Source organism: Lacerta agilis, chromosome 14 (assembly GCF_009819535.1).
Source record: "Lacerta agilis isolate rLacAgi1 chromosome 14, rLacAgi1.pri, whole genome shotgun sequence".
Taxonomy (NCBI): Eukaryota; Metazoa; Chordata; class Lepidosauria; order Squamata; family Lacertidae; genus Lacerta; species Lacerta agilis.
In genome coordinates this window covers 39,624,956-39,697,044 of record NC_046325.1, presented here as the reverse complement: position 1 = coordinate 39,697,044, position 72,089 = coordinate 39,624,956, and the positions used below count along the sequence as shown (strand labels likewise).

Below are 72,089 nucleotides of genomic sequence, written 5' to 3'. Positions count from 1 at the left end.
GTCTCTAAGGTGCTACTGGAAGGATTTTTTTTTATTTTTTATTTTGTTTTGAAAGATTATTGTAAGCAATTAAAGTCACTAGCAGGGTCGTCTGAAGACTTGTAACGAGAAATTTTCTACCTTTCCATATTTATTTAAATTTTGAGTTATTTTGTAATGAGCGTAATCAGAATTGGAAAATGTACAAAATGTAATGATATGAAGGTTAATTTTGAAAACCATGAGGCGGGAGGGAAGGAAGTCGATAGATTCTAAAGAGCCAGGGACGTAAAGTGGATTGTAATGATGTAAACATATATTATTAATTGGAAAATAAATAAAAATTATATGTATAAAAAAATAAAAAATAAAATGAATAAGAATTTCTCAGCCTGCCTTAGCTGGGTCATTGGACATGCACACACAAAAAGGGAAATTGGAGAAGAGGAAATTGTGGCTGCAGTGAAGAAGAAGCTGTCTTGATCCCATCTTGGGCAGTTTGTTTGAAGTATGCACACTGAGCTCATTTTATCCCTTACCTGACCGTTAGGTCCAGTCGCGGATGACTCTGGGGTTGCGGCGCTCATCTCGCTTTATTGGCCAAGGGAGCTGGTGTTTGTCCGCAGACAGCTTCTGGGTCATGTGGCCAGCATGACTAAGCCACTTCTGGCGAACCAGAGCAGCGCACGGAACGTCGTTTACCTTCCCGCCGGAGCGGTACCCATTTATCTACTTGCACTTGACGTGCTTTCGAACTGCTAGGTTGGCAGGAGCAGGGACCGAGCAACAGGAGCTCAACCCGTCGTGGGGATTTGAACCGCCGACCATCTGATCAGCAAACCCTAGGCTCTGTGGTTTAACCACCCGCATCCCATCCCTTATATACTATACTGTAATTTTGTGTTACGTACTGAGTTGCGTATGTTTAGCCTGGGAAAGAGGAGACAGAGACTGACTATGTTAGCCATATTCAGACATCTGAAGACATGGAAGATGGAGCAAGCTTCTTTTCTCCTGCTTCTTGTTTGGGCAGGACCCAAACCAATGGGTTCAATTTGCAATGAAGGAGATTCGGACTAAACACCCTGAAGAACTTTCTGACAGTAAGAGCTGCTAGTGGAACGTACGCCGCTTGCTTTGAGGTCTTTGAGCAGAAGCTGGCCAGTCATTTCTCAGGGATGGTTTAGTTGTGATTACTGCATGGCAGGCGGTTGGACTAGAGGACTCTTGAGGGTCCCTCCCAACTCTAAAATTCTGTAGTTCTATGACATTGCTTGTGATTCAAATGCTGAATAAGCGCACAATATATAGACCCTTTGACTGGTGTACAGGTCAAACGGAAGGTTTACAAATGGTAATAAACGTAACTGGCTGAATTACTTCGTCTTCCAAACCACCCTTCTAACCAAAGTATACAAAGTGATGAATGGGATAAATCTGATAAGTAATAATAATAATAATATGAAAAGATTTTTTTAACCATTATAATGGGTAATTATAAAACTGCTATGAGCATGCGACATAACAACATGACAATATTTAGCATTGTCATCGAGTAAAAAAATATATTGGGTAATAAGGAAATGCCTCTCTTTCCTGGTTCTAAAGTGACTGAACATTACTAAGTGGTCAGGGAGGGTATTGTGCAAACATTCCACTTCTCGGGAAATGGGGAAGTTGAGAAAGTAAATGTATTTTGGTGCGTAGATATAAAATTTATTACCCATCATTTGCTTTCAGATCAAGGGTGTGGATTTGACCCCTTCTATTTTAGGGTGTTCTTATCTCCCTCCTTTCCTGAATATTTGTGGAAAATTGCTACCAGGAGACCATTTGCCATGGTGAGAGGTCCAACTGGAAGTCAATCAAAGCAACGGGTTGGTTGTTGGGTACCAGGGGAAGCTAGTTCAGCATCATAGGACTAAAGGTTCCTCACACCTACCTTAAGGGCATGGGCTTCGCCTGGTTCTTTGGCCCATGCACTCCCTTCTCCTTGCACGTAGTGATTCTTTGGCTCCTTTTCTCGTTTCAGGCGAGGAACTGTATGCCATTTCCCCTGAACCTGCAGATGAGGCCCTGCATGCCAGAATTGGAAAATTGCAGCCTAAGGCTTGCTTCAAAATCAGAAAGGAAATAGGCAATAACTATGCTGGGTGTAGTTAAGGACGCGGGTGGCGCTGTGGGTTAAACCACTGAGCCTAGGGCTTGCTGATCAGAAGGTCAGTGGTGTTCGAATCCTCACAATGGGTTTGGGAAATGGTGTATAAAGAACTCAAGAAAATGATCAAATATTCATTTAAGAAGAAAGTGGAGATGTTTCTCTTAGGTATGATGGACAGGGATATCAAAGCAAAAGATAGGCTTATAATTATGTACGCGAACATTTCAGCAAGGTTATTAATAGCTAAAAATTGGAAATCGCAAAGGGTACCAGACAAAGAGGATTGGCATTTAAAAATGTTAACATATTACAATTTGGCATCTAAATATGAGGAGTTAAAAGGGATAAGTGAGGTAGAGAGAGAGGAGAATTGGAAATCATTTAAAGAGTATATGAAACTGTATGTTGAGAAGGCCGACCTCTTGGCAGAATGTTAAAGACCCAAATAATTGACGTAAAGGAATACGATGGATACAAGGGACAAAAGAGCATGTAGATAGAGGAAAGATTGATATTAATGCAGTAATGGGGAGGTTGAGAAGTAACAGGGGGGAGGGGGGAGGGAAATCAGGGAGGGTGGGGTAAGGGCAGGCAATGTAATTGGGATATAGGATTTATGTTTTGTTTATCTAAGTTATGTTGGTTTATGTAATTTTTATGTATTCATTTGAAAATGTAAATCTGGAATTTAAATAAAGTTTTAAAAAAAATTAAAAGCAAAAAAAACCAAAAACGAATCCTCACAACGGGGTGAGCTCCCGTTGTTCAGTCCCAGCTCCTGCCCTCCTAGCAGTTCGATAGCACGTCAAAGTGCACAGTTCAAGAAGGATACTGACAAGCTGGAACGTGTCCAGAAGAGGGCAACCAAAATGGTCAAAGGCCTGGAAACAATGCCTTATGAGGAACGGCTTAGGGAGCTGGGTATGTTTAGCCTGGAGAAGAGAAGGTTAAGGGGTGATATGATAGCCATGTTCAAATATATAAAAGGATGTCATATGGAGGAGGGTGAAAGGTTGTTCTCTGCTGCTCCAGAGAAGTGGACACGGGGCAATGGATTCAAACTACAAGAAAGAAGATTCCACCTAAACATTAGGAAGAACTTCCTGACAGTGAGAGCTGTTCGGCAGTGGAATTTGCTACCAAGGAGTGTGGTGGAGTCTCCTTCTTTGGAGGTCTTTAAGCAGAGGCTTGACAGCCATCTGTCAGGAATGCTTTGATGGTGTTTCCTGCTTGGCAGGGGGTTGGACTGGATGGCCCTTGTGGTCTCTTCCAACTCTATGATTCTATGATTCTATAAATAGGTACCGCTCCGGCAGGAAGGTAAATGGCATTTCCGGGTGCTGCTCTGGTTCACCAGAAGCGGCTTTGTCATGCTGGCCACATGACCCGGAAGCTGTACGCCAGCTCCCTCAGCCAATAAAGCGAGATGAGCACCGCAACCCCAGAGTCGGACACGACTGGACCTAATGATCAGGGGTCCCTTTACCTTTACCTTTTACTAACAAGGCTATTGGCTACGCTACACCATTGGAATTTGTTAAAAACAGAATCTCGGCAATTACTGGCTCTGCTTGGTTCTGAGTTGCAAGCTGCTAGAAGTCAATGTATTTGTCCGTGTGGTTTTGTGTGTGTGTGTGTGTGTGTGTGTGTGCGCGCGCGCCTATTTGCAACCTTCCAAAACAAAGAGAAACTCAACAATTAATTTCGCTTGGTTTGCTTCAAAGATATTTGATCTGCATCAGAGGAACCCAGTGGATGATCAGACTTCTCTTCATTAATTCAGGAGGTCTTCTTCACTGCTTTGTCTGGGATATGATGCAAGATGATCTCGGGTATGCAGAGATGCATCTGGGTTGAAGCCTCTAGAAGTATGGAGATGGTTAAGTTTGGTTCGTCCAACATTCTGGCATTTGACCAGAGAGTTCACAGCTACCTTTCCCCACAAAAATGGACTCTGAACACAACACCTTGAGTCATTCCATTCTTCTTCTTCTTCTTCTTCTTCTTCTTCTTCTTCTTCTTCTTCTTCTTCTTCTTCTTCTTTAATACTTTATTACATTTTAGAAATGTACAAAGAAAAGAATAGCAAGAATAAATTGAACCTAAACTACATATTCTACAATAAGAAAAAGAAATGCTACAAATTATATAGTGAGAATATGTAAATATCTAGAACAACAAAAAAGAAAATACCGGTAATACAAAAAATGAATAAAAAAAATCATAAAAAATAAAAAGGAGAAAGAAAAAAGAAGGAAAACAAAACGAAAGAAAGAAAGAAAAATTATTTATCATTTGCAACATTATTTAAGGAGTATAAACCATAACTTGAGTATTCTGTACGCAAAATCCTATAAAGAAGTTACCTTCGTACTGCTATCTCTTTGCGGTTACAACTCCACCATTGCATTGGGACGCGGGTGGAGCTGTGGTCTAAACCACAGAGCCTAGGGCTTGCAGATCAGAAGGTCGGCGGTTCGGATCCCCGCGATGGGGTGAGCTCCCGTTGCTCGGTCCCAGCTCCTGCCAACCTAGCAGTTTGAAAGCACATCGAAGTGCAAGTAGATAAATAGGTACTGCTCTGGCGGGAAGGTAAACGGTGTTTCCGTGTGCTGCTCTGGTTCGCCAGTTAGCAGCTTAGTCATGCTGGCCAAATGACCCAGAAGCTGTACGCCAGCTCCCTCGGCCAATAAAGTGAGCTGAGTGCTGCAACCCAAGTCGTCCACAACTAGACCTAATGGTCAGGGGTCCCTTTACCTTTAATACTTGTGTTTACCAACCTACAGATCCCCCTGACTAAGCATACAGAAACCAGCCATGACCTTATTATTTGGGAAGTCTCATTTTATTTTCAACTGAGAGAGAGACAGAAGGTTGGATCTACAACAAAATGTTGCAGTGCAGCCTCCTGACCTCCAAGCAGGAATGGGCCTGTTCAGAGTTCCATCCATGCTGTCCTCCAGTATAAATTCTGCTCCAGGCTCTAAAGAACAGGGATGGACACATATGTTAATTTCTATCAGTTTCTCATTTTCCAGTCTTAAATTCAGTTTCCCACGTTTCCACATCACTTTCCAATAAAACTCCTCGTTAAAATCTCCCGCTGGAGAGTCTGTTCAGGCCTGTGCTTTGAATACAAGCGGGAAGCTGTATTCCTTTGTTTCTTTACCTACATACATAGGGATCTAGGATTAAATATTATCTACCAATTTATTCCCCATCATTTTAAAATTATATACACACACATACAATAGATAGATAGATGATACATAGATAGATAGATAGATAGATAGATAGATAGATAGATAGATAGATAGAGTAATTTGTTTTTTATGTTTTTGTTGGAATTTTTAATGAGTAATTTAGGCTGTCTGATGTAAACCCCTTAGAGGTCTTAGCTCAAAGGTGGAAATTACAAGAATTACCAACAATTGAGGAGTGGCAGATGAAGATGATGGACTATGCGGAGCTAGCCAAACTGACTGTGAGGATCCGGAACTAAAGCGACCAGAAATTCCAGAGAGATTGGAGTAGATTTATTGAATATTTAAGGGATCATTGCAAAAACGTGAAGACACTAGCAGGACTGATATGAACCCTGTAACACATTATAAAAATAGTATCTGACCATGGATAAATAGAAGGATTTGGTATGCATTGAAGGACAGAAACTGACAGTAGAAATGCGTATGCAATTTATTAAAAAATTGGAAACCAGCTGAAGGGAGGGAGGGAAGTTACGAGCTCGGCAGAGCAAATGTTTCAGAATGGTTATTATAATGTTGTAATATTTTTTGTTTTAAAATGAAAATAATAAAAATTGTATTATAAAAAATAGAGGTCTTTTGTTCTAGTAAGTAACAAGCATTCTGCTAAATAATGAAACAACAACAAATTCCTTTCTAAGTCCTTGATAACCAAGGAGGTAATAGCTACAAATTTACCCTAAGAATGAAGTTTTGCTTCTGCTAACTCTATAAATCCGCTTGAAGCTGCAGTGGTTAACATATTAACTGATGTTTCAGTTCAGTTGCTTCAACAAATTCATGATTAATGCTCAGAAGAATTCAGCAAATACGTATGCTTCTCACACAGTCATAAACTTCCTAAACAGATATCTAGTTTTCCAGAAGCGTTTGGGTAATTTCCCCACAAAATTCCCAAGTGGTACCTCGGGTTAAGAACTTAATTCGTTCTGGAGGTCCGTTCTTAACATGAAACTGTTCTTAACCTGAGGTACCACTTTAGCTAATGGGGTTTCCCGCTGCTGCCGCACGATTTCTGTTCTCATCCTGAAGCAAAGTTCTTAACCTGAGGTAATACTTTCAGGTTAGCGGAGTCTGTAACCTGAAGCATCTGAAACCCGAGGTACCACTGTATCTCAGTTTTACATTCCTTGGCCAACTCTTGAGAAAACGAGTTTTGTCAGCCACATTAAATCATACATAGAACACAAGGAAACCCCACGCAGGATCCACTTAAACTTCCTTTTACACAAGCTCTGTTGAAACAACTAGTGGTTGAGTCTGAAGAGCACTGAAGTGCTTTTACCAATCCATTTTGATGCAACTTCCGTAGGCGAACACCTTTGTAGTCTGTGAGTCCTTTTAAAAATTGTAATCGTTTTATTAGCTATGCAGCAAAGGCAGTCAGCCACCGGGTGGGTGGTGATACATGTTTTTTCAGGTTAGAGAGTGATTTCTTTTGTGAAGCCAATGATACATGCGCCTAATCAGATTTTTCTAGGAATTTCAGAGGGTGGGCTCATCCACACTTCTGTTTTCAATTTTTTTATTAACCTACAATTATAAAACGTAGTGTAAATATTTGTATGCAAGAAAGTGAAAATGTTTGCAAGTGACTTAAACACACTATTCTATATTGCTGCAGAATGCACAAATACTGCATTTTACTTTAGCATTCCATTTCAGTACCAATGTCCAGGGCTGGAAAAAGCCTCAAGAATCTGGTCACTTTGAAGTTTGATGTTGGAGATTAAGATTTTTCCCCTTCCACACAGTAGAACAGTTTTATTCAAGTTCTATTTAGTTTTATGGATACATTTTCAAAAACAATGCAGGATACAAACAAAATCTATTACATAAAATGAAAATAGCACAGTAGTTTGAATACAAAAAATAAAAAATGGTGGAACGAGCACTTTGAACTTATCTGTTGTGTATGACCCACACCTAATACTGCTTATTTGTTTCATTGTGGTTGAAAATGGATTGGATAGCAGAGCTAGCATTTGGTGCATAAGCGCTAGCACAGTGAATTCTGGTGGGATAAAGTATGCAAAATAATAATAAGCAGACAGAAATACAAGCATTTTACAAGCATCTGATTGAGGCTCTTAATACAGTTTTAAATGTACGTTAAACCCCTTCATGTTCCCGTAATAGGTTATTCTGCTATTTCTAGGCACAGGTCTGAGCGGTTTCCATTTTGTCCCACCGCTTTCCTTGGGGAAACCCGCAGTTTACTGCTGAATCAGAACAACTGTCAATTGGGTTTTCTGCTTTCCTTCTCGGTCACAACACTCCCCAAAACTCTATTCCTGAAGGAGCGTCTCCACCCCCATCGTTCAGCCTGGACCCTGAAGTCCAGCTCTGAGGGCCTTCTGGCAGTTCCCTCACTGCGAGAAGCGAAGTTACAGGGAACGAGGCAGAGGGCCTTCTCGGTAGTGGCGCCTGCACTGTGGAACGCCCTCCCACCAGATGTCAAGGAGATAAGTTACTACAGTTGCGCACAGGATCCGTTCCAGAGCGCCGGTCGGATCCCGAGGTGTGCGTATCCGGAGGTGAATCTAAGTAGAGGTATCACTGTATATAACTTTTAGAAGACGTCTGAAGGCAGCCTTGCATGTGTAATGTTTTATTATGTTTTTATATATGTTGGAAGCCCCACAGAGTGACTGGGGCAACCCAGTCATGTTTGTAGGATATCATCATCATCATCATCATCATCACTCCAAACTCTGGCTTTGTTTGTGGAAGGAGGGGCCCCCCACCTATTTGCCGTCTTGCACCGAGTCCCTTAATCCCCTTTAATGGCTCATCACCCAGGCTGTAACCCAGGCTTCCTCAAACTCGGCCCTCCAGATGTTTCTGGACTACAACTCCCATGATCCCTAGCTAGCAGGACTAGTGGTCAGGGATGATGGGAATTGTAGTCTCAAAACATCTGTAGGCCCGAGTTTGAGGACGCCTGCTGTAACCTCACCAGGAGGCTAGCCTGACTATTCCAAGAATTAGAAGCCTGGATTAAATTCTAACACTAGCTGGATCCAGGGAACTAGAGGGGTCTGGCACACAGTTTAACACCCCAAACTCATAACAATATAAAATGCAATTATAGTAAGGAATACAGGACAATTTGCAAATTCACACAGCAGCAACAGCATTTGAAAAGGACAAAATCTGCAACAGGGTATTTAAATTTTTACCTTTACTGCCTGGGTTGCTTACCCACAGTCTCCCTGCCTGAGCTGACAGAAGTGGTCTTGGATGTGGAGTTGAGACCCCTGCGGTTGTTGGCCTTGGGAGACTTCAACATTCATATTGAGGACACTAAGACTGGGGTGGCACTGGACTTCATCACCGCTATGACAACCATGGGGCTGTCCCAATATGGCATCTGCATAATGCATGTGGCAGGCCACACTGGTCTTCTCAACAGGGCAGGAAGAGAGTGATCTCAGAGTGGGGAATTTGTAAAATCAATGTCTTGTCTTGGTTGAATCCTCTTCTTTTTAAATAGCTATATGATAGATGATAGATGATGATAGATAGATAGATAGATAGATAGATAGATAGATAGATAGATAGATGATAGGTAGATACTTATTTTAAAATATACAAAGGTTCATACCCATGGCAAGGTATCTTTCCATAATACACTGAAACAAAACAACTACTTAATCTAAAAAAGAACAAAAGCAGTAAAACGAAAAGAAAAGAAAAGAGAGAGAGAGAGATTAAAGAAAGATAAAATGACTTCCGGTTCTCTGTCCTGTAGCTAAATATAGTACAGTGGTACCTCAGGTTACGAACTTAATTCGTTCCAGAAGTCCGTTCTTAACCCAAAGCGTTCTTAACCCAAGGCGCGCATTCCCTACATAGGCCTCCCACAGCCCTGGAAGCGGATTACGTTCATATCCCCGGGCAAAGTTCGCAACCCGGAACACCTACTTCCGGGTTTTTGGAGTTTGTAACCCAAAGTGTTCGTAAGGAGGATGGCACGTAACCACTGTATTCATTCATTAAAATCCAACCATTCTATCTTATGCAAACCAGTATTTTTTTCAATCTCCATGTCCCAACATTATAAGTTTGTTTTCTCTTTCATGCAAGAAGTCCATAAGAAGTTTCCAGTTCTGAATAAATGTCGATAATTTTGATTTTTCTCTAATTAAGCACGTTAACTTTGCCATCTTCGTTTCCCCCCCCCCCCCAGCCCTTCCTGTACCTTTCATGGTTGGATCCTCTTCTGATGAGTTTTAGATTTTCAGTGGCCTCCCCCCGCCCCCCTGCAGAGGTGGGGGAGCTATTAGAATGGAGGCTGGTTTTCCAACTGGTTTTCAGTTGGCCCTTGGGGGGTTCCCATCTGACATGGCAGGAACCAATGTCAAAGCCAATCTGGCATCCAGAGATCTCCGCATGGTTTCAATTAGACCCATGTTCAAGTTAAATTACAAGAATTAGCTGAGATGGCGCTACTTACAAATAATATCAGAGGAAATTCTAAGCAAAGATTTATTGGAAAATGGGAAAGTTACAAAAATTATGTGTTGAAATATAACAAAAGTTTTGTTAGTATGCCAGCATTTGAGGAATAAGGGAAGGGAAGTAAGACAAAGGAAAGATGGTGGAGTAAATAAACTTTGGAGAATGCACTGGATAGTAATCATACGAGAAAGTGCTATGTCGTAAGCAGTCAAATTGAAACCTAGTCGAAGCAAAAGTCGGACAAAAAGGTTTTTATTTTTATTTTTAGTATCATTACTTATTTATTCACTTGTTTAGTTATTTTCTACTTCCCCCTTTTTTCTCTTTTTCTCTCTTTCTTCTCTCTTTATTTTTATTTTATTTTTATTTTTTATTCTCTTCTCTTTTTTCTCCCTTTTTAAAATCCCCCCCCCATTATAAAAGGATGTGGCAAAAGGTAATAGGTACAGAAGGATGAAAAGATGACACAAACAACCAATAAGTATTGTATCTAATTTTATTAAAATTTTGTATTGGTTTGAGCTGGTTTGGTAAATCACTGGATAAGTTATTCCTGTACAGTTGATACGTATTTGCTACTTTGTTAATTTGAAATTTATGCGGGAACAAAGTTACGCATTTGTTGTTCGTTAATTTGAATTTTCTTGTAAAATAAAACTATGCAATAAAAATGAAGGGAAAAAAGCAATTAGACCCATGTTAAGTAGCAAAATGCACCTAGCACCTGGCTAATTTCTAACACTGACTGGAAGGGACCCCAAGAGTCATCTAGCCCAACCTCCTGCAATGCAGGAATCTCAGCTAAAGCATCCATGGCAGATGACCATCTGACCTCTGCTCCAAGGAAGGAGAGCCCACAACCTCCTGGGGAGAGGGGGGGAGTCCATTCCACTGTCAAGCAGATCTTACTGCCACAAAGTTCTTCCTGATGTTTAGTCGGAATCTCCTTTCTTGTAACTTGAATCCATCTACAGTTGGTGCAGAACTCAGTGGGCAGATTATTGTCTGGGACCAGAAGGTCTGAACATTTATAGGCCAATTCTGGCATAACTGCGCTGGCTACCAATTAGTTTCTGGGCTCAGTTCAGAGTCCTGTCTTTGACCTTTGAAGCAGGAATTTCCCCCACTACCTCCACACCTATAATGAGAGTTCCGTAAAAGTCAATTCAGATCTTACAAATAGGCAGGTAATAAATATTTGCGAGTGACTCATGATTCTGATTTCCTGTTATAAGCAGCTTCCCCTCCCCCCCTGTCGCAACCTGCACAATTCATCAGAAAATCATGACAGGTCCTTAAAAGAAATTTGTTATTTCAAAAAGCGGCTCAGATTTCTTATTCTCTTTGAGATGGAGGCGGATAGAGTTCATGAAAGCCTGCAATTTATTCCATAGGAAACAGGTAAACATGCCGTTCTTGAAGATGGAGTAAAATCTTATAAATTATCTGTTCATGTGAAAGGTGGTCTCCTCGCCATTCCTAAGGTCAAAACTGATGCTTTTTGTAAAGATTTTAACAGAGAGGACAATTATAACAACAGGTGAAAATTAGAAGATGAGAAACAAAACTACAAAAGAGGCCCATAGAATGAGTACTGTAGCTGCACATAAGTTAAAATAATGTCCAAGTAAAAGGTAATCAGCTTTATCAGAACTTCAAGTACAGTTCCAGATTTGCTAGGCTTGTAACGGGGGTTGTCTTGAAAATGATGGCTCCACTGTATATGTCATAAAAGAATTCCAAATTGTATAAAGTATCTGAAGGTTCCAGTCCTTGTTGAAATCTCAAACTATGTGTACAGGTAATTTTCTCCATTGCAGCTATATTCCAGAGTGAGGGGTACCAAGTTACGATTATAATTCATGCTGCTAAAATAATATATAACAGGGTGGTCCAACACACAGCCCAAGGCCTTTTTCTGGTGGTCGTCAGGAACATTTGATGGCCTGCCCCCAGCCCTTACACCTTCTTCCCAAAGCCTAGTTAGAAGAAGAAGAAGAAGAAGAAGAAGAAGAAGAAGAAGAAGAAGAAGAAGAAGAAGAGGAGGAGGAGGAGGAGGAGGAGGAGTAGTTTGGATTTGATATCCCGCTTTATCACTACCCGAAGGAGTCTCAAAGCGGCTAACAGTCTCCTTTCCCTTCCTCCCCCACAACGAACACTCTTGTGAGGTGAGTGGGGCTGAGAGACTTCAAAGAAGTGTGACTAGCCCAAGGTCACCCAGCAGCTGCATGTGGAGGAGCGGAGACGCGAACCCGGTTCCCCAGATTACAAGTCTACCGCTCTTAACCACTACACTACACCAGCATTCCCAGCTTTGGGCAGGAGGTGGGAGGGCCCCAGGACCCTGCCAGAGCCTTGTGTCCTTCGCTTACCCAGCTTTGGGAAGGTAGCAGGAGGGCAGGGGTGTGTGTCAAATTTTGGTCTCCCTCCCTCCCAGCATGTGACAAGGCAATGTGCGGACCGCAGGTTCCATGTCAAAGTAGTCTTGCAACCCACTTGGTACGAAAAGTTGGGCTGCCCTTATATACCTGTATAAGACCAATTCTTTTGACAATACACCTGCATTGGCACCATCAACATATTCAGTAATATTAATTTTGGACCACAGACAATAGTTTCTTTAGTAATAAAGGGCAAAGCTCCTTAACAGGCTTAGAAAGCTCTTTTGTCAATAGCCAGAGCAGGAAGTGGCCCCCAAAAACATGTTTGAACATGATAGAGAGTGTTAGAACAATACTTGCTGCTGCTTCTATGGAAGTGGAGCTTTTTGTAGGTAGGTAAGTAAGTAAATACATTTTTATTTATACCCTACCTCCCCGGCCATTCCAAGACCGGGCTCAGGGCAGCTGAAATATACAGTACTCGGAGTCAATAGTGAATTTCATGCTCTTTATTCAGCTCATAGTAGTAATGAATGAATCTTTCCCCAAAACGTTTGCTATATATACATTATTTACACAATGTGTCCCACATGATTGGCTAATTCTGGGCTACTCCTGTAGGCCAATCAGGTTGCGGATTCACTTCCACCTGGAACTGGATTGGGTGGCTCCTGCGGACCAATCAGACTGCTGCATTCTGAATCCTATTGTTCTAGGACCAATCAGACTGCTGCATTCTGAATCCTACTGTTCTAGGATTCAGCTCAGTACATAACAGCAGCTAACATCAAATATCAAATACATTAAAACACAATCAAACAATTGATTAAAATACAGTTTAAAAATTAGAATCAGGATAAAATTAAATGACTGCCCACGAATTACAACCATAGGGGTCGGGAACCTCAAGTATTCATCAGGGCCAGCTATCCATGTTGGTCCCACATGAACCGATAAAAGGGCCAAAGGGGTAACTTACAGGGTCCCATAGAGGGGGGGTCAAACTGGGCCTGGACCAAAGGCCAGGTGGAACAATTCTGTCTTGCAGGCCCTGCGGAAGGATGTCAAGTCCCGCAGGGCCCTGGTCTCCTGTGATATTGTGTTCCACCAGGCTGGGGCCAAAGCTGAAAAGGCCTTGGCCCTGGTTGAGGCCAGTTTAATCTCTTTGAGGTCTGGGACCTCCAAGCTATTATTATCTGCGGACCGTAAGGTCCTCCATGGGGCATACCAGGAGAGCCAGTCCTGTAAGCACGAGGGTCCTAGGCCGTATAGGGTTTTAAAGGTTAAAACCAGCACCTTAAACCTGCCCCTGTACTCTGCCGGGAGCCAGTGCAGCTGTTGTAGCACCGGATGAATGTGGTCCCGCGGCAAGGACCCCATAAGGTGCATTGCCGCTGCATTCTGCACCTGTTGGAGTTTCTGGGTCATCTTCGAGGGCAGCCCCACATAGAGCGAGTTACAATAATCGAGCCTGGAGGTGACCGTCGCATGGATTACTGTGGCAAGATCAGGGCGAGAAAATGCATTTTTAGTGGTGGAAAAGGAAGGGAAGGGTACAACTGTGGCGATCACACAGGGTCCCCGACCGTTTTACGGACTATTGATCCCTGTGCCACCAAGGTGCTTCGCTGCCACCAACCAGGATTCCCTCCCTGTTAATAATCACTGTCACAGTCAGGGTGTGATTTTAAACAAAATAATAAGTGTTTATTTAAAACATCAACAAACTTAAGATATTGGTTACATTGGTATATACTTATTCTTATCTCAACCCTGTCCTAATCCTACGCTCACCACTCTACCTCACCACCAACCCTCACAATCACCCACCAACCAACTGCCTCAGACAACTGCCCTTAACCAACTCTCTCACACCAACTGACTAACTCCAACTGCCTTTGTTCAGCTGCCCCTAGCTCCTCCTCCCTCTGTTTATTGTCCGCCTAGGGTCAGCTACTTAACCCTTTACTTACTCATGCTCATTCATATATTCCCCCGGAAGGGCAAACGCCACAACAACCATCCCTCCTTTTATTACCATATCGATCTACCGGTCGATCGCAGACTGTCCCTGGTCGATCCTGTGATCTGGTCTCTCTCTCTAAAAAAAAAAAAAAACAACTTTGGCTAATCCTCTCCCCCGAAAAGCTGAACAACTTTGGTCAATCCAATGGTTAGATCACTGCCAGTTTATTTATTGTGGGAGTAGATCACAGTCTCTTGGAAGTTGGCCAACCCTGCTGTAGAGTATTTGCCTCAATTTTTTATTGTTATTATTTTCTGAAAAGACTAGCCTAAAGGCCGATATATATGTCACCACTAAAAAGACAGAAGTCAGGCGGGGCAATACATTCATGTATCCACGGCGTGTTGATCTGTTCCGTATCAAACAGGTCAAGCCCGTTCGCATATGCAAATCCGCAGTTTCATGTTTTGCTATTGTTTGTACCGAAACTATTGTGCGGATTCCCCTCTCAGGGGGAAACGCATTCCCCTAGCGGGGAGTATAATTGATATGGGAAAAGCACACTTAGACATTTATTTTGATGTACTTCCTTGCCGGTACGTGTATATCTTCTCAAATGTATTGTCGGAGCCAATTATTTCTAGAAGCCAAGTGACTGCATTGCCCGTACCTCATTTTGACCTTTAATCATACAATGGCCATATTAAATGTTTTCTTGTGACTGAGAAGACTGGTTGGCAGTAGGTTGTGCTTGTTTGAAATTCCTCTTGAAACCGCATTGTTTTTTTTCCAACTGCCTACCTGTCTCCATCGACTTAACTGTGACATTCACAAATGTGGTACTTTCCAGTGCTGCCATGGTGCAAAGATATGGATCCTTTAAAAAAATAAATATTAGAGATCCCCTAAAACCACCATCATATCATAAGCAACCTCGGTGTACCTAGAAGGGTTCTCTGAACTGTTGTTGTCCTTATATACAAATGATAGAGCTCCCTGTCAGGATCTGTGTCGTGGTTCAATGGGATATTGTGGGTTTGGGTGGGTGTGGTGTTGGCAAGCATAAGATCTGTTGTTTTTAATGTTCAGTCTAGCACTGTAAGCTTTAATCTGGAATAATGCGTATTTTTTTTCCTGTTTATTCATTTATTAAATTTGTATGCTTGCCTTCCTCAGAAGATCTTGGGGCAGTTCACAGCACAAAAATGCAATGTAAAAACGCAAAATAAGAGCAAGGCCAAAACAAACCTCCTCCCGCAAACACATTTAAAAGGACATAGAATGTTAACCAGGCCAAGGCCTGGTGGAAGAGGAACGTTTTAACCTAGCACCTGAAGGTGTATAATGAAGGCAAGTGGGACGCGAGTGGTGAGCCTCTTGGGCTTGCCGATCGTAAGGTCAGTGGTTCGAATCCCCGCGACGGGGTGAGCTCCCGTTGCTCTGTCCCAGCTCCTGCCAGCCTAGCAGTTCAAAAGCACGCCAGCGCAAATAGATCAATAGATACCACTGCAGTGGGAAGGTAAATGGCATTTCCGTGTGCTCTGGTTTCAGTCACGGTGTCCCATTGCACCAGAAGCGGTTTAGTCCTACTGGCTACATGATCCGGGAACGGGCTGTGGACAAACGCCGGCTCCCTCAGCCTGAAAGTGAGATGAGCGCTGTGACCCCATAGTCACCTTTGACTGGGCCAGGGCCGGATTTAGGTTTGATGAGGCCCTAAGCTACTGAAGGTAATGGGGCCTTTTACATGTCCAGCTGTCCTTTGTCAACAACAAATTGTCGCCGTTTTTTGTGTTGAATATATGCTATAGGGTAATTTATGGATGTAATAGGTATCTAAAGCCATTTGCACATAACAAAATATGCATTTAATCAAAGTAATTTTTATTTTATTTTATATTTTGGAAATGTAAAAGGTAAAGGTAAAGGGATCCCTGACCATTAGGTCCAGTCATTGCGGCACTCATCTCGCTTTACTGGTCGAGGGAGCCGGCGTACAGCTTCTGGGTCATGTGGCCAGCATGACTAAGCCGCTTCTGGCGAACCAGAGCAGCACACGGAAACGCCGTTTACCTTCCCACCAGAGCGGGACCTATTTATCAACTTGCACTTTGACGTGCTTTCGAACTGCTAGGTGGGCAAGGTGCTTTTTGGGGGCCCAAGAGAGTGGGGCCCTAAGTTATAGCTTGTCTAGCTTATACGTAAATCCAGCACTGGACTAGACCTAACTGTCCAGGGTTCCTTTACCTTTACCATTCCCTTTTGTAATGAAGGCACCAGGTGAGCATCTCTGGGGAGTGTTTTGATTCTCCTGGATCCAACTTCAACCCCTAAGCCTTGGGGAAGCAATGAGTATGTATGTGTGCAAGACTGTTGGTGTGGGGTGGAGAGGCAAGAAGCCACCACCTTCAGTCTGCCCTGAGCCAACCACTGCCTGCCTGCCTGCCTTCTTCCTTACCAACCACCTGCCTGTCAAGAGCCAATGTGGTGTAGTGGTTAAGAGCGGTATACTTGTAATCTGGTGAACCGGGTTCACGTCTCCGCTCCTCCACATGCAGCTGCTGCGTCACCTTAGGCTAGTCACACTTCTTTGAAGTTTCTCAGCCCCACTCACCTCACAGAGTGTTTGTTGTTGGGGAGGAAGGGAAAGGAGAATGTTAGCCGCTTTGAGACTCCTTCTTCTTCTGGCTCCATCTACTGCTGGCTTCCGTTTTACTGGTCTCAATGGACATACACCGCCCCACTGTTATGCCCACAGCACTCTTTCTGAATTCCGTATGTGCCCCCCGAAAGATTGGAGATCCCTGGTGTAGTCTTTGGAAAGTAACTTAACCTTTGCTTCGTACTGAGGTGTTCAGCCAGTGTTTCATTCATCCCAGTCAAGCTACAGGTAGGGCTTCTCATGGTTGAATGTCCCTCCACTCAAAAGCCAAACAAACCCCCAGCACGTGTACATATGGCATCCTGGGAACTATATTTTAACCCTCACCGAGCTTTAAACTACAGTTCCCAAGATTCTTTGAGGGGTGCTGTGTGTTTTGAATATATGGTGTATGTGCAGCCTTATTTAGCTCAACTTGTGGGAAATAGCATCGTATGGAGGAGCGTTCAGTCATCTGAACTCCAGCCCAAAGTCTGATCTGGTACAGGCCAGACATATGTTTAACACCTGAGTGAAAGCTAAGTCTCTGAAGTAAGGAGGGGGGAAATGCCGTCTGAGTAAGCATGTTTCATCACACGAGTAAGCTTTTGTTTTGTCACGGTCATTATTAAGACCAAATCTCCTGCTTTGTGTTGCTTTTGGATCACCCCGATGCGTAAGAACACTTCGGTTTACCGGCTGGGGCGCTCGTCCTTTCCACTCGGTTGGAAACGCAGCAACAACACAGATGTTATCCTTGGGGAAATTCCAGAAATGCTTTGCGTAAGATGAGGGCACGAAGCCAGCTTTTCAGAAACAGAAGGGATATCAACAAGCATATGGTCTCGTTCATGCCTCACTCAAGAGCGGAAATTGGTCGGTTGTGTGTGAAGCGATAAATTAGGTCAACGATAGGAGACGCGCTAAGGAATTTCCGTTGCTAATCCAAATTGAGTCTGTGGGGCTGGTTTGCACAGGTGAGTAAGGGTTTTGTGGTCAGAATGTGTCAATCTTCAACAACCACCCTGTTTATGACCCTCTAATCTACGCACAGATTAGCTGAATAATATTAATTCCTGAAAGATGAATGCTTCACGAGCTCTGATAGTTCAGCTCTGTGACTACCGTATTATATACGTATTTCTGTTCTGCTATGATCTACAGACTCGACAGGTTTGTTTATTTATTTTTACAACGAAACAAAAGGCACATTATTAAAATCTTATTTAAAGGGTAATGGCTGCATTCCACATAGGCAAAATGGCTAGTACTGTCAGTGGAAGGATTTATCCTTGCACAACTGAATGTTTTTCCCCCTCTCTTCCCTCCATGTCGCCCCTAAATCCATCCTCGGGTTTCTCCCAACCCTCAATTTCGAATGACACAGGAAGAAGTGGGGGAGTCCCATTGCATTGCACTAGCAGTATTACATGTGTGGAACTACTTAGTTGAATATCTCCCTAAAAGTCCATCCCGGACATTAAAGCCAGCAAATATAGGAAAAATTACAATATTTCTGAAAGGTGTTTGGTACAAGCCCCTGTGACGCACTCCTTTTGTGAATTTAAAGAAAGGAAAATTACAGCTATGGTTCCTTGTGATAGCTGGTACATTGCTATCATTGAAACTGCCCAGCCTCAAACAGAAAGTAGGTGGAGAGTTTCTCCTGAAACCCACCCCAAATCAGCCCCTCACTCCACTTGAGGGGCTACTAAAATGGTCTCTCAGAACAAGCAAAACTGTCTTTTTGGCTGAGCCCTAAACAAAAAGAGCCCTAAATGAAACTGACGCTCCGAAGGAGAAGGGACAGAATATCAGAGGAAGGGAAACCATAAATGCTACAGATAAGAGTCGCGCTGAACAAAATAACACAACACGATGGCCAATAACAATGGCACTAAACACTATTTATAGACTAATACAAATGAACAGAAATTGCAACCAAAGTCTCTAAATCTTCTTCACCAGTCGCGGTAATTCAAAAATTCGACATAAACATAATCTGTAACCAAATATCGCCGGAACAGAGTTTCCGGATAACCAATCTGTTTCATTCAATGCTCCATCCGCCAATCTTGATCAATTCTTCATCGGCCAGACTTGTAAGAATTAACATGAGAAGGATGCAGTTCAATTTCTTAACAAGCTGAAATTACAATATACATGTGATGAAACAATAGGCATATGTGGTGTGGTGAAGAGTTTTCTTTTTCCCTATCTATAGATGTATATAATTGACTAGAAACAAAAAGTACTGTTTATAATAGTAACAAAAAAGGCAATCGATGTTGTTAACTAACTCATTCTGAGGTGAAATATTGTGTTAAAAGTGTAATTAGGCTAAGGATGTCGTTTGGAAGATGGTGTCCTCTGTTTGAGGACTTCCCATAGCTGGGATAGCTCAGTCGGTAGGGCATGAGCTTCTTGATCTCAGGTTCGTGGGTTTGGGTTACATGACCCTGGTGGTTCCCAACCCTACAATTCTATGATTTGAAGTTCCACTGTCCCTGTTATGTATTGAAGTTCTCACCCTAGGCCACTAGGGGTGTGTGTGTATATAGTTGTGATGGCCTGGGAGTCAGACTCTGATGCTGAACCTGAGGGATCCCAGCCTGCACAGGATTCCCTGCCTCCAGAACCAGCTGAGCCGGGGCCAGGGCTTGAGCCTGAAGGATCCCCACCTGTGCTGGATCCCCAGGTGCAGGCATCAGCAGAGTCTGCTCTGGCTCCTGATGGGAGGGAGGACCCATTGCCTGCAGGTGCTCCACTCCCAGCCTCTTCAGAGGAAGCTGAGGCATCCCCTGGGTCCAGTAACCCACCAGCCTCTCCTGAGCTACAGAGGCTCAGGGCAGAGAGGCGAAGGGAGTTAAGTGTCTGCAGGAGGAGTGCTCGCCTCCAGGCCCGGAGGAGAGGCGAGTCTCCAGAGGATCGGGGCGGCCCTAAGCATAGGGCCAGATAAAAGCCAGCCAGACCCAGCCCAAGTTGCGTGAGCAACTTAGTTGCAAGCGTGTGCTCAACCTGCAACCTTGTGCCTGAACCTGCCTTGGACCTTGACCTGCTCCCTGCCTTGCTCCCCGCCGGACTGACCTCCTTTGGACCCCTAGACCCAGGACTGGACTTGGACCTCGCTTCATGGACAAACCCTTGGGGCCAGCACAGTTTGCTCACGCCACACCCGCACTCCCCCTTCGCTGGGGTGCGTTCGGGAGGAACTAATAGCCATGGCTGACCAGGCGGCTGCGCTGGTGGCATTGGCCCAGGAGAACCAGGCCTTGACCCACACCGTGCAGCAGCTAAGCAATGTGGTTACGGTGCTTCAGCAGCGTTTGGATGCCTTACCGGCTCCTGGGGCCGCCGCCCCAGCTCCTGGCAAGTACCCCGTGGCCCTGCCAGAGAAATTTGATGGGTCCCCAGCCAGCTTTCCCATGTTTCTCGCCCAGGCCAAGCTGTATATTCAGGGGCGAGCTCGGGATTTCCCCGACGACCGCACCAAGGTGCACTTCCTGATCAGCTTGCTGAAGGACCAGGCGGCCAAGTGGGCGTTGCCGCTGCTCCGGCAAGACTCCCCCTTGCTGACAGACTATATGGGGTTTTGCAATCTTCTGGAAACCACGTTTGCCAACCCTCAGAAGGGGAGTCAAGCCAATCGGGCAATTCGGCGGTTGAAACAGGGCAAGTCCACAGTGGCCATCTACGCCACAGAATTTCGGCTGCTGGCGCAGGACTTGACCTGGAACGACTCTGCACTGCGGGACCAGTATCTCGAGGGACTTTCAGACGAGGTACTGGATCAGCTGGCCACGTTGGATCGCCCTGCCACACTGGATGCCCTCATCCAACGGAGTCTGCAGATAGATGATCGGTTGGAGGACCGTCGCCAGGCCCGGGGCCGCCGGCACTCCGGGCTCCCAGCGCCGGTGCTTCCCTGCAGTTCCGTGGCCAGAGCTGAGTCATTGGAGGAGCCGATGCAGCTCGGGGCAGCGCGGCCTCGCCTCTCCCCCTCGGAAAAGACTCGGCGTCGGGAGGGGAACCTGTGTCTCTACTGCGGTGGGAGTGGACACTACGCCCGAACCTGCCCTGAGAAACGCCAGCCGCAGGTGAAACGGCCAACCCCAGTAGCCGATGGCCCAGGCTACCTGGGGCCCCAAGCATCGCATGATGGGCCCTCACCAGTGGAATTGCAACACCTCATGATACTGGTGCGTCTATACCCCCCCGGTGGGCCCTGGATTCTCACCCACGCTCTGGTGGATTCGGGGGCAACCCGCTCCTATATGGACTCTGCCTTCGCCACTCAGCATCAGGTGCCGCTTCAGAACAAGCCGGAACCAGTACAGGTGGAGGCAATTGACGGACGGCTCCTACGCTCGGGCGCGGTTACTCGGGAGACCCAGCCCTTGGTCCTGTGCTACCAGCAGCACCGGGAGGTGCGAACCCTGGACATTGCCACCATGCCCCGGTTTCCCCTGGTGCTTGGGATGGACTGGCTGGAGTCGCACAATGTTCAGATCGACTGGGTCAATCGGACTGTACGCTTCCCAGACCCGGGTTCCCATGCTCAGTCCGAGTTAGTAGCAGCTGCCCCCATGGGGCAGGCTGTGTCAACGCTCCCTGCCGTGTACCAGGACTATTTAGACGTGTTCGAGGAACAGGGAGCAGACCAGCTGCCACCTCATCGGTCCTTCGACTGCGGCATAGACCTCCAGCCTGGGGCGCCCCTGCCTGTAAGCCGCCTATATTCTCTTTCGGAGCCAGAGCGTGAAGCCTTGCAGGACTTCCTTCGCAAGAACCTGGAACGCGGGTTCATTAGGCCCTCTACCTCACCCACTGCCGCTCCTGTACTCTTCGTTAAGAAGAAGTGTGGGGAGCTTCGCCTCTGCCATGACTACCGGGCCCTGAACAAGATCACCATCCCAGACCGGTACCCCTTGCCCCTTATTGCAGAATTGCTGGAGCGGGTGCAGGGGGCGCAGATGTTCACCAAACTGGACCTCCGAGGGGCCTACAACTTGATTCGGATCCGTGCCGGGGACGAGTGGAAGACGGCATTCGGGACCCGGTATGGGCAGTTTGAATACCTGGTTATGCCGTTCGGATTATGCAACGCACCCGCCGTGTTTCAACGGTACATCAACCACGTGTTCCAGGACTTGCTAGACAAATACGTGGTGGTGTACCTAGATGATATTCTGATTTATTCCCGTGACCCAGCCCGTCACGAGAGTCATGTTCGGTCCGTGTTGCAGCGCTTGCGGGAGCACCGCCTGTATGCCAAGCTCAGCAAGTGCGAGTTCCACCAGCGGTCAGTGGACTTCCTTGGACACCGACTCTCCCCTGACGGGGTGCAGATGGACCCTGGGAAGGTGGCTGCGGTTCGAGAGTGGGCAGCGCCCCGGAACCGCAAGGACTTACAGCGGTTCCTAGGGTTCGCCAACTATTACCGGACCTTCATTGCAGATTATGCTCATCGCACCACCCCATTAACCCGACTGCTGCGCCCCAAGACACCCTTCTCCTGGGATGAGGAGGCTGAAGTGGCATTTCAGGGGTTGAAAGCCTGTTTCCAGAGGGCGCCGATTTTACAGCATCCTGATCCCTCTCGTCCCTTCGTGGTGGAGACTGATGCCTCCAGTATGGCTCTCGGTGCCATCCTGTCTCAGCAACACGGACCCGATGCGCCGCTGTTACCCTGCGCCTACTACTCCCGGCAGCTCCTTCCGGCGGAGCGTAACTATACCGTGTGGGAGCGGGAACTACTGGCCATCAAGGTGGCCTTTGAGGTCTGGCGCCATCATCTTGAGGGGGCACGACACCCGGTGGAAGTGAGAACGGACCACCGGAATCTGGAGTACCTCCAGACCACCCGCAAGTTGAACCAAAGGCAGATCCGGTGGGCGCTGTTTTTCTCCCGGTTCCAGTTCCGGATCCGCTACATCCCTAGCTCCCAAAACCGGAAAGCGGATGCCCTGTCCCGGAAACCCGAGGACGTCGCAGACACTGTACAGCAGGCAGTACCGACGACTATCTTACCACCAGCCACATTCCTGGCCACTCAGGAGGCCAAGCCACTGCAGGCTCGGGTGCGAGAACAGCAACGGGTCGACGCTTGGGCTCAGGAACGGCTCCGGGAACTGTCTGACGGGTCATGCCCTCGATATCCAGGGCTGGCCCTGCACCAGGGCCTACTGCTGCACCAGGGTCGTCTATACATCCCACCAGGACCATTGCGGGCTGAGGTTCTCCAGATGTCCCACGATGCCCCAGCAGCAGGGCACTTTGGGCGGTACCGGACCACTCATCTGGTAAGCCGGGAGTTCTGGTGGCCCCGCCTGAAGGCTGATGTGGCACGCTATGTTGCTGGTTGCGATGTCTGCCGGCGGGCCAAGGGTCCTACTGGGCGACCCCCCGGTCTGCTCCAGCCATTACCAGTCCCACCACGTCCCTGGCACACGGTCTCACTGGACTTTGTGGTAGACTTGCCCCCATCTCGTCACTGTACCTGCCTCCTGGTTTTCACGGACCATTTCACTAAGATGGTGCACTGTGCCCCCTGCCCGTCCATACCCACAGCTAAGGAGACGGCTCAACTGTACATGCAGCACATTTTCCGCCTGCATGGCCTTCCCGAGCGTGTGGTTTCTGACCGCGGCGTCCAGTTCACATCCCACTTCTGGCGAGCCCTGCACCAGACCCTTGGGACGGAGGTCTGTCTATCTTCGGCCCACCACCCGCAGACCGATGGCCAGACGGAACGGGCAAATGCGGTGCTGGAGCAGTACCTCCGGTGTTACTGCAGCTTCCAGCAGGATGACTGGGTCGATCACTTGCCATTGGCGGAGTTCGCCTACAACAATGCAGTGAACGCCTCCACCCAGCAGACCCCGTTCCAGGCCTCCTACGGCTACCATCCACGTTTGTTCCCGGACGTGCTGCCAGCTTCCGCGGTCCCCGCAGTGACAGACTGGCTTCAGGAGCTTCAGTCCCAGCAACAATTATTGATGGAGCAACTGCGCCAGGCCAAGGACGCATACAAGGCCCAAGCTGACCGACATCGTCAGGAGGGGCCAGAACTCCATGTTGGCGATCGGGTGTGGCTCTCTACCCGTCACCTGCATCCTTCTCGGCCCTCACGAAAGCTGGATGCACGGTTTGCCGGCCCATTCACCATCACTGCGCAGGTGTCACCGGTGGCGTTTCGCCTCCAGTTACCTCCATCACTCAAGGTTCACCCAGTATTCCACCGGTCCCTACTTAGTCCAGTCGCCCCGCCCGACGAGTTCCACCCAGACAATCCACGACCGCAGCCAGTTTTGGTTGAGGGGGAGCCTGAGTACGAGGTGGAGCGCATTCTCGACTCACGATACCGCAGGGGGAAGCTCCAATACCTCATCGACTGGAAGGGGTATGGGCCTGAGGATCGTTCATGGGAACCAGTGGAAAACGTCCACGCACCTGCCTGCCTCCGTGATTTCCATGCAGCTTACCCCAGCAAGCCTGGTCCGGCCCCTCAGTTGAGGGGGAGGCCTGGGAGGGGGGATGGTGTGATGGCCTGGGAGTCAGACTCTGATGCTGAACCTGAGGGATCCCAGCCTGCACAGGATTCCCTGCCTCCAGAACCAGCTGAGCCGGGGCCAGGGCTTGAGCCTGAAGGATCCCCACCTGTGCTGGATCCCCAGGTGCAGGCATCAGCAGAGTCTGCTCTGGCTCCTGATGGGAGGGAGGACCCATTGCCTGCAGGTGCTCCACTCCCAGCCTCTTCAGAGGAAGCTGAGGCATCCCCTGGGTCCAGTAACCCACCAGCCTCTCCTGAGCTACAGAGGCTCAGGGCAGAGAGGCGAAGGGAGTTAAGTGTCTGCAGGAGGAGTGCTCGCCTCCAGGCCCGGAGGAGAGGCGAGTCTCCAGAGGATCGGGGCGGCCCTAAGCATAGGGCCAGATAAAAGCCAGCCAGACCCAGCCCAAGTTGCGTGAGCAACTTAGTTGCAAGCGTGTGCTCAACCTGCAACCTTGTGCCTGAACCTGCCTTGGACCTTGACCTGCTCCCTGCCTTGCTCCCCGCCGGACTGACCTCCTTTGGACCCCTAGACCCAGGACTGGACTTGGACCTCGCTTCATGGACAAACCCTTGGGGCCAGCACAATAGTTCATTCTGCTGCAGTTTTCACTCAGGTCCGCACATGCAAATGAGGGATTGAAAAGTGACGTTCAGGGATTGGGTAACTACAGAAAGTTGTTACTGTTGCTTTGTAGCTGAGTTCTATATAAGCAGGCTGCTGAGCCCTTCGGCTCACTTCTGTTCCAGCCCGAGAACAAACTAGAGCTGCTTGGAAATCACTGTGTCATCTGCTGTGTCCACCCACAACTTAACAGTCCCCAAGGTCCCCAGATGTTGCTGAATTACAACTCCCATCAACCCTGACAACTGGTAATACTGGTTTTGGGCTGATGGGAGTTGGAGTCCAAAAGCGTCTTGAGGGCTAAAGGATCCCCAACCCAGCTGTAGCCTGTAGGGACACCATCTTTCTCTGTCCCTCCCTCTAGGAATACCTGTCTAGCCAAGCCTGAGATTCGAATGTGTGCGTACCTGGCGACTTGCATGAGGGACGGGTGAAGGATTGCATTGGCGTACTGAGGAAATCAATAAGAAGACAGCAACCCTGCAAAACCTCAAATTCACCTTGGACAAGCGCTGCGACCGCACCTTAAGTTTCTGAAATATTGCTGCAGACCAGCTCTGTAAATGGATGGGAGGATAACATGGAAAGACCCTGAAATGCCATGTTCCTGGCCACATCCTCCCCTGCGATCACATGAAGAACAGAACGAATTGAACGAAGAACAGATTTCACATTGGCTGCCTAGTCTGAAAGCTACATTGGCTATTCCAATAAATCAGTATACAATCAGCAGCACAATAACGGCGCACACAAATCTACTAAACCACTCCACGTATTGAATTCTATATTGGTAGTCCAATCAACAAGAAAGCAATGCAAGAAGTCAAACAAAGAAGCCACAAACAGAAAACTCATTCAAGTTAGTACAACAGGACAATTTCAGTCTTTAAATGTCTTTAGCCAGGCTCCTGTAGATATTGATGAAAATAGGTCCAGTCAGATGATACGCACAGATGTTAATAGATGAAAGCAAGTCCAATCAGATGGAATATTGACGATGTGACGCACAACAATTAGACAGGGTGCCGGCGTTTGTCCCCTGTTTCGCCCATGGACAATTTTGGGCTTCTTCAGTAAACTCTTTCCCAAGATTGTATACTGATTTACCATGAGTATTGGCAGCATAGGTTTATTTTTTCAGTTTTTTTTTTTGGCTATTCCAATGGCCACTTTAGCTGCCTAATGGCCTGCTTGCAGCCATTATTAGTCCTGGAGTTCGAGGAGCTGTCCAGTGAGTCAGGAATCAAGGTATTGAGGGCGAATGGGGAGCTGTCCAGCAAGGAGAAGCTTTTGCTTCAGCCTGGCCTAGGCCTTAGAGATGGCTCTTCTGCCTCACTGTCTTTTGGGCACATGAGGAATCTGACTTCCTCATGATAGGCAAGGACAGGAGATGGTGGGCCTTTGTGGTACCAGACACACCTCCGTTTTGGGGTTGCCACTCAGAGATGTCACTGTCTCTTCTCCTGGGGGTGACTTGGGTGTATGTGGTGTGTGTGAGAGCAGTCAGGGTGCAAGGGTTCCCCCAAAACGGCAGCCTCCTCAGGCAGGGTATGGTGGTCTCAGGAGAGCTACGGTTATCCTCTGACTCTGTGTGTGTGTGTGTGTGTGTGTGTGTGTGTGTGTGTGTGTGTTTGTATATAATTTTTATTATGTTTCCTGTTTTACAATTTAAGACACTCGTTTTCCTTAAGATATCGATGACTTCCCTTCTTCTCCTCCCATGGTTCATTGTGCATATCATAAACCCCTGCATATTTTACAAAAACTATACCATTCAGGATTCTAGTATTGCATCCATCAAAACTTATTTACATGGTTGATGCACTTAATTCTGCCAGCGTTTTCAGCTGTACACAATTATTTTCCATGTATTCAACAAACGTTTTCCAATCTTCTTTGAACGTTTGTTCTTCTTGTTCTCTTATTCTATATGTTAAGTGTGTAAGTTGTGCATACATATTGTGTCATCTTAAGCTGGGACCTCACTCGTTTTCCATTTTTGGGCTAACAAAACATGGGCCGCAGTAGTAGCATACACAAATAACCTTTTTTTTTTTTACACCTGGGATTTTCAGTCTGAATTATCCCCAGCAGAAAGGGTTCTAGTCTTTTTTTCTGGTGGGAGGTAGTACTTTTAAACACACACACCCCTCAATTCATTATGGATCATTTCCCAATACAGTGGTACCTCAGTTTACGAACTTAATCCATTCCGGAAGTCCGTTCTGAAACTGAAACCGTTCTTAAACCGAGGCGCGCTTTCCCTAATGAGGCCTCCCACCGCTGGTGCCCTTCCACCATTTGGCTTCCATTCTTAGACCGAGGTAAAGTTCGCAAACCGGGACACTACTTCCGGTTTTGCAGAGTTTGTAAACCGAATTGTTCGTAAACAGGGCTGTTCTTAAACCGAGGTACCACTGTACTCTATTACCCCTTTGCCACATATGAAATAACATCCCCTCCATCCTTTGACTCCCTTTGGACACTGTCAAAGCCAGCAACAGGGCTATTATCTTTAAATATTCAATAAACCATTTCCATTCTTTTATAAAAAGTTTGTTATCTTTATTTCTTATTCTTCCAGTATGTTTTGCCATCTCTGTATATTCCATAAGTTTTTGCATCCGTTCCTCCTTTGCTGGGACTTTTGCCTCTTTCCATTTGCAGGCAAGTAACATTCTTACCGCTGTAGTTGCATACATGAATAAGTTTCTATACAGTTTAGGTAATTCTGTCCCTACAATTCCCAAAAGAAAAGCTTCTGTGCTGTTGTTGTTGTTTTTTATAAACGTTACTGTAAACATCCTTTTCATTTCATTATATATCATTTCCCAGTAAGCTTTAGCCTTACTACAAGACCACGACCCCTTTTACCTTTTGATCCAGGCAAAGGTCATCACCACCACATTCTCAGAAGGATGTTCGCCAAAAGGTTTCGCCCCACACCAAATTCTCCTGTTGCCAGATTTATGATGGGGTATCTTTAAAAAAGACTACACCGTCCCCAACCTCTCCTTTTACGTAAGCATCGATGCTTGGGTGCGTTCTGAGGAGTAGCACACACAGTTGACATGCTTTTTGGCACCTTCCCTTGCGTAAACAAGGCTGCTGGCTGCGCAAGTATTTTCTACGGTTCAGAGGCCGGCCAAGGCATGGCACAGGAAGTTGTACTTCTTGCCAGCAGGCAGCCACAAGACAGAGATTTTCCTGCCCGGTGATTTGAATTCGACTGCTCTTTGCACAAATGTCCTCTTCCCCGTGCATTGCTCTGCCCTGACCGAGGGGGAAATGACACGTGTCACCCAAATGTGTGGCACGGAGCCCTTACTCCCCTCTGCACACCCGAAGCCAGGGAGCAGCTTCGGAAGACTGACCCTGTGTCTCATTCTGCTCAAAATTGTGCTCCATCATGGCGTTCCAGAAGTATGAATATGGAGCCATTGTTATGAGGCTAAAATGAAGAGAGGCAGAACCATATACGCGACCTTCAGCTCCTCGGAGGAAAGGTGGAATTTATATACAGCTTTTCTTGGGGCATGAGCAATGTGCAAGGGGGTTCACTGTGCATGTGATGGGTGGAGGACAAGCAGGGCTGGATTTAGGTTTGATGAGGCCCTCAGCTACAGAAGGTAATGGGGCCCTTTATATGTCCAGCTGTCCTTTGTCAACAACAATTTTTTGCCATTTTTTTGTGTTGAATAGATGCTATATGGTAATTTATGGACCTAATAGGTATCTAAAGGGACGCGGGTGGCGCTGTGGTCTAAACCACAGAGCCTAGGGCTTGCCGATCAGAAGGTCGGTGGTTCAAATCCCTGGGACGGGGTGAGCTCCTATTGCTCGGTCCCTGCTCCTGCCAACCTAGCAGTTCGAAAGCACGTCAAAGTGCAAGTAGAGAAATAGGTACCGCTCCGGCGAGAAGGTAAACGGCGTTTCTGTGTGCTGCTCTGGTTCGCCAGAAGCGGCTTAGTCATGCTGGCCACATGACCCAGAAGCTGTCTGCGGACAAACGTCGGCTCCCTCGGCCTATAGAGCGAGATGAGCCCGCAACCTCAGAGTCGTTCACAACTGGACCTAATGGTCAAGGATACCTTCACCTTTAATGGGTATCTAAAGCCATTTGCACATGCATGTATAGAAATGAGCAAACTAGTGATATTTTTGGGAGCAGGCTAGCAGGCGGGGCCCATTACTTACATCATAGGAGCCTACACAACACAAAACACTGTTGCTGTATGTAGGTTTCATTTTATTTGTTTTTTATCTTATATTTTGGAAATGTACATCCAGGTTTTTTTTTTCCTTTAATTTTTTTGTGGGGCCCTAAGCTATAGCTTGTTTAGCTTATATGTAAATCCAGCACTGGGGACAAGTCATGTCTTGCAGATTACTCATCCTCCAAGAAAGCTACAAAAATCAAGGCAGTGATGATACATTGGGCTAGAGACTTTGCATATAATATCCAACTTTCATCCTGGGAAAAGTTATGGAAAGAGGAAATAAAATCGACTGCATGCTGTTCGTTGAAAGAAAATTATATGAAAATGATGTATCGTTGGCATCTAACACCGAGTAAAATTGCTAAAATGTACAAAACAAGTTTTAAACTGTGCTGGAAATGTAAAGAGAAAGAGGGCACTTTTTTACCATATGTGGTGGACACGTGCATTGGTAAAGGCTTTCTGGGAAATGATATATAATGAACTTAAGAAAATGTTTTTAAAATACATTTGTTAAAAAAAAAAACAGAAGGCTTTTTACTAGGTATTATAGGTGAAGTGTTTCCAAGAGAAGATAAAAGACTTTTTATGTATGCAACAAAAACAGTGAGAATGCTACCAGCCCAGAGATGGAAGGAAGGAAAAATACCAACAAAAGAAGAATGGCAGGTGAAACTGATGGAGTATGCGGAAATGGCGAAACTGACGGGGAAGATCCGAAACCAGGAAGATCGAGTATTTTCAAAAGACTGGAGTAAATTTGTAATTTACTTAAAAGACCACTGTAAACAGTTAAAATCTTTGGCAGGGATGTAAAGACACTTGTAATGTGGAATTGTATTATGGTAATTATGGTAATTATGGTTATGGACCCGGGTGGCGCTGTGGTCAAAACCACAGAGCCTAGGGCTCGCCGATCAGAAGGTCGGTGGTTCGAATCCCTGCCACGGGGTGAGCTCCCGTTGCTCTGTCCCAGCTCCTGCCCACCTAGCAGTTCGAAAGCACATCAAAGTCCAAGTAGATAAATAGGTACCACTCCGGCAGGAAGGTAAACGGCATTTCCGTGCACTGCTCTGGTTCACCAGAAGCGACTTTGTCATGCTGGCCACATGACCCGGAAGCTGTACACCGGCTCCCTCAGCCAATAAAGCGAGATGAGCGCTGCAACCCCAGAGTCGTCCGCGACTTGACCTAACGGTCAGGGGTCCCTTTACCTTTACCTATGGTTATACAATAGTTAGATAAGGGTAAAAGATGCAGTAAATTTAATCTTAAAGATGGAACCTATGGAGGGAGGGAAGGAGGTCTAAGGGTTCGAAAGAACTCTGTATTTTAATGTCTGAAATTGCTATGTTTTATATGTAAATTTAAGAAAAACTTAATAAAAAAATTATATATAAAAAGGATGCTGCAGAAATCACATTGCATTCGAAAAGCTGGGACTCTGCTTACTCAGTGTTACGTCTTCTTTTCCCCCCGCAAATTTTTTATTGATTTTTCAAAAAAACAAACAAAACAAACAAAACATTACAACAAAATACACAACAAAAAGATTAATAAAACAATTAATTAAGTCTATCTAACCCTCTTTTATAACATTGTATATTGACTTCCTCTCGCCCTCGCCCTCTGCTTTCCTTGTAAATCATCTTTAGTAATTTCTTTAACTTTTTATATTCCAATGTTAATGTAAAAAAAACAACTTTCTCTTTATTTTTAACTCCTTGACATTACTTCATCTATATCTACTTCTTATCTAACTTCGATATCTGCTGCCTATCTATTTCTTCCTGGTTGTTTTAAATACATATCTTAGCATAGTTCTTTAAATATACTTTAAATTTATTCCAATCTTTCCCCACCGCGTCATCCCTCTGGTCTCGGAGTTTACCGGTCAGTTCAGCAAGCTCCATATAATCCATCATTTTCATCTGCCATTCTTCAATCGTTGGTAGTTCCTCTGTCTTCCAGTTTTTGGCTAGTAAGATTCTTGCTGCTGTTGTGGCATACATAAAGACTGTTCTATCTTCTCTTGGGATTTCGTGGTTTAAAATACCAGTACCTAATAAAAAGGCTTCTGGTTTTTTACTAAATGTGTTTTTCAACACCTTTTTCAACTCATTGTATATCTTCGCCCAGAAGTCTTTTACTTTTGGGCACTTCCACCACATATGAAAAAATGTCCCTTCCACCTGCTTACACTTCCAGCATTTATTACATTGTCCATGATACATTTTTGCCAACTTAACCGGTGTTAAATGCCACCTGTACATCGTTTTCATAACATTTTGTCTCAAACTATTACATGCTGAAAAATTTATACCTGTTTTCCATAATATTTCCTAATCCTCTAACTCAGTGTTACTTCTAAGGATGCTGTTGCCGGCAAGCGAAGAAATCTTGAACTCCCCACGCAATACAAGGATATGCCAGAACAGCCACTGGTGGAACTCATCTGAGGACTGTTTACAAACATGCGGGGGGGGGGGGAATAACTGTATGATTTATAGATGAATTTCATGGAATGCACACAATTACAGGAAGAGCGATGCACCATGAAATAACAATCAGGGAGAACAGGTTTGGCCACGTGAAACGGGATAGGGATTTTCAAACTGTGGGTGGAGTGGGCTTTTAAGGGATTAGTCACAAGAGCTGTCCAAATTGCTGTCTATCTGCAGCCTAGGTTGGGGAACTGGCCGTGAGAATAATTAAGCAATAAACAGGATTGTAATTGAAAATTAATTTTAAAATTACTAAAAATAATAATGATCAGGTACTCTCTTTGATCCTTTGTGCGTCTGGTAGGATTCTTCAAGTGAGTTCAGTGTTAATTATTTGGGACAGTTTCATGATCAGAATGAAAATATCCCCAGGGTGCTGTCTCTTCATCCTAAAGCTAATAGGCTGAAAAAGCCTTATGATACACAACCATTTACTTTTATTTGGAAAAGAATCTGATGCTGGGAAAGATGGAGGGCACAAGGAGAAGGGGACGGCAGAGGATGAGATGGTTGGACAGTGTTCTTGAAGCTACCAACATGAGTGTGACCAAACTGTGGGAGGCAGTGGAAGACAGGAGTGCCTGGTGTGCTCTGGTGGTCCATGGGGTCACGAAGAGTCGGACACGACTAAACGACTAAACAACAACAAATAGGTTTTGCCACTGGGTTGGATCAAAACATATTTGGCTGTGGAATATATTTGTCTCATGCGAACTGCATATGTATGGCAGTCTACATTAAGATCTATGGAACACCAGTCTGAAAATCTCATATAATGTTTCACGGCACCCCAATCTCCAAGGGGTGTGAGATACCCTCTCTGACTTCTGGCTTCAGCCTGCTTCTTTCCCAGCTCTCTCAGACCCCTGCCCTGACATTTGTCCTTCTCTCTACCAGCCAAGTGAGGGAGGGGGCCACCCCTTTGCCCTCTGGAGAGCCAGTGTGGTGTAGTGGTTAAGAGCGGTAGACTCATAATCTGGGGAACTGGGTTCGTGTCTCTGCTCCTCCACATGCAGCTGCTGGGTGACCTTGGGCTAGTCACACTTCTTTGAAGTCTCTCAGCCCCACTCACCTCACAGAGTGTTTGTTGTGGGGGAGGAAGGGAAAGGAGAATGTTAACCGCTTTGAGACTCCCTAGGGTAGTGATAAAGCGGGATATCAAATCCAAACTCCTCCTCCTCTTCTTCTTCTTCTTCTTCTTCTTCTTCTTCTTCTTCTTCTTCTTCTATGGCACAGAACAACAACCCATACTTGGGGGTCATTATGGCCTTTGCCTGGCTAATTCAACAATGAGGTCCTCTATTAGATTTTATCCCTTTCTGGACTCAAGCATAGAGACCACCCCTCCCCCAAACCCACAACAATATTTTGTAGACATAACCATTGGCTACTGCTTGCTGTGATATTTATTTTATAAATGAATCTTTCCAACACTGTACATTCAGTGCATGTAAACCCATGTATTAAAAACCACGACTTTTTGCATGTACAACCGTACCTTGGAAGTCGAACGGAATCCGATCCGTAAGTCCATTCGACTTCCAAAACGTTCGAAAACCATACCGCAGCTTCTGATTGGCTGCAGGAAGCTCCTACAGCCCATCAGAAATGCGGAGGCCCCATCGGACGTTCAGCTTCCCAAAATAGTTCACAAACTGGAACAGACACTTCCGGGTTTGAAACGTTCAGGGGCCAAAATGTTCATAACTAAGCTGTTCGAAAACCAAGGTACGACTGTCTTGGACAAATGAGCATTAATGGCTTGGGGTGAGTGGTTTATGGTTCCTTATCGGAACTAATGGATGGAAAATAGCTGGAGATATTTCTTGAAATTTCTGAATGGGAAAAGATATCATAAGGGGTTTTTTTCTGGGGGGGGGATACCTTTTCTTATTCTTTCCCATCTGAAGGGAGGGGCTAATAAAGGTGTTGATATGTTTATGGTAGTGTTAAGGATGGGAAGGAAATTTGATTCAGTTCACATTTAAAAGCGAATCTATCAAATTCGCTCTTTCTGAAATAAGGTGAGAAGTGAAACGCAGCTACAGTATCTTTTGAAATTTGAACTTATCCAAATTTTGCAATTCAGTAATCCAACCAACCAGTGCTTCGAAAAAAATGCATATATTATGGGAAAGTATGCATAACAGTTTATATAATTAGTGAAAATTATATACAAAAAATGCATTATACTAGGGAACATTGCTTGCAAATGAAAAGCACATTAGTCAAAACGGCCTAAAAAAATTGTTTATTAGGAGAAATTCACATGAACACGGTGTTGGATTTCCATGAGGTCTTTTTTTATTTTAAACAATTGAAATTGCTAGAGAACTGGGGAGAAGTAGGATTAAGGCAGGAAATATGAGGAAGTGAGAGGACAAAGAGTAAAAATCTTTCAGTTCAACGATAGAAAAATGTCCATAAAACTGGGAAAGCACCGCTGACAGGATGGGGGGGGGTGAAGAGGAAGAAACTCCATGCACTTAAAAAAAATGTTTACTCAGGCCAGATGTGTTTCGGAATAATCATTCTTCTATCACAGTAGGACAGTTTGTCACCTTTGATGCCCATGCTGAGAAACACTTTTCAAAACATGCCCTCGAAGAAGGATTAATTCAAAGCCTGTTGGGTGTGGACTTAATCTTTCTTTGAGCATCTGAAGTTTCTTTCTTTCCCCCACCTCCATAACAACATACTGTAAGTAGGTTTAAGGAAGCTGGGGAGAAGCTGCAGCTTGAGAGCAAGAGAGTGAGAGTGGCATCAACATTGGCTCTGATTCTGGTTAAGATCTCACCAGTGGCATAGCAGAGGAGGCTGGCGTGCCGTGTCTCCAGGCACATTTTTCGAGGGGGCAGAATGAGGCAACAGACAACAGACTCCCTCCTCAAGCCATTTCCTTTGTTACCTTAACAGCCCATACTTAGTGGGCCGTTACCAGGAGACTTGTTTGCCTATTACAACCATTTGAATCCTTGCTTAAAATTTATGAATTGCTGGATCCAGGTATTAGAACAGAGCCCAGGTATACACCCCCTCCTAAACTCGTAACAATATGAATACAGTATAAAATGCTGGTTATTGTAGCATTTATCCCTTAGAATCTTACATACATACATTCTTTATTAAGGTCAGCGACCAGCACAACAAATGAGCATAACATCATTGAAATAAAAAAAATTAAATATAAACTGGAATAAATTGTCTAAAAAGGATTAGCCATCGTTAAACCATTGAATGCAGTAAAATAGATTATTTCCTATGCTACTTAAATTAAAAACATTCAGTATCTCAGGATCTTTCCTAGCTCAATTCAAGAGTTGATTTGAGTGCCTCCAATATGTGCGGACCGGATTTTAATAGCATTAGCACAGAATTTTGCCACGATGGCGGTGGAATCTGAGAGGAGCCATTTTGTGTAAAATTCTTCAGAGCGTCCAGGGAACTCATCAAGTATCTTTGAAATAAGTTCTATTCGTAGGTCCCCGTAAAGGGAGCAATGTAAGAGTACGTGATCAATAGTCTCTACTTCTCCGGAGTTGCACAGGCAAAGTCTGTCATTTTGTGTACGTTTCATTATTTGTATGTTGTTGGCTTTCTGTGACTCAAAGCACAAATGGCCTTTACAGCACATTTTGTGGAAATGCTTCCGAGTGACAGCCTGTGAAATATTGCATAAGAGGGCAGGGGGAACCCAGAAACTTCCCTACATTGCACAGGGTGAAGCAAAAGATTGCGACTGTGCTGGTGACAATGTGCCAAGATGAACATTGTGAAGACACACATTTTTAAAAAATGCCATTTAGCGGACCATTTGGATCCCTTCCAATCGGGATTCAGGCACCACCACGGGACTGAAAGTGCCTTGGCCGCGCTGGTCGATGATCTCCGGCGGGCTAGGGACAAAGGTGAGAGCTATTTCCTAGTTCTGCTGGATCTCTCAGCGGCTTTTGATACCACCGACCATAACATCCTTCTGGACCATCTTGAGGGGCTGGGAGCTGGGGGCACTGTTATACAGTGGTTCTGCTCCTTCCTCCTGGGCCGTGTCCAGAAAGTGGTGGTGGGGAGTGTTCAGACCCCTGGGCTCTCACTTGTGGGGTGCCTCAGGGTTCCGTCCTCTCCCCCATGCTTTTTAACATCAATATGTGGATGATACCCAGCTCTACGTCTGTGCTGGCCCCAAGGGTTTGTCCATGAAGCGAGGTCCAAATCCAGTCCTGGGTCTAGGGGTCCAAAGGAGGTCAATCCGGCAGGGAGCGAGGCAGGGAGCAGATCAAGGTCCAAGGCAGGTTCAGGCACAAGGTTGCAGGTTGAGCACACGCTTGCAACTAAGTTGCTCACGCAACTTGGGCTGGGTCTGGCTGGCTTTTATCTGGCCCTATGCTTAGGGCGGTCCCGATCCTCCGGAGACTCGCCTCTCCTCCGGGCCTGGAGGCGAGCACTCCTCCTGCAGACACTTAACTCCCTTCGCCTCTCTGCCCTGAGCCTCTGTAGCTCAGGAGAGGCTGGTGGGTTACTGGACCCAGGGGATGCCTCAGCTTCCTCTGAAGAGGCTGGGAGTGGAGCACCTGCAGGCAATGGGTCCTCCCTCCCATCAGGAGCCAGAGCAGACTCTGCTGATGCCTGCACCTGGGGATCCAGCACAGGTGGGGATCCTTCAGGCTCAAGCCCTGGCCCCAGCTCAGCTGGTTCTGGAGGCGGGGAATCCCGTGCAGGCTGGGATCCCTCAGGTTCAGCATCAGAGTCTGACTCCCAGGCCATCACAACGTCTCTTTTAAATCAGAACCAGTGAAGGCGGTGAAGGTCCTGTGTGAGTGTCTGGAGGCAGTTGGAGGATGGATGGCGGCTAACAGATTGAGGTTGAATCCTGACAAGACAGAAGTACTGTACTTGGGGGATCTTTTTGAGGTCCATGGGACTCTCAAGAGTCTCCTCCAGCACCATAATTCAAGAATGATAGTTGCCCAAAAACAGAAAGAAGTCCCAGCAAAGGAAGAATGGATACACAAACTTATGGAATATGCATAAATGGTGAAACTTACTGGAAGAATAAGAAATCAAGATAACAAACTTTTTATAAAAGAATGGAAATGGTTTATTGAATATTTACAGACAAATTGTAAACAGATGAAAACACCGGCAGGATTATATCATAATTACCTGCAGTTACATAAGAGTATATATTTAAAGAACATAAAAAATGAGTAAGTTAAGTTAATTTGGATATGCAGAAGATATTAAAAATAAATTTAAGGAACCACAGAAAGAGGGAGAAGGAAGTCAAGTTTTGAAATGTCAACATGACTTTAAAATCAATGAAATGTATATATCTGAAAAGCATAAATTAAAAATTAAAAAAGAGAATAGCATGTCTGTTGCAGGGGGCGTCATTTAGATGGCAAGGGAAAGAATTGTGCTGCTTTCAAAGGTGCAAGTGTTTTCTAAAGGTGCAAAAGCAAATGAAATTAAATATTGTGCAGCACACAAGAGATTTGATTGGGATGTGGTCGAATCACAGCGACTTGCTTTAACAGAGGGTCTATTTGGGGGTGAAGGGGGCCCCTCAACACCCTCCCCCCGAATATGGACTGTCAGCAAGTGAGTATCTTATTATAGCAGCCACCCACACACTTACTTCCTGCCTCTGATTTGGCATGCGGGCAACCAGTTAGCATCCAAGTCTCCCATGCCTAATCTAGAAAATTGCCATAATTACAAGCAAAGCAGACAGAACTAATGACCAGGGAACTAGTGACACACAGACCTAGTGAACAGGGAACTAGTGACACACACACAGTTGCACATAAGAGGAAGCAACCAAACTGACCCAGCGCTTAGGCACTTCTGACACCACGTTGCCACTCTCCAGCTCTCAGTATCTGCCGCCGGAGGCAACCGCCTCACTCTCCTTAATGTTAGGGCTGGCCCTGCTGGTTAAACCAGAGTCTCAGCCCTGCGCTGGCTCTGAGGGGAAGATGCAAACAACAGTCTTCCCTGCTCTCTCCATGAATCATTCCACAGCGTCGTACTCCGGCTGCAAGAGCTGTTTTTCTCCTGGGATTTCATGGGATTAGAGCCGATACGTGGCATGTTCAACTGATAAGCAGAGTGTGGAAATGTTTGTGTTTCTTGCCTCTTGCTGGCTGAGGCAAAAGAGCTGCAATCTCCTCTTCGGGACACACCCTAAGTCTTAGGGCCAGACAACCTGACCGCAAAACTTGGGCTCATCCTTGTGTCAGCCAGCCCCGAGGATTTGGCATGAGTTCAGCGCAGGTTCAAGGAAACGGCACATTTGTCCCTTGGGGATGACTTGCACTGGAATGGAGGATCAAATTCCCTAAAGAAGAGTCTTCTGGGCATCACTAACAATTCAAAGTGTTGGTGCTGACCTTTAAAGCCCTAAACGGCCTGGGCCCAGTATACCTGAAGGAGCGTCTCCACCCCCATCGTTCTGCCCAGACACTGAGGTCCAGCATCGAGGGTCTTCTAGCTGTCCCCTCACTGCGAGAAGTGAGGTAACAGGGAACCAGGCAGAGGGCCTTCTCAGTAGTGGCACCTGCCCTATGGAATGCCCTCCCACCAGATGTCAAGGAAATAAACAACTATTTGACTTTTAGAAGACATCTGAAGGCAGCCCTGTTTAGGGAAGCTTTTAATATTTGATGAATTATTGTATTTTAATATTTTGCTGGAAGCTGCCCAAAGTGGCTGGGGAAACCCAGCCAGATGGGCCAGGTATAAATAAACAAATTATTATTATTATTATTATTATTATTATTATTATTATTATTATTACAGACATTCCCCTGAAGCCTTACATTGCACTATAGTTCAAAGGTGCCCTTCTGCATGGCAATAATGTAATAATATTGGGGAAGCAACGCAGAACACCTAATAAAGCAGAATAATATGTGGAAGGTGCTGTATGAATCCACCGCTATGGCACTGTTATGCCAATGTCACAGGAACATCCTGGTCAGTAAGCACGCAGTTAAAAGATTCGACGGTGCCTTGTATGCCTCCTTCCAGCAACTCCTGCAGCCAAGCTGGTGCCAAATGTATTGCTCTGCTTTCCTTTGGACCACATCAGTGAGGCCAAGATGGTGGTCTTGTTGTCCGGGCAACCCAGGACCTCCATACGCACTGCCCAGGCTTGCACCCCGGGCAGGTCACTTCAGTGCTGCTAACACAGCGGTTTGGCTTCACCTCCGAAGGCATGCCCTATTGTCTCTCAAGGCAGATGGATAACAACAACCATAAAAATAAGGTGGCATGGTCTACTTACTCCGTGGTTGGGAACCTTTTTTTGGCCCAAGGGCCAGATTTTATCGGGTCAATAATCTGAGGGCCAAGCAGGCAGGACCAAAGAGCAGTCCTGTAAATAAACCCCCTGGCAAAGGGAAATGAATCATCTTTGCTGGGTGCAAACAAAACAACAATCCCCGCCTCCAAACAGAGAGCACAATCCTCTAGCTTCTCTAATCCACTTTTTTTTTTTTTTAAGCATTCGAGTTAGTGGTTACCACCCAACTCTTGCGAACGCTGGGAATTAATTCATGCACTGTGCCAGAAAGGAACAGAGAAGATAAGTAATTTCTTTTGCAAGTGCTGAACCAAGGGCTTTATCAAGTTCATCGACTGAAAGTACACTGTGGTGTTCAGCATGCTTTTTACTCAAAACAAAATCGAAAATTCTTTCTAGTAGCACCTTAGAGACCAACTGAGTTTGTTCCTGGTATGAGCTTTCGTGTGCATGCACACTTCTTCAGATACACTGAAACAGAAGTCACCAGATCCTTAAATATAGTGGGGGAGTGGGGAGGGGTATTACTCAGAAGGGTGGTGGGAATGGGTGATAGGCTGATAAGTGTGGAAAACCTGTTGACGACTCTAAATGGCTGCAATTAGTCTTGCAGGGAAAGGCAAGGGGTGAGATGGCTAAAGATGGCTTTGTTATGTATAATGAGATAAGAATCCAATGTCTTTGTTCAAACCAGGTTTCTCCATGCTTTTTACTGTCGCTGTTAACTGGAAGGAAAAGCTCCTGTTGTTGGGGAGGAAGAACGATCAAGCCGTAAACAGTAGCCTCTCCCTCGTTCTGCCATCTTTCAGCAGAGGCTAGAAAAGAGCAGGTAAAAAAGGTAAAGGGCCCCTGGATGGTTGTTGTTGTTGTTGTTCAGTTGTTCAGTCGTGTCCGACTCTTCGTGACCCCATGGACCAGAGCACGCCAGGCACCCCTATCCTCCACTGCCTCCCGCAGTTTGGCCAAACTCATGCCAGTCGCTTCGAGAACACTGTCCAACCATCTCATCCTCTGTCGTCCCCTTCTCCTTGTGCCCTCCATCTTTCCCAACATCAGTGTCTTTTCCAGGGAGTCTTCTCTTCTCATGAGGAGGCCACGTCCAGTCAAAGGCGACTATGGGTTTGTGGCGCTCATCTCGCTTTCAGGCCGAGGGAGCCAGTGTTTGTCCATAGACAGCTTTCTGGGTCATGTGGCCAGCAGGACTAAACCGCTTCTGGCACAACGGAACACTGTGACAGAAACCAGAGCGCGCGGAAATGCCGTTTACCTTCCCGCCACAGCAGTACCTATTTATCCACTTGCACTGGTGTGCATTCGAACTGCTATGTTGGCAGGAGCTGGGGCAGAGCAACGGGAGCTCACCCTGTTGCGGGGATTCGAACCGCCAACCTTCTGATCGGCAAGCCCAAGAGGCTCAGTGGTTTAGACCATAGCGCCACCCGCGTCCCCTAGAAAAGAGCAGTGGGGATGGTGTGAGCACACCCTGTGCAAGAAGCGCCCTGGAACATGAACACTCACAGGGCAATGCCTTCTCCTTCTTCTAGCATGGCTCTCTCCTTCTTCTAGAAATGGCACTCTCCTTCTAGCATGGCGGCAGTGCTGGGTCTGCACAAGAGAAGGAGGTAGTTTTCCCACGTCCCCATCCTCTCTCTTGCTCACCTGAGGATTCCCTGTGGGTAGCACAGCTGGGGCAGAGGAGTGGGGAGCAGCAGAGTCGTCAATGCTTTGCCACCCAAAATAAGAGCACAGGTGAGCAAGTGTGGAGATCAGATTGTGCACATCCGCACTGTCTGTTTAAATCATATTTAAAGCACGCTGCCTCCCCACAAAGAATCCTAGGTATTGTAGCTCTCTGAGGGGCAAGCGACAGTTCCCACGATTCTTTGGAGGAACCCAAGACTGTTAATTGGGTGTAAATATGCCTTGAACATGTTAGGAGCAGACCCCACCTTCAATTGCTTGCCAACTTCACGGCCACCTGAGAAGAGAAAGTGCTCAAAGGAACCAGCAGCGCAGGTACTTCCAGACAGTCACTGTTTTGGGTAGCATTCAGTCACCTACCAGCAAAGTCCTCTTGCACAATTATAGTCGATAGGGAGGACATGTTCAACAAAACTAATTAGTTTTTTCCCCCCTTTCTTTTACGACAAGGAAAGTGATGGGGAAATGCTCTGGAAACCATGGGATAACGCTTGCTTTGATTAAAAAAAAATTGTCTTCTTCTCCTGAAATCATTTTTTATTTTATTTGATGTAAGTTAATTCACCTGACCCCACCCCACCCATCTCCCCTCCCCCCCCCCCCCGGTCCACCTCTTCCCCCATTTTCTTCCTAATGTCTCAACAAATGAAGCTGATTTGTAAAAATGATGCATGGGAAAAATACGAGAGAGTGACATTGCACATATTTTTGTAAATCTTTAATAAAAAACACAATAAATAAATAAATAATCATCACCTTGTAAAAAAAATGTAAGTTAATTACAATACCAAAAACATATCCATAAAATACATATTTATCTGAATCTCGAGGCTTCCCCCCCCCCATCCCTTCCATGGGTCCTATTGTCAACATTTCCAACTGCATATAATTTCATAGTCTATGTTTTGTAGCTATCCGTATTGTCCAGAGTATTTGTTACATTACAAGTGAGATTAAAATCCTGCCAATGTTTTCGTCCGCTTACAGTGGTCTGGTGCAACATCATCTAACCTCCCCGCAAACAGAATGAATGCTCATTCCATTGCCAACGTCATCTAATCTCCCTAGAAAAAAATCGGGATGAATGCTCAAGGGATTGTCTGGAAATGCCCTGGGGAGTGTGTGTGTAGTAGTAGTAGTAGTACCACCGCCACTGCTTTTTTTAGCCTCAGTCTCAGGGCAGGGTAAGGGAGACGTTGTATTTACTGTTTCCTGTCCGGATGCCTCTCTTCACTGCCATTCAACTCCATTTCCTTCAAGATAAAAGTGGCAGTGTCGAGCACTTGTGGTTTTTTGGTTTGTTTGTTTTTTGTTTGTTTTTGTTTTAAAGCATGCTTGCTCTATGAGGTTATAGTTGTTTACTTTCCCCTTATTCTCGGGGGGGAGCTCAAAAACAGAGCAAAACATGAGATGCCACAATAAGAAAGTGAGGTTTCTCTGCCCCTGCACCCTAAAACAAGCTGCGTTCTGTTACCTCCAGGAATGGGCGACTGTCCCCTTTAAGAATCACAAGAATTCTTAATCCGTAAACTGTTGCTTAAGAACATTTTTTTAAAAAAAAATCCATACCAGGAAAACCCTGTGCTTTTAAGCTTGCCACCTTCTGTGAAAATGTAAGAATTCTTAATCCGTAAACTGTTGCTTTTGCACAGCACTCCTTACCATGAGATGCCCCCAGGCAAGTCTTGCAAACCAGGAACTTTCTCAAACATCACTCTGTTTCTGGAGAAGGGGAGCCAGAGGCGCTGTGGTCTAAACCACTGAGCCTCTTGGGCTTGCTGATCAGAAGGTTGGCGGTTCGAATCGGCAGGATGGAGTGAGCTCCCGTTGCTTTGTCCCAGCTTCTGCCAACCTAGCAGTTCGAAAGCACACCAGTGCAAGTAGATAAATAGGTACCACTGCGGCGGGAAGTTAAACGGCGTTTCCGTGCACGCTGGCTTCCATCACGGTGTCCCATTGCGCCAGAAGCACTTTAGGCATGCTAGCCACATGACCCGTGATATAGAGAAAATGGGGGTGGTTGGCTTTTGCTGCCCAACTCCCGAAGGGACTGATTCCCCTAATTCCATGATCGGTCAGAGATGAATGGATGGAGGGCAGGGTGAAGTGAAAGCAAGGCAGATCTTTATTTTTCTTTTCCCTCCCCTCCTAGCAAGCAGGCAAGAGAGACCCAGAAGCCAGAAGAAACCTCTTTTTAAGGGTTTGCATTTTGGCATGGAGAAGAACGATATCCCCTCTACAAAAAGTCAGAAATTACATCACACGTCAGGTGGGGTTACTGTGGCACAGGCAGGCCAGGGTGTGATATTCCTAAGGATTTAGTAAGTTTTGCATAGTTCCAGACAGAATTTACACAAAACATTCACATTTGATAAAACAAAATGGATGCCCCTCAGACATCTCTCAATGCAGAACATCTGATCAAACAATGACAATTAATACCAAGGAGGCTCATAGATATAGGAGAGGAATCCCTTCAGGAATGTCCCCTGATTGCTATCAGGCAAGGGAGATTAAGGAGGCAGAGGAAATATTGAGAATTTTTAGGAGAGCAAGATGGCTCTTGGATTGCTCCCCTGTATTCTTTTAGACATGTGGTTTATATACTTATGCTGAAGAAGTGTGCATGCACACGAAAGCTCGTACCAAGAACAAACTCAGTTGGTCTCTAAGGTGCTACTGGAAGGATTTTTTTTATTTTTTATTTTTACTATGGCAGACCAACACGGCTACCTACCTGTTATGTATGTGTGTTTACCTTGTGCAGTTATCAAAATTTATTCTATATTTGAGACCTTAGAATGCCTATAACAGACCCGGAAAGCTGTCTGTGGACAAACGCCGGCTCCCTTGGCCTGAAAAGAGGGATGAGCGCCGCACCCCATAGTCACCTCTGACTGGACTTAACTGTCCGGGGGTCCTTTACCTTACCTGATCCTTTGCCTGCTCTGGGGAGTGTCCTCTGCTGAACACCCCAGCAACTTGTCCAGCCTGATTTTTGTGCAAGACACGCTGAAGCCCCAACCTCTTCCTCACAGACTTGTTTATCTGGCAGAGGTGGCCCATTTCGCTGCCTGCAATGGGAAGGTGTTGCTTCGTGCATGTGCCGTGTTATGTACTGAGTTGAATAGGATCCAAAATGCAGCAGTCTGATTGGTCCTAGAACAATAGGATTGAGATTGCAGCAGTCTGACTGGTCCCAGAACAATAGGATTGAGATTGCAGCAGTCTGACTGGTCCCAGAACAATAGGATTGAGATTGCAGCAGTCTGACTGGTCCCAGAACAATAGGATTGAGATTGCAGCAGTCTGATTGGTCCCAGAACAATAGGATTGAGATTGCAGCAGTCTGATTGGTCCGCAGGAGCTACCCAATCCAGCTCCAGGTTGAAGTGAATCTGCACTCCGATTGGCATACAGGAGTATCCCGGAATTAGCCAATCACGTGGGGCCCATTGTGTAAATAGTGTATATAAAACAAACGTTTTGGGGAAACTGCATTCCTCACTACTATGAGCTGAATAAAGAGCATGAAATTCACACTTGACTCAGAGTATATTTCATGCCGCCGCCCCCCAATAGCTGTCAACTTTTCCCTTTTCTTGCGAGGAATCCTATTTGGAATAAGGGAATTTCCCTTTAAAAGGGGGAAAGTTGACAGCTATGCCCCCCCCCACTTCCTGCTTGCTTCCCCTGCCGAAGCCTCAGTTCACAGAGTTTCTGGAAGGCTGCAAGAGGCCTCCGGAGGGCTTTGAACAATCTTGCGGTACTCTCGTGAGATTTCGCGGGGCTCTCGTAAGATCTTGCCAGAACCCGAAACTCAGCGCAGCTGTTTCTCCAACAGCAAGGAGCACCCGTGGAGGCACCCCTTGGATTCTGCCACCGGCTGAGGGGATTCCCTCAGTCTGCCTCGTGGGTGGGGCTGATCCTGTTATCTTCCCCCCACACCCCCAGTAACAAAGCTTTCTGTCCCGCTTAATGTGTGAAATCTCTCTAAGGAAGCGAAGATGGAGCCAAATGTCCACTTACTGCAGCAACAAGACAAAGGAACTCCGTGTTTCAACATGAAAATACTTTATTCCGTTGCACACAGGCAAACATGCTTTGACAGTGTTCAACATTTCTTGGTCAATAAATACATAAATAAAGACGTCTCATGTGCAAATGCAAGGCTTCAGAATGGCATCTCTGCGTGAGGAATTCTCAAGTGAGGAAAACTTCAGGCTGTGCTTTGACAAACCATTTAAATAAATAAGATCCCCCCAACTTAAATATGACTTTTTAAAATAATACAGTAATAATAATAATCTGACACAGAAGATTTCAAGGACAACAGATAATTACTTCAGATATGACGTGTGAATAAATAGGTTAGAAACTGAAAAAAAACAATATATCTGAAAGGCACTTCAGATATGACAGATATTAACTAAATAACATTTCATCCCACCCTTCCTCTGGTGCTCAGAGCATCACATGTGGCTCTTTCTCTCAACCCCATGAGGTAGATTCGACTGACAGATAGGGACCAGCCCAAGGCCATGGGTTGAGTTTCATGGCTGAGTGGGGATTTGAACCCGTGTCTCCTGGTGCTGTAACCACTAAAGTGACCAACAGTAGGTAGCTGGCTCTCCTGATGCAACTGTTGTTAGCTTTGCCTGTGCCCCAAGGGACCAGGATCTGTTGCCAGTTTGTACACACAGTTTCACCACTATTGCAACTGCACTTAGCAATACATTCCACTTTCCAAATCACCTTGATTTAACCACCTCATCTTCCTGCTTTCTGCACAAGGCTTTCCTTTTACAATTATTTTAAATACATCCTTATAAAGGGTTTTCTATCAGCAAGGTTGTAAAATAAATACATAAATAAGACAACAACAATATCCAAATTTATAAAAGGCTCTTATATAAAGTAGACTTGATAGAAATGGCTCAGCTTCTTTCAGGGAAGCAAGACAGGAAAGATTCCAAGAGTTTTTTTCCTTATAACTGGGATTCTGCATTGGCTTGAGCCCTGGAATAAAGGAAAAGCAAGGAGAGGTTAGAAACAAGTCGGCGGAATGGCCCAGGAGAACTGAAATAAACTATTTTTAAAAAGCAAAAAAAAAAGTATTATTAAAGGTCTGATTCAGTTTATGGGCAAAGCTGAGGCATGGAGTCATGCTTACTAACGTTGTCTGATAGGGTTTGTCCAAACCTCTGTTTGCCCTCCTGCTTGCCCCTGGGGAAACCTGATCTTTAGTGCTAAATTGGAACAAAAAGCAATCCGCAGATTTCTGGTTGTTCTGTTTTAGCACCAAAGAGGGGGTTTTCTGGAGGAAAGCAGAGACAAAAATGTTCAGATTCATGCCCAGAGAGCTCAGGACAAGCAGAAAACTGCTCTGACCCGTGTTTCCAGGCATGGGGAAAGTGGAAGTGTGCCCTGAGTCTCCGTTCAGATACAGTATGCCCAGTTAAGCCTGGTTCTTGCAAAGATTGCACCAACAAGATTCATCCTCTCCAGGGGGTTAAACTAGATGACCCTTGGGTCCCTTCCAGCTCTAAGATTCTATGACTTCTCTAATATTTCAAGGACTTAGCCATGGTCTGTGGCAGGGATGGGGAATCGGCGGCCCTGCAGATATTGTCGAACTACAACTCCCATCATCGCTGCCTGTCCTCGCTGAGGCTTATGGGACTGGGAGTGCGACCTCTGGAGGACCACAAGCTTAGTCCAGGGCTAAGGCAACGAAACATCTCCTTTGTGTAACTCGTTTTCTTTTGCCAGCCGTTAGAACGTTATAGCTATGATCACAAGGTTTATTAACATTTGTCTGGTTGTGGGTGCAGCCTGAAAAGAGGGGCAAGGTGGAGGATTTGGGGTATACCTGGAAGGAGAAGGGACAAATCAGACCCACGGGGGGGGGGGTGGCAATGGCGCCTGGAAGTTTTCTTGCACAAACCTAATTGAAAATAAGGTTTGCAGCGCAGTTTTAGGCACATTTGAGCCAGAGTCCCACTGTGTCCAATGGAGCTTACTCCCAGATATATACGTGCATAGAATTGCAGCATTAAACTCTTAAAAGCAGAAGAGAACGACAACTTACTTATCCAGGATGGCTTTGATGATCACTTTCACCCATCTAGCTGTGGGCTCCAAGCACACTTCTTTCCCGTCCTTAAGAGTTGCACTGCAATCAAAGGAAAACAGGAGGGTCAGGCATCTTCGTTGCAGAGTGTTATTTATCTGTTTATTTGCCTGTTTGTTTGGATTTATATACCACCCTTTGATACCTTCATGATGCAAGAACTTTGACAAGAACCTAACTACTTGGTTAAATGTCTTAAATGGGGGGGGGGGGTGTTTGTGGTCCTAATCCCCTAGTTATCAACTTTTAAAAGAATGTCCGGTTACAGTTTCAGCGGAACAGTTCGTGATATCTTGCTATTTTTTCCCCCCACAGCTGGAGAAGATACAATCTACCCACGAACACAAGCTACTGGGAAATGATCCAGCCGGGAGTTTTTAAACACATGGGAGTTGTGCAATGGGCCTTTTTGCTGCAGAACGTCTTGGTAGATGGGGTTCAAAATCTAGTAAGGTAAATCTAGTCAGGCAAATAAACCCCTGACCATTAGGTCCAGTCGCGGACGACTCTGGGGTTGCGGCGCTCATCTCGCGTTACTGGCCGAGGGAACCGGCATACAGCTTCTGGGTCATGTGGCCAGCATGACTAAGCCGCTTCTGGCGAACCAGAGCAGTGCACGGAAACGCCGTTTACCTTCCCGCCAGAGCGGTACCTATTTATCTACTTGCACTTTGACGTGCTTTCGAACTGCTAGGTTGGCAGGAGCAGGGACCGAGCAATGGGAGCTCACCCCATCGCGGGGATTCGAACCGCCGACCTTCTGATCGGCAAGCCCGAGGCTCTGTGGTTTAACCCACAGCGCCACCCGCAACCCTAAATCTTGTAAGAGAGAGACTCAAATCGAAAAGCGGACTTACATGATTTCGACATTCTTGCAGTGGGGCCCGCTTTGGGTCAGTTTGACATCCTGAATGTGTCTGGTCGGGATGAATGTGGAATGGGTGCTTATGCATTGGCAGCGCAGCTCGCTCCCGATCCGGGCCAGTGAGACACCTACGAAAGAGCAGAAGGATAGAAACCGGTTAAATGGGGGCTACTCTCTTTACAAAACATCTTTACACCGAACATCTGCTCCCCTGCCCCCAAAGCACAATTTTAAAAGTTGCTTTTCTCTAGGCCTCTTCGACGCCATTCAGCTGGTAGTGCCTCCTTGTATTTTTATGAGCTAGAGTCATAGAATCGTAGGCTTTGAAGGGACCCCCAAAGGTCCTCTAGCCCACCCCCTGCAATGCAGGAATCTAAACATTAGGGTTAGCAGCTACCCTAAACAGTGGACCGTTGCTCATGACTGCAGGTTTCTGCAGGTTTAACTTTGATTGATACACCAACTTAGACGTCATCTATAAAAAGCATTTCAATTTTGGGAAGGCAATAGATACCTAAAAACCTGATAATTGCCTACCCTCCCTGAATTTATTTTAAAAGCTGTACTAGATAAGTGAAGATATGCCCAAAGGGGAACCAAGTGGAGCTACGTAAAACGAGGATGGCAAATATTTCTGCGGATTTGAAGCTCTGTTTATCTTAAGCGTTCTTCGGTTTATTTATTTTTTTAATAATACTTTTTATTGGTTTTACAGAAAATCACTTTGCGTAACATCCTATCTTCTTATTTAATCTTCATTGGCTCGCGTTCTTCTAAACAAGCTTGAGGAACTGTTTCTGCATTATCAGCAATTCTCTCCCCCTCTTTATCCCTGTAGGACTGCGGTATCTGCGGCTACGGTCGTAAGCACAGCCCCGTGGGAATCTTTAAATAAAGTTCATGTGGAATGTCTTGCTTACCTTCCGTCAGAGAGCCGGAGAGCACGAAAAGAGCCAGAATGGCAACAACAACCTTGGAGTTCATGTTGAGGCGAGGGATGTCTTTCTTGGCTGCTGTCCTGAAAGGCAAGGTACTTGGGAGTGCTTCAGAAGTTTTGTGTCTGAGCTCTGCAAGACCTGCTGCTTTTATACCATCTCACTTGCCCTGAAGTACCATGTTTCAGCTCTGTCAGAGGAAATTCCCAGCGCAAGCAATTCACGAATGAGTCATTGGGAAATCTTGTGGTAAACTCTCTTCCTATTGCGACTGAGCTCCTGCAGGAAGGAGCATTCGATCCACTTTGATGCCTTCCAACTGGTTAGGCATTTCCAAATATCCGTTATCAACTGAATACCATTTCTGCAGTTTCTTCGCTTTTGTTTTTTTTAATAAGGACCTGCACTGTACAGGGAGGTTTCAGAAGTGGGGCAAAAGGGGGTGGTGGAATCCCTTTCCCCTTCCAGCTCTCCACAAAGCTTTATAGGGAAGTTTTTAATGTAAGATGTTTTAATTCGTTGGAAGCCTCCCAGAGTGGCTGGGGCAACCCAGTCAATAATCTAATAATAATAATAAATTTTTATTTATATCCCGCCCTTCCCAGCCAAAAACCGGGCTCAGGGCAGCTAACACAAATTAAAATCACAGCAAAAACATAAAAACAATCAATTTAAAATACAGATTAAAATACAAATTAAAACTGCAGTCTCATTTTCAAATAGCCCACCAATAAAAGAATGAAGCATAAGTATCAAACAGAAACCAACCCAAAGGCCAGGTGGAACATCTTGCAGGCCCTGAGGAAAGATGCCAAATCCCGCAGGGCCCTGGTCTCTTGTGATAGACTGTTCCACCAAGTCGGGACCAATACTAAGAAAGCCCTGGCCCTAGTTTAGGCCAACCTAGCATCTTTGTTGCTTGGGACCTCCAAAAGATTATTACTTGAGGACCTTAAGGTCCTACACGGGACATACCAGGAGAGGCGGTCCCTTAGGTACGAGGGTCCTAAGCCACATAGGGCTTTAAAGGTCAAAACCAGATGGGTGGTGGAATATAAATAAACACATAAATACATTATTATTATTATTATTATTATTATTATTATTATTATTATTATTATTATTATTATCCTCTACTGAACCTACTCATGCCTGGCACCTGCTCAGTCACACAGAACAGATAAATGGCTCCAGTTTCATAGGAACTCACACCATTTGGTTGGCATTTTCACCGTAATGGAGCTAACAGCAAGAGGAGTATCTAGCCTTTCTTGAAGACGAAATGCCTGCGGATACATAGCTGGGAACAAAAAGGTGCCTCATTTGAGCAATCTACTATATATTTTGGAAAGTGGTGTGGCCGTCCTTCTGTTCCCAGTGGGTTCAGCCACCTCTCAAGGTATTGTCACCAAACTCAACACAAATGTTCCTGAGCTGGGGGAGGCAGTCTTCATTCGCATTTGGATTAGCAAGATGGTGGCCAGGAAACATGACTTTGCCCAATTTTTGGTGCGAGGGGTCCAAACTCACCAATTACGCTACCCATCTAAAAATGGCAATATTTTTCGGTTTCTACAGATTCCCAAGCAGCACCAGTCACTCCCCCGCAAGTTTAATATAAAATACCATATATACTTGAGTATAAGCCTAGTTTTTCAGCACATTTTTTGTGCTGAAAAAGCTGCCCTCGGCTTATACTTGAGTGAGGTGAGCGGTGGGAGCGGCGAGAAAGAAGCCCTTTCTCTCCGCTCGTGCCGCCACCCGCTCTCCCCAGTCAACCATTCCTTAAGAAGCGTACAAGAACAGCAGTTCTTTACTCTCCCCAGGCAGCTTGTTCCATTCCTGAACTGCTTGCATAAATGCAAACTTGGCAAAGGAGGAAGAGGAAGGAGCAGCCCAAAGGGCTGCTTTCGGGCTGCTCGTTCCTCCTCCTCCTCCACAGCGGCAAAGGTGAATCGGCTTATACTTGAGTCAATAAACTTTCCCAGGTTTTTGTAGGAAAATTAGGTGCCTCGGTTTATATTTGGGTCGGCTTATACTCGGGTATATACGGTATATCACATGCGTAGGCTGTAATCTGCACTGACACCTTTGATAGTATCTTATATAATTGTGCAATTAGACATTGTGACGGATTGTGTTTCAGATTGATTTATTTTTAGCCCATCTCTCTGTCTCTCTCCTTCCTTTTGATGGCACTCCCATCCAAGGTAATTTCCCCTAAAGCATAACAGTTTTGACACCCACAGAAAAGCAGATTTCATGAGTAGGCTTGATTGCTAGCGTGGGAGTGCAACGTCAATACAAGACATATCCATATGAAGCTGCCCCACCCTTCTGACCGATTCTGTCCTGGCAAAAAACATCAGATTAAAGGAATGCCTGAAAATAGCACTTGCGCTTTAGGGACCAGCTTTAAACAAGTATGAGTAGTGCCACCTGTTCACATGCATCCTTTCTCACCTGTGCCTTTGTTTCCCCTTGTTTGTCCCCTCCCCCAACCCACCGAGAGTAAAATTAGCCTTGGCAGTGATATCATACCCAGCTTGGGTCCTGCTGAAACTACAGGCAACTCCCAACTGATGCAGGGCTCACGTTCCAGAGAAATCGTGAATATTTGATCCAAATGATTTTTTAAAAAAATTTCCCCAATTATTACAAATCAAGCCAAATTAATATACCGGTAATTTAATACAATTTCTTAAAATCAGGTTTCCCCTCTCCCATTTGGAACATATGATCATCATCATTTCCTCGCATGGCCGCATCATTTCTTATTTAGGGTCCAGTTGTCATCCTTCACTTGCCATTGAACCAATGTTCCAGCTGACCACCTTTTCCTGTGCCTCTGTTACGTCTTATAAATATAAAACCCAGTTCACGTGTGTAATCCTTCATATACATTTTTGTTCCACACCTGGTGTGCTGGGAGAGTTAGTGACTATCTTCCACTGTTCGGTTCTTTGCGGTGTTTATCTGGGTGGTCTTTCCGGGCTTGAGAGCCCAAGAGCTCAAGAACAACAACCATGGAAAATGCAATATGTAGCTGAGAGTAGAGGAGAAGATGAAGCTACAACGAAGAATACTAAGCATAAAATTGAGCATGAAGGAAATAATGGAAGAAGAAAAAAAGAGCTGGAAAGGGTGGATTTTTTGGGGGGGGGACTTGTGGGGGATGGGAAAGGTAAGGGGAGGGGGTTGCGATGGATAGGAGGGGGGTGGGGTAAAGGATGATTATTTAAAGGGGATATTATAAAGGCTGACCACGGAATTCCGAAACCAGAGGGGAAACTGGAAGAAACATTTAGGTATTTGTTAAGATGTGATTTATTAATATCTGAAATTGGAATCAGAAGGAATATAGGCTACAGTATTAGAAAGTTAAGTTAAGAGAGGATATAAGAAGTTGTGGTGTGGAATTTGATGTTTTGTTTGATAAGAATAAGATTTAAGATATGTTGATTATAATTGTAAGATTAAGATTAGGTGTAAGAAAGAAGATTTTACAAGGTTACAAAGTTACTAAAGAAGATTAGAAATGAATGCAGAAGAGAGGACGTGAACCTAGGATTATAAAAAGGATAAGGATGGATAAATAAATGTTTTGTTGCTGTGTATTTTGTTTTGTATTTTTGTAGTGTTTGTATTTGTATTTTGTGTGTGTTTATTATTATTAAAATCCAATAAATTCTCATTGGGGGGAAAAAATATCTGGGTGGTCTTTCCCAAAACTGAGACCTGCCAGCATCTCATCAATCTTACTGGTGTCACTGAGACACAGCTCTGGGCTCCATCAGCATTAGTACAAGTGAAAAGAACGGAATAGGTAGAAGGGTGTGTCAAGGTGTTGCAACCATACTGCTGGGCACTCCTACATTTTAATCTTGGGTGCATCATTTGCCCCCAAGACTCGTTACGCTGGCAAGTATCAGCAAAACAGGAGAAAGCAGTTGCTAAGCCCGTAGCTTTATACAGACATCTGGTTCCTCCAAAAAAAAAGACGTGGCACCAATAGAATCAACATGCTCTCCAAATGCTCTTTCAGTACCGAAGCATGTGTGCCATAAAATTGATGTAAACAAAATCTGCTCCTTTTCCCTTATGGAGAGCCAGTGTGGAGTAGTGGTTAAGAGCGGTGGACTCGTAATCTGGTGAACCGGGTTTGCGTCCCCGCTCCTCCCCATGCAGCTGCTGGATGACCTTGGGCTAGTCACACTTCTCCGAAGTCTCTCAGCCCCACTCACCTCACAAGAGTGTTTGTTGTGGGGGAGGAAGGGAAAGGAGAATGTTAGCCGCTTTGAGACTCCTTCGGGTAGTGATAAAGCGGGATATCAAATCCAAACTACTACTACTACTACTACTACTACTCCTCTTCTTCTTCTTCTTCTTCTTCTTCTTCTTCTTCTTCTTCTTCTTCTTCTTCTTCTTCTTCTTCTTCTCTTTAACAGGATTTGATTGGCACTTGTAATGTAACAAGAACTAGGAATACATGGGACATCAAAGCAATTGGAGTGACTTAAAATATGCAGAGGAAAAGGATTAGTGACGAAACCCATGGGGGGTGGAGGGGAAGTCCAGAGATTTGATTGAATCTTTGTTGGTTTATCTTTTTATTATTCAGGATTTTGAAAGTCAATTTTAATTTGTAAAACTATATATAAAGGAAAAAGAGAAGCATCAATCATGCCAGAGAAGCTGCCAGGTGTAAATGGTCTAGTGTGCTGAAGGGGGGGGGGAATCCCAAGAAGGTTAGTATAAAAAAATAATGACGATAAGGAGGATTGATTGAACCTGTGGTCCTTGAAATGCTCTTGGACTCCAGTTCCCAGAATCCTTGGCCAGTAGCTATGCTGGCTGGGCCTGATGGAAGTCCAGCCACATTTGTATGGCCGCAGGTTGCCCACCAATGACGATAACATCTAGTTAACAATATAGCCTTGTTACAAAATCGGCCGCACAGTTCTCAGCCAAGATCCACACCCAAGTCTAGGTAGGTTGAGAACTTTCCGGCTGCTCTCATGCACTTGGAATGCAACGGCGCATATGAGCCATAATTGTATCACCTCAAGCAACCCATTTCGGAAAGGTAATTTCAATTAGAAATGAAACATCAAATCGTTTGGAGATCGTTTATGGGAAGCGGTTCAGACCCAGACCCTGAGATTGAGGCCTTACTTTGTGTGCCTCCGGCACAACTAGTCCAGCGGGTGGTAACACAAGAATGGACCTTTTCTGTGGTGGCTCCCCATTTATGGACTGCTCTCCCCAGGGAGGCTCGCCTGGCTCCTTCATTGTATACCTTTAGGAACCAGGCAAAATCGTTCCTCTTCAACCAGGCCTTTAGCTGATTTACTTCCTATATCCTTTTAAATGTGTTTGGGGTGGAGTAGGGGAGGTTGTTGGCTAGTTTTGTTTTTGTTCTTGGTTTTTTTAAAAGTATGTTGTGCTTTTTATATTGTAGTTTTATGCAGTGAAACGCCCTGAGATCTACAGATGAAGGGCGGTATACAAATTTAATCTAAATAAATAAATAAATTGAAACAAACAAACAAACAGTATACTCTGGTTTCTCTTCAGATCGTATAAATCTTTCAGCCGTAAATAAATGAATAGTGCAACATCACCATCCACTGAATATGAAAATGTCAACTTTTGGTAGCTCGTAGCTTGAACCCTTTTAATTCTTTTTAGCTGTCCATTATTTATTTATTTAATTTATCTCCCAACCACCCTCCCAAAAGGAGCCCAGGGCAGCTCTACTTTAATAAAGCAAGTATTTTATTCAGGGTTCCTACCCACAGAACAAGCCACAAGGAATTCACATGTACAGGCAGTGGCTGTGCAGACAGATGCAGTTCAAGAAGAGAAAAAAAAACCAAGTCTAGATCTTAGCTTGGCCTTAGTGAACGAGATGCATGTTTCTTTAGATCCTGTCCAACACGCGTAATTGGAAGACTTCATAAAGTTAGAAAAAAGAAACCCAAGCAAACCATACTTCTCTTTATTTCCACAAAACAGATTTTATCAGTAAACCAAGGGCTACAAAGAGCCAACGATTCCAGATTACATTTGTAATTTAAAACAAATCTGGCACTAGTTTCAGGGATTCTTTCTAACCGCAGTGTCACAGCCCATGGGTAGTAATTCTAATCCTTGGTTAAATTAATTCCTCTCCCAATTTCCCCCACTTTAAATTTACAACATGTTCACACAAGATGAAGCTGTGGGAGGCTGATACCCAACAGATTATTTCCTCCTTTACAAATGCCTTGTGTATTTGGGCAGCAGTGGAGTTCTCTGAGTGTGAAAATTTGTTTGTTTGTTTGTTTTAATTTCCGTGCAAATTAAACTGCAGCCATGCGTGCCAGAGAAAAACGATGACCAGAAGACAAACGGCAAAAGCCTGCGTCAAATCATTTCGTTTTCAAGTGCTTTCGAAATGCCGAAGCCTGGACTGGAAATTCTGGAATATCTTAACTAATGAATCACCAAACGTGACTGAGAAGCTGGCTTGGTTTCAGAAATGAAATCATTATAGAACATGTTGCTTATTCAGTTTTTACATATCATTATATACTGTATGTATAAGTCGATAAACAAGAAATAGTCGACGTAATGAATTGCTGTCAGGGAACACCAAGACGCAGGCAGAATGTCTTTCAATAGATAATGTCCAACAGTACTGTTGTGGTGGGTGCCCCAGCGTGTAGAATTCAGTAATGAACAGCAAACAAGCAGTGCTTCCGGATTAAGTCAACTGTTTCGAATATGAATCTTCGTCAGCAAATAATTTCTAATAAATTATCCATTTAGGTAAATGTAATGCTTATAGAACAGTTGGCCACACTGGTTAGTGAGCACTGGTCTATAAGTATCATATTTACCGTTGGCGCACCCACCACTACAATACTGCTCCGTGGTGTTCCCTGACAGCAATTCATTATGTTGACTATTTCTTGTTTATGGGCTTATACATACATTACATAATGATGTTTATGATTTGTAAATTTTGGATTATATTCTAACCACTACTACTAATACATTTACCATACTGGAGAAGAGAAGGTTGAGGGGTGATATGATAGCCATGTTCAAATATATCAAAGGATGTCATATGGAGGAGGGAGAAAGGTTGTTTTCTGCTGCTCCGGAGAAGCGGACACGGGGCAATGGATTCAAACTACAAGAAAGAAGATTCCACCTAAACATTAGGAAGAACTTCCTGACAGTAAGAGCTGTTCGACAGTGGAATTTGCTGCCAAGGAGTGTGGTGGAGTCTCCTTCTTTGGAGGTCTTTAAGCGGAGGCTTGACAGCCATCTGTTAGGAATGCTTTGATGGTGTTTCCTGCTTGGCAGGGGGTTGGACTGGATGGCCCTTGTGGTCTCTTCCAACTCTATGATTCTATGATTCTATGACTTATTAGCCATGTGTTGCAGCTGTATCTGAGCAGATTATTCTGTATTGCAGCACAGGGGTTTTATTCAGTTTTTTGCAGCAGGGGGCCCTTGGCAAGACCTGGGCATCAGCAGTCACCTGAGCAGGCCAAATCCTGACCTCGGTACCTTCAGGCCACACGCACTGCCGCCTATACCACTTGCAGGGCCGGCCACAGGCATTTTGCTGCCTGAGGCGAAGGACAAGATGGTCCCCCCTCTCCTCATGGCGCACAAAGAAACCAACTGGAAGGTTATTGCAAAGCCAGCAGCAGTGCAATCTCTTCTACTGGACCTGAGGGAGCAGGCTAGTTAGAGAGTTCCATGACAGACCTTTGTGGCATACACAGCTCTGACCCCCCCCCCCAAAAAAGAGGGGAATGGTCGAGGGACCCAGGAGAAACACCCCACCCCAGAGTCTGCCACTTGAGGCAGCCACCAACCACATCAGTGGAAGAAGAAGAAGAAGAAGAAGAAGAAGAAGAAGAAGAAGAAGAAGAAGAAGAAGAAGAAGAAGAAGAATTTATTATTTATACCCCACCCATCCGAGACTGGGTTTCCCCAGCCACTCTGGGCAGCTCCCAACACAATATTAAAAGCACAATAAAACATCAAACATTTAAAACTTCCCTAAAAAGGGCTGCCTTCAGATGTCTTCCAAAAGACAATTAGTTGTTTATTTCCCTGACATCTGATGGGAGGGTGTTCCACAGGGCGGGTGCCACTACTGAGAAGGGCCTCTACCTGGTTCCCTGTAGCTTCACATCTTGCAGTGACCTAACCGCCAGAAGGCCCTCAGAGCTGGAGCTCTGTGTCCGGGCTGAATGATGGGGGTGGAGACACTCCTTCAGGTATACAGGGCCGAGGCCGTTTAGGGCTTTAAAGGTCAGCACCAACACTTTGAATTGTGCTCGGAAATGTACTGGGAACCAATGAAGATCCTTTAGGGCCAGTGTTATATCACAGAATCATAGAATCATAGAGTTGGAAGAGACCACAAGGGCCATTCAGTCCAACCCCCTGCCAGGCAGGAAACACCATCAAAGCATTCCTGACCGATGGCTGTCAAGCCTCTGCTTAAAGACCTCCAAAGAAGGAGACTCCACCACACTCCTTGGTAGCAAATTCCACTGCCGAACAGCTCTCACTGTCAGGAAGTTCTTCCTAATGTTTAGGTGGAATCTTCTTTCTTGTAGTTTGAATCCATTGCTCCGTGTCCGCTTCTATGGTCTCAGCGGCCACTCCCAGTCACCAGTCTAGCTGCCGCATTCTGGATTAGTTGTAGTGTGAGATACATCCCTGCCGCAGCTTTCCCACTTGCGCTGCAATGATTAAATGATTGTCTGTTGTGTTTGTTTTGTTTTGTTTTGATGAAATCTTCTTTGCAAAATGTAAAATCATTTCATGCTTCTCTTCCCACTACTACCGTAATGGCAATTTGGTAAAATTGCTACATGCTTCTCTTTCGGCAACAAAGGGCATCTTTGAAACATGAGAGACCTAAGGGTGTTTTTATAGTGATCCAATGGCAAAGCAGTTATTTGGTGATTGGGACACAGAGTAGACAATGGCAAAGCAGTTATTTGGTGATTGGGACACAGAGTAGACAATGCTGAGCACTGCAGTCTTTGTCCATGACATTTTGCATAAAAATGCAAAATGCATAGCATTTTAATAGTAATAATAATAAAGATAAGCGAGCTCCTCATGGTGTGGCTTTTGTCTGTATGCTGAAGAGACATCTCTGTACCCAGGCCTTTGAGAGTTGAGATAGATTTGTTGGGATGAACCCTATTTTCTTGACTGAAACTGGTTTAAACTAATTTTAATATTGCGTTTTAAAGTTGTCGTAATCCTCCCTAGGAACGCATGGTGAGGGTGGGTTAGAACTGCAAATCATTATCATCATCAGGTATTAGCACCGTCAATGAGCTTTGGCCTCTCCACTAAATTCCAGGTTAGATTTGGAGCAATAAAAAGCGACGCCTAATCTCCGTTGTTGCAATCGTCATGGTCGGTAGTGGGAGCAGCAACAGCAATAGGAGCTTCTGAACAAGGGTCACCTATCCGAGCAGAGAAAATGTTCACTGGCCCTTTGCCAAATACCAGGGGATGGAAGTGCGCCTCTCCTGCAAATAGAAATGACCAGCTACAATGCTGACTTGTTCGTTTTCACACAATCTGTCATTTAAAATGGCCATAGGGGCTAGGACAATCTTCACCTGAGCAAAAAACAATGCCTTTCCTGGCACGGCTAGATAACAATTCTAAAATGCTCCACATCGTGGCCATTGTTTGCCTTCTGGGAAATAGCCTCTTTCGTTCCAAGCCGACTTCGGCTTTCTCTAAAATCCAGAGTGGGTTTTGTGCAGAACTCTGAGCAAAGGTAAAGGTAAAGGTAAAGGGACCCCTGACCATTAGGTCCAGTCGTGTCCGACTCTGGGGTTGCGGCTCTCATCTCGCTCTATAGGCCAAGGGAGCCGGCGTTTGTCCGCAGACAGCTTCCGGGTCATGTGGCCAGCATGACAAAGCTGCTTTCTGGTGAACCAGAGCAGCGCACGGAAACGCCGTTTACCTTCCCGCCGGAGCGGTCCCTATTTATCTACTTGCACTTTGATGTGCTTTCGAACTGCTAGGTGGGCAGGAGCTGGGACCGAACAACAGGCGCTCACCCCGTCGCAGGGATTCGAACCGCCGAACTTCTGATTGGCAAGCTCTAGACTCTGTGGTTTAACCCACAGCGCACCAGCCTGAGCAAAGGTGCAATGCATCAAATGCCATATTTCAGCCAAAGTGTGTGAGCAACCAAAGAGAGAACAGTGGCAAGCTCTGCTGTTGCAAGGATATAATTGATCAGGAGGAATGCTGACGGGTAAGAGAGATCATTCATTTCCTGGTCCTTTCCTGGCAGATTGTGCCAACTGTGGATTTCATCCCTTTCCTTACTTCGCAAGTAGTCACACCGATCACCGGCTCTTTTCTCTACTGTCTCTTCCTCATCCACTCATGCAGGAAAGGGGTTGATCCCATCGACCACAGGACTTTTATTTGTTTGTTTCAATTTGCTCTCCTACATAAGTGTGCCCAAAGTGGCTCACGGAAAAGCAAATATAAATAAATTGCAAATTGCAAATCAGTACATCGTTACTAAATGCTAATCCTTTTCAAAACGTGATGTGGCAATCCAGATAAATTATTCGTTTTTACAATATGGGTGTTACCCGTCTTTTAAATGGATTATAAAGTAAACATACCAGTTGATATCCGTGAAAATATATAAACCAGAATCAAATACTTATGATAAACATTCCAGCTGCAATCATGTGTTAAGAATTATATATCCAGCAGGCAGTATGTAGCAGTACTAACAAATAAGGTACCGAGCCAGAAAATGAAATCTGCTACACCTGTTCAGCTGTTATAGCCAATGCTGGTCACTGTTAGAGTTTTTGCTGATGCCAGGAAGGGATTCATGGTAATGTCCCGTTCCACCCATCCCTGACCCAACAGAGGCAGATTTAGGGCAGCAGGACCAGTTCTGCCACATGGGGCGCTGAGCCAAGGGGGCGCTGCAGGGCGGCGCAACTGTGACACAGTGAATTGAACAGAACACAAAGCGATCGAGCAAGCCGGAGGGTAAATTTTGGCCTTGCGCAGGGCGCCGCTGAAATTTGAAAGCACAAAGTCCGCCCCTGAACCCAAACACCTTCTGAATCACAGGCAGGTAGCCGTGTTGGTCTGCCATAGTCAAAACAAAATAAAAAATAAAAATTCCTTCCAGTAGCACCTTAGAGACCAACTAAGTTTGTTCTTGGTATGAGCTTTCATGTGCATGCACACTTCACCTGAGCCAACTCGTTGCGGTTCTGGTCTTTTCTGTAAAAAGGTAGCTCCAGGTGGTGGTGCTTTGCAGGTGCGACTCAAACTGTGCCTGGAAAAAATTGTTTGTTCCTTTGAATTCCCAGACTGGCTTCAAGCCAGGGTGGATTTGATTTAAATCAAATCAATTTAAATCGCTATTTAAATCACGATTTAAATCACTAGTCAGTAAGACTTGATTTAAATATTTTTTTTTACAGAAAGACTCATTCTTGCTGGTATAATCTTAATATTTACAACCAGATGAAGGTTTCGCTTTTGGAATAATAAATTTTCAGACAAGTTTTTACAGTTACATAAAAAAACTACTGATTTGGTTATACTATTAGAAATACATTGACAGATAATTATGAAATTATTGTGAGGTTTAACAAGTTAACTGTTTATATTTGGACAACTTTTCTGCTGTACTTTATTGGAAGGAGAAAAATATTCATTTCCTTAATAACAATTTAAACAATTTACAGTATTTAACTAAAACAATAACATTATAGCATACGTATCCATGTTTGTTAACTGATGTGGTTAACCATTAAAAAAAAAAACTTAGGCTGAGTTTTAGCACACATGAAAAACTTTAAACAAATCCTTATTCCCTGATGAATAGCATTTGGGCTATAAAGTAACTTAAATAGAAAACTACGTTTAGAAAGATTTTTCCTCCCAAAGCATTTTATTTTAAAAATCCACTTTAAAAAAATAAATAAATCTGATTTTATTAAAAATCCATTTTTTGTGTTATTGTTTTTTTATATATAAAAAATCATTGTTTTTTATCCACCTTGCTTCAAGCTATGCCTGGACTCTCAATTCTTTCGCTTGAGGTTGGTGACACCAGATGATTGGCAGGAGGGAAACCCCACCCAACTATCAAAGTGTTCTGCATCCAACCCACTGGTCAGATCCATTTTCCTACATCTGCCCTAAACTTTCCCCCCCCAAAAATCTAGTTTTGCTGCTTTATATTACACTGTAGTCTGTTACTATTGTTTTCCGATCTTTTTAGCAACTCTGCCTTTAGATAGAAGGGTGGGGTAAATGTGCATGGAAATTATATCAATGTATATGTGCGTAACCTTCCCCCTGGTTTATCGGCCGTGCTCCCAAAGCACAGGAAATGAAGTGATGTCCCAAAAGGAGAATTACTGCACATCGCTTGCACGCGATACAAGTGACGCACACGTTGTCTAGAATCACTTGAAGACACTGAAATTGTCAGCCCAAAGCTAATGACCAAACAGGAAGACAAAAGATGATTCAGCAAATTCATCTTTAGCTTTCCAACGTTTCTGGTTCTTTTCCCCAAAGCGATTATTTCTGAGACTTCTGCGCTGCCTTTTGAAATCCTAAAAAAACAAACAAACAAAAAACCATCATGATTTAAGGGCTGAACTCCATGTTACATGCAGTTTGATGTTCTTTTAAGATAAGATTTCTAATGTCTCTTTTTAGAGAATTAGAAATATATGCAACGAGTCAGCAACTGGAAGAAGAAGAAGGCATGGATGTTGGTTGAACAGAAGGGCTCATGTCACTTCCCCTATGAAAATCACCTCTAAGCTGCTATTACCCCCACTGGGAAATAGATTACAGCTATCCCACCCCAGTAGAGAGAAAAAACAGGAGTGGGGAGTGTGTTAAGAAGTGACCTTTCCTCTCCAACCAGTCTTCCTTTTCAAATTACTCACTAAGCAACTGTCTTGTGCAAATGAGAGAGCATCATAGGTGCCCCCCATAGTACAGAGAATCCCCCCCGCCCTGATCCATAGCATTAGTGAAAATGTTTGTGGACAATCAGCCACTGGCGTAGGAAGGGCGGGGCGTAGGGGGCGGGGCGCCCCGGGCAGCGCGATCCCGGTAGGGTTCCATCTCGGCTGCGGCCCCCCCAGCGCTGCGTGCCACGCCCCCAGAACACGCACCACACCCCCAGAACGCGCGCCACACCCCCAGAACGCATGCCACGCCCCCAGAACACACACCACGCCCCTGCGGACAGTGCGCCCCGCCTGCAGAACATGCGCCAGCCCCGCCCCTGCCTGCTTCCCGCCCCCGGTGCCAGAGCATGAAGCTCCGCCACTGCAATCAGCACCCCATGGATTGGGGATTCCATAACCGAGTCAAAACTTGCCTGTTTTCCTGAGCCTTTGGAGGCAATATATTTCGTGATTCGGAGTCTTCAGTTTTTATTCTGCACTGCTGTTACTTTTGCTGTTTGATGAAGATTTGTGTTTTTTTAATTATTATAAACCGTTTGTGTGTTTTATGAGATACGGGAAAACTCTCTGTGATCACTGTATATGTGCTACAAATCCAGTAAATACATAATCACATATATATATATATATATATATATATATATATATGTACAGTGCTGTCCTGCCTCTCTTCTGTCATGAAACCCAAGGCAGTATACATGTGATCCCATGAATTGACCAGATCCAGGCCTGCCTTAACTACATAAATAAGTTTTCGAAATGTAAAGTAGATAAATATTTGAGGTACAGCGGTGCCTTGGTTCTCGAACTTAATCCATTCCGGGAGTCCATTCAACTCGTGAAACCTTTCAAAAACCAAGGTGCCGCTTCCATTTGGCTGCAGGAGCTTCCTGCACTCAATCGGAAGCTGTGGAAGCCGCGTCGGACGTTCGGCTTCTTAAAAACGTTTGCAAACCGGCACCCTCACTTCCGGGTTTGCAGTGTTCGGGAGTTGATTTTTTCGGGAGCCAAGCCATTCAAGTACCAAGGTACTACCGTAGATGAATAAATGAGTGAATTAAGTCAATTTGGAATGTGCAGAAAATATAAAAAACAAATTGAAGGAGCTGCAGAAAGAGGGGGAAGGAAGTTGAGTTTTGAAATGTTGAAATGATTGTAAAATTATTGAAATGTCTAATAATAATAATAATTTATTATTGTTATTATTATTATTATTATTATTATTATTATTATTATTATTAAAAAGGCCTGCCTAACTACAGCACAATGGCAATCGCACGTGATTCAGACTATGTTAACATGAAAGTGATAAGTGAAGATTGCCTATCAAATATTATTCTATATGGGCCAGTTGTTTGGTCACACATGGACAGAATCCACCATATTTAGGTATCAGCATTTCTTCACCTAGAAGAAAGAGCTCCGCTGTCAAGAGAGAACATTTCAACAGAAAGCATCCGGGATCTACAAACAGAAGGAGAAATAAGCAAAGATAAATAACAGGAAGTGCTGCGGAACATATTGGAAGCAGGAGGAAGGGTAGATAGGAGCAACGAAAACCCTGTGCAGGCATTCAGTATGGGTGGGTAGGGTACCTAATGCATGAAGTGGTTTCTGAAGATGCGGTCAACTAGGCCTGCGCCCTAGATGTTAAAAATTTATGCAGGGACATGGGTGGCGCTGTGGTCTAAACCACTGAGCCTCTAGGGCTTGCTGATCGGAAGGTTGGTGGTTCAAATCCCCATGACAGGGTGAGCTCCTGTTGCTCTGTCCCAGCTCCTGCCAACCTAGCAGTTCGAAAGCACGCCAGTGCGAGTAGATAAATAGGTACCACTGTGACGGTAAGGTAAACGGCATTTCTGTGCTCTCTGGATTCCATCACCGTGTTCTGTTGCGCCAGAAGCGGTTTAGTCATGCTGGCCACATGACCCGGAAAGCTGTCTGTGGACGAACACCGGCTCCCCTGGCCTGAAGTGAGATGAGCACCGCAACCCCAGAGTCGCCTTTGACTGGACTTAACCATCCAGGGGTCCTATACCTTTTATACCCCGGCGATGCGCAATTGATGCACTGTCTGAAGGAACATGTACAACTGTACCAAGCCACTGAACAAGGCTGAAGAATGACTGCAACAGAGCAGACCCAATTTAGGATGGGCTGTGTTTGTGTACTCAATGACGTAGGTCACAATGGCATTCTCTAATAAGATCTGAAGGAAAATCTCAGACATAAGCCGTAGCAAATGTCCCTGTAAATGAAGCTTCGCGTGGCAGATGGTGCTCTTCATATAGAAGGGAGAGCCTCTCCCCTTATCAAACTTCCTGCATGTTCCAACTGTGTTGTTTGTTTGTCGTTTGCACTTACTTCCTGCCCTGCCCATCGTTATTTCCACGACCCCAGTTATGTAAAACTGCACCCCAAAAAATAAAATACAAAACAGCAACACAAGAATACAGTCAGTTTGCAAACAACATCATTACAGGCCCCAGGAAAAGCCTGAGTGAATTAAGATGTTTTTAAACTGGTGTGGGACGCGGGTGGCGCTGTGGTTTAAACCACAGAGCCTAAGGCTTGCCGATCAGAAGGTCGGTGGTTCGAATCCCCGCAACAGGGTGAGCTCCTGTTGCTCGGTCCCAGCTCCTGCCCACCTAGCAGTTCAAAAGCATGCAGTGCAAGTAGATAAATAGGTACTGCTTCAGCGGGAAGGTAAACGGTGTTTCCGTGAGCTGCTCTGGTTAGCCAGAAGCGACTTAGTCATGTTGGCCACATGACCCGGAAGCTGTACACCAGCTCCCTTGACCAGTAAAGCGAGATGAGCGCCACAACCCCGTGACTGGACCTAACGGTTAGGGGTCCCTTTACCTTTACCTAAACTGGTGTTGGAAGCTAAGCAATGATGTTGGCAACCACAGACCTTAAAGGAGGGAGTTTCATTGTTTGGTCATCTAGTGAGGTCTTGGCTTGGATGTCCACACCTTTAGAGGGCAGACTGAAGTGGACTTGGAACAGGTCATTTCCTGGTGCTGTGATACTCGGTTGGTTACTAGGTCCTGGTTTCATATTCCCATGGATGTTGGAATGTGTTTATAAGCAGCTTCAATTTTAAAACCCTGAAATTTATTAGCCCCTGCATTCCCAAAACAAATTTTACTTGCTTCACATTGTGTATCTCCATGACCAGAGATGGTCCCCTTTGATATCAACAGTAAGTCTGTCCAATCAAGATTACTGGTTTTGTGCCATGCTTTTTAATGGATTATGTCTCCAGAGACAGGGAAATAACTGAAATGAGTAAAATAAGGGAATTTAACAAGCTAAGCAAAGGGGCAAAGAGAAATGGAGAATGGATGAGAGCCAGTGTGGTGTAGTGCTTAAGAGCGGTAGACTCGTAATCTGGGGAACCGGGTTTGCGTCTCCACTCCTCCACATGCAGCTGCTGGGTGACCTTGGGCTAGTCACACTTCTTTGTTTTGTTTTTTCTGTAAAAAAAAATAATTCCTAATATAACAATACAAAATACAAAAACAATACAACACACTACAAACAACAATGAAAAAAACCAACATCAATACAATACAAATGTATCTTCAATTCACTTACATCTTCTATTACATTGTCTTAGTGACTTCCTCTCACCCTCTCCTTCTACGTACACTGTATCACATGGGCTAGTCACACTTCTTTGAAGTCTCTCAGCCCCACTCACCTCACAGAGTGTTTGTTGTTGGGGAGGAAGGGAAAGGAGAATGTTAGCCGCTTTGAGACTCCTTCAGGTAGTGATAAAGAGGGATATCAAATCCAAACTCTTCCTCTTCTTCTCTTCTTCTATATATGAGTGTTATGAAATATTGAGACAATCTGCCATGTATTTTGGAAAGCCGTTTGCACGATCTGCATTTTGACACCTTTTTAAGGTATCCTAGCCAATTTTTGCACGATGGTTTCTGAGATCGAGGAGAAGGTTTTTATCTGTGCAAGGAGACACCATTTTCGTTCAAGATAGCAGACTGAACTTTTCAAAACTTATCTTTCTATCATCTATCTATCATCTACACACACACACACACACACACACACACACACTCCACACCTTTTTCCCTGACAGGGACTGAAGGAGACTAACAGATAAAATAAGAACAGCTAAAAACATTGAGGACAATATTTTTTTAAAAAAACAAACAAACCCCACAACTAAACAAAAGAAGAAAAAAAGCCACAATTCTCCTGGGAGATTTCAACATCATAATCACATACGAATAGCCTGCTGGATCACGTCAATGGCCCATCTAGTGCTGCATGCTGTTCTCACAGTGCCCGCCCAAATACCTGTGGGAAACCAGAGGGCATTACACGCGCACAAGGGTATTTGGAAGCATTGCTGAGTCCAACTGTGGAGGCAGAGCATAGCCATTGCAGCTGGTGACCGCTGATAGCCCTCCCTTCTTCCACGAATTTGCCCAATCCTCTTCCAAAGCCATCCCTGCCTCGTGGGGGAGCGAGCTCCATCATTTGACTGTGTGCTGTGTGTCCTTTATCGGCCCTGAATCTTCCAATGCTCAGCTTCCTTGTCCTCCTCAGTCAGGTCCAGCTCAAGATTCTGTGGTCTCTCATGCAGCTGTGAGCCCGTCTCTCAGAAGATGTGGCCCTGCACTTCTGAACGGGTGATAATACCAAACTGGAGTTTTGTACTGGGCAGGAGGGAGCAGGGACTGAGAAGGTCCCCTTGTCACAGACGGGTGCCATATGTGGTGAGGTGTAGCCTCACAGCATCTTCTTGCAATAATAGCCCTTCCCTGACCTTCCTTGGGGCTGGCTACTAAAGACCTCTGTCTAACCTGAAGGAAGGCGGAAGCAAGGAAAGCCAGGCCAGGAAGCACATTCCGTTGGCTCCTGCCAGAGCCATCAGTGGCCTAAGGGAACTGTTGCCTTTCATCCTGCCTTCTCCTGGGGCTACTGAAGACCTCCGTGTGACCTGAGGGAAGGTGGCAGCTACGAAACCCAGGTCAGGGAGCTTGTGCTAACAGCTCCCAGACAGCCTGAGAGGACTCTGCCGTTCTACCTTTTCTGATGTCTATTTGTTGTTTCACATTGCAAACCACCATGGAAGGAAGGCAACGAATGCAACAAATGAACACACAATAAACCTCCATGGGCATGAGGGACAATTTGTAAAGGTTGGTGGAGATGATCAAAATTCGGACAGCTCTGCGGGAGAAACAAGCGGCACACAGGGTGGCACCTTCTCATTTTTGCCTCAGGCGGCAAAATGGACTATGCCGCCCCTGCTACTCCCTCACTGTTGTTCTGCTTACAGGTAGGTAGCCGTGTTGGTCTGCCGTAGTCAAAACAAAATAAAAAAATTCCTTCCAGTAGCACCTTAGAGACCAACTAAGTTTGTTCTTGGTATGAGCTTTCGTGTGCATAAACTATATCTGCTAGGGTTGCCATATTTCAGAAAGTGAAAATCCAAACAGAAAAGTTGGGAAATGCATGCATCTCAATGCAGGTGGGAAACAGGACCAAGAAGTGTGGTGGAGTCTCCTTCTTTGGAGGTCTTTAAGCAGAGGCTTGACAGCCATCTGTCAGGAATGCTTTGATGGTGTTTCCTGCTTGGCAGGGGTTTGGACTGGATGGCCCTTGTGGTCTCTTCCAACTTTATGATTCTATGATTCTAGTATTCTTTCACCTTTCCCTCTTCTGCAGTTAGCATAGCAGCAGCATCAATAACCAGGTCAGTATCCAGATCGCACATTTAAAGCACATCCCTTTTTCCAAAGAATCATGGGAACCTTAGTTTGTTAAGGGTACTTGGAATTGCAGCTCCGTTCCCAGGAATCTTTGAGGAAGGCATGGATATTTAATGTGTGGTGTGGATACAAGCCAAGTCTTTGCATTGCCTCTAGTTTTTATTAACGCTGCTGCCTAATTTTTGCTAGTAAGGCTGCCATGCTGTGGAGGTTTCAAGGGATGTATGTTCATGTCATTCTGGCCTTACAGGTTGCCTCCCTCTGCACATCAAAGGGTTTTTTTGTGTGCCATCACATCTCTCTGTATGCTTGGAGTGCTGTTGAGAGTCAAGGATTTCCTGGTGATGCAGATCATTTTCTGCAAAGCATCACCGTGTGCCGAAACTAGTTGCCAGGTGAAGCCTTCTTCCTGCTTTTCTGCACCTCTTTTGCAGCGCTCCTACGATACAAACACTCACCTGCCACCTCACGTTTGCTTTGGCCTTCCCAATACAAAGGAAATTCCCTTTGGTGTTACCATTTACAGGAAAATCCTTCCTGTTCGGGATCTCCTCTTCCTTATAGCCTCTTGCTCTGTTGACTCTTTGCCAGGCTTATCCTGTTCAGAGCTTTCGATGCAGCCTCTGGCTCATGCAGAGACTTATTTCTTTGACAGAAGGCACAATGGCATTTCTATGGCAAGGGAGGGCGGGGAAGAGTTTCTTCCGCTCGCTCTCTGAGGGCGCTTTCAGACGGGCAGCTCCCGGCCCTGCTCAGCAAGGCTGGCCCACCCATGAGGCAAACTGAGACAGTTGCCTCGGGCAGCAGAATCCGAGGGGCATCTCTGTGGCACACACAGTGGCTGCGGCAGCTTCCGGGTTCTGGCAAGATCTCGTGAGAGCCCCTCAAGATCTCGCATGAGGCCTCCACATGATTCTGCAGGGCTCTCAGGAGATCTTGCAGGCAGCCACAGCTGTGCACCCCCCAGTAAGGGGGCTTTGGCAGGGGCAGCAAGAGAGACAAGCGGCACACAGGGTGGCACCTTCCCATTTTTGCCTCAGGCGGCAAAATGGAGCAGGCCGCCTCTGCTATTCCAGTGTGGTGTAGTGGTTAAGAGTGGTATACTCGTAATCTGGTGAACCGGGTTCGCTTCCCTGCTCCTCCCCATGCAGCTGCTGGGTGACCTTGGGCTAGTCACACTTCTCTGAAGTCTCTCAGCCCCACTCACCTCACAGAGTGTTTCTTGTGGGGGAGGAAGGGAAAGGAGAATGTTAGCCACTTTGAGACTCCTTCGGGTAGTGAAAAGCGGGATATCAAATCCAAACTCCTCCTCCTCCTCCTCTTCTTCTTCTTCTTCTTCTTCTTCTTCTTCTTCTTCTTACTGTTGTTCTGCTTACAGGTAGGTAGCCGTGTTGGTCTGCCGTAGTCAAAACAAAACAAAAAAATCCTTCCAGTAGAACCTTAGAGACCAACTAAGTTTGTTTAGGTATGAGCTTTCGTGTGCATAAACTATATCTGCTAGGGTTGCCATATTTCAGAAAGTGAAAATCCAAACAGAAAAGTTGGGAAATGCACGCATCTCAATGCAGGTGGGGAACAGGACCATCGCTGAAGTTCAGAGATGCATTTCGGTCAACCCCCCATGCCATTCCCTAGTGTTATAAGAATGTTAAGGTCTCAAATATAGAATATTCATAAATGTATACATATCTAAATGCAGGGCCGTCTTAGAGGGATTGGCCGCCGTGGCGCGGCGATCCCTCGGCGCCCCCGGCGTGCCGCCTCTCCGCCCGCCTCCCTCCCGCACTGGCCGTCCCTCGGGAGCGGGGGTGGGTGAGCGGAGGATGAGGGGCGTGGCGCTGGAGCGGCGCGGGGCTTTGCGTGCCCTTCCCAGTGCTCCAGCTGGAGCTCCGGAGGGCGGGCGGCTTGCAGCCTGCTCGCCGGCACGCAAGCGCCCGCCCATGGGGCCGGGGGCGGGTTGGGGAGGGGGCCACCCAGCCCCTATGGCGATACGGCCCTGTCTAAATGTATAAACCATGTGTCTGAAATAGTATGGAAGAGCAATCCTGAAGCCATTTGGACTCTCCCAATGACCTCAAATATTCCTCTGCAGTAAGGGAGGCAAATGGAGAAGGCCTTCCCATTGTGGTTTCACTTAACGAATCCTGGCTTAAGGGCGTATTTGTGTATGAATAGGGTGAGCCTGTGACCTAGATTCAGGAACTAAAGTATTAACCATCACCAAAGAATGCCCAGGCTGCCCAGGCAATGCAATCAGTGACTATTATCAGGTATCCTGGCAGGCAGGATTTCTGCTGTAGACTGCCTCCTATGATGTATGTATGATGGTTTTGGGGTGGTCTTTGGCTAAGGGGGTTGGACAATGTCAAAAGTCTTTAAAGGTTTCCTGCGCACTTTTGTTCAGGGTCTCTCCCACCTTGGAAGGAGGGGAGGGAACTCTGTTGCAGCAGAAAAATAAAGATCTGCCTTGCTTTCCACTGGATCCTTCCTCCATCCATTCTTCTCTGACTGATCATGGACTTAGGGGACTCAGAGTCCCATGGGGAGTTGGGCAGCAAAAGCCAAACCCCAATTTTTACATCACTAGTCAAATTAGTCAAAGAGGCAGCAGTATGAGTCACAGACCCAGAGGGAGGGAAGAGACTTCATTCGGCCTCCCCCACCAAAAAAGAACCACTGCAGGGTCCAACTGCAGCCATTGCTGCTTCCATGCGGCCATTTTTTTTTCAAGTCAGAAAATAAATGGAATTAACAGAAATGCGTACCAAGACCTAGAAACTAGACCAGGCACGTCCAAAATGTAGATCGTGATCTACCGGTAGATCACTGGACATCTGAGGTAGATCACTGGTAGATCACTGGCTACCCCAAAGAAGCTCAACAAGTTTGTCTCCCCTGAGAAAAGCTCAACATTTTTGCCCTGAACCCCTAAAAAACTGCTTTCCTCCTCCCAAAAAAACACCTCAACAAATTTGACCTGAACCCCCCCCCAAAAAAAACAGGGTTTTCCTTCCTTAAAAAAAAAAAGCTCAACAACTTTGACTGGAACCCCCCAAAACAGGGTGTAGGTCACTGCCAGTTTTTAACTCTCTGAGTAGATCGCAGTCTCTTGGGAGTTGGCCAACCCTGAACTAGAGGATACGTACATATGAATTGCAGCTAACATCACATGTATGTGGCTTCAGGGGCTGGGGGGGAAAGTGGGTTCACAGCTTGGGCGAAGGAGCCATTGCCATAACTCCTAGGGCGTTACTGCTCAGTAGGTCAGGAATCATATTTCAGCACAGTTTCACTCTCCCTTTCAAATCTTCAAATCCTTTTTACGCACAATTAACTCCCTTGTCGCCCTTTCTTTTTGTTCTTCGTGGATTTCTTTCCCCTTCTAGTCCCCCTTTCCACTCATTATTCTCCGTTTATTTCCTCATATTATTGTTGTTCAGTCGTTTAGTTGTGTCCGACTCTTCGTGACCCCATGGACCAGAGCACGCCAGGCACTCCTGTCTTCCACTGCCTCCCGCAGTTTGGTCAGACTCATGTTGGTAGCTTCGAGAAAACTGTCCAACCACCTCGTCCTCTGTCGTCCCCTTCTCCTTGTGCCCCCCATCTTTTGCAACATCAGGGTCTTTTCTGGGGAGTCTTCTCTTCTTCTCGCCAAAGTATTGGAGCCTCAGCTTCAGGATCTGTCCTTCCAGTGAGCACTCAGGGCTGATTGCCTTCAGAATGGATAGGTCTGATCTCATATTATTAGTATTAGCTTTATTATTCGCCCTTCACAAGAAGGTCCTAACCATGTAAAATGCAACACTAAAAACAGTTTAAAAGAAATTCGAATCACAACTAGAGTGGGGTGTCTATGTCTAAGTCTACATCAGCACTCTATCTATCTATCTATCTATCTATCTATCTATCTATCTATCTATACATATACATGCAATGCTTTTTAAAAAAATGATTAGGGGTACTCTCATTTTCCTACTCATATTGAAATACTGCCCCTCAATGAGGCCACAAACTTAGATTCACAAAATGTTTAGGGGTATGCGTCCCCCTGCGTCCCCCCAGAAAAAAGCAATGGATATAGGCACTATAGATATGGATAATGATACTATATAGGAATTATTATTATTATTATTAATAATAATAATAATAATAATAATAATAATAATAATACCCCGACCTTCTGCCTGGATTTCCCCAGCCACTCTGGGCGGCTTACAGCACATAAAAAAATGCAAAACATTAGGCATTTTAAAATTTCCCGATACAGGGTTGCCTTCAGATGTCTTCTAAAAGTCAGGTAGTTGTTTCTTTCCTTGGGTCCTGATGGGAGGGTGTTCCACAGGGACTATCAAGTGTCTAAGACCAGGGTAAACAGGCAGATCTTCAGCATAAGATGAAATCTGTATAGCAAATATGCCCAATGCAGAATTTGGGGGCTGCCAAGAGAATGTCCTCTCCTCTCTGCTGATCTTAACACCCCGGAGAGTGTTTAGGGAAGAAGACAGTCTTTTGGGTACCTGGAGCCTAAGCAGTTTAGAAAACAGAAGCCGCAGTTAAGCCGAGTTGCCTACATTTGATAGCACATGTGCCAATGGCAGCTTCAGTGACCTAGAGTTTG

The 72,089-nt window shown here is 45.3% G+C and overlaps 1 protein-coding gene across 1 annotated transcript; it reads right to left on the bottom strand.

Moving 5' to 3' along the window:
* Positions 1–45,068: 45,068 nt before the first annotated feature.
* Positions 45,069–48,963, bottom strand: LOC117059383 (interleukin-8-like). Its single transcript, XM_033171072.1, has 4 exons — positions 48,682–48,963; positions 47,754–47,889; positions 46,855–46,938; positions 45,069–45,782 (listed from the first exon to the last, which is right to left on the bottom strand). The coding sequence occupies exons 1-4, from the start codon at positions 48,743–48,745 to the stop codon at positions 45,752–45,754; spliced, it is 315 nt and encodes a 104-aa protein (XP_033026963.1). The 5' UTR covers positions 48,746–48,963; the 3' UTR covers positions 45,069–45,751.
* Between the last annotated feature and the right edge of the window lie 23,126 nt (positions 48,964–72,089).

Coding starts and splice junctions, on each gene's coding strand:
- LOC117059383 (XM_033171072.1), bottom strand. CDS start 48,745: ATGAACTCCAAGGTTGTTGTTGCCATTCTGGCTCTTTTCGTGCTCTCC. Junction 47,890..48,681: donor CTCCGGCTCTCTGACGGAAG/GTAAGCAAGACA, acceptor GCTCTTTCGTAG/GTGTCTCACTGGCCCGGATC. Junction 46,939..47,753: donor TGCAAGAATGTCGAAATCAT/GTAAGTCCGCTT, acceptor CTTTGATTGCAG/TGCAACTCTTAAGGACGGGA.